This window comes from Prionailurus bengalensis, chromosome E2 (genome assembly GCF_016509475.1).
Source record: "Prionailurus bengalensis isolate Pbe53 chromosome E2, Fcat_Pben_1.1_paternal_pri, whole genome shotgun sequence".
NCBI classification, from domain to species: domain Eukaryota; kingdom Metazoa; phylum Chordata; class Mammalia; order Carnivora; family Felidae; genus Prionailurus; species Prionailurus bengalensis.
Genome location: NC_057352.1, coordinates 46073767 through 46145855, shown reverse-complemented (window position 1 = coordinate 46145855; position 72089 = coordinate 46073767).

Here is a 72089-nt window from a genome sequence, read left to right as displayed (position 1 = left end):
CCAATAGCCATAGCATAAAAGGGTGATATTTTGAAAACATTAAACTATTTAATTTTTTCTTTTAAATGGATTTCCCTCACCATCCATTAAATAAAGGAGTTTCATTGTTTCAAGAGAAGGGTGGAGAGGTAAAAACTCCCCTTCATGGAGCTAAGCCTAGGGCACCTGAATCAATTAGCCATGGAGCAGAGTAAATGTAAGATGTGATAAGGAATAACAGATGAGATACAAGTGTCATGAATTTCCCTTTGGGGTCAAAACCCCAGAGAAAGACTGGGAGTAAGGAGTGATAGAAATATTCACGTAATGTTATTGCCAAGCACTGTTTGGAAATGGTTGAAAGAGTTGCTTAAAAGGATGGACTAGAATGAGGTTTTCAACGTCAGCAACATGACATTTGGTGGCAGATAATCCTTGTTTTGGAGGTTGTCCTATGTATCCTATACGATATCTAATGGCATCGTTGGCCTCTGTCCACTAGATGCCAGCATACAACCCACATGCCCAGGTTGAGGTGAACAAAAATGTCTACAGACATTGCGAAGAACCCCTAGGGAGGGGGAAAAATCATTCTTTGTTGGGACTAGAGAACCATGGGACTATAAGTAGCACCTTAGTTCTCAGAACCTATGCTAGAACACAGGCAATCAAGGAGGACCAGATGCCTCAAAAGGGGTGGATGTGGAATTGGTGGCTGAACTGGTAGACCAGAAGACACCACGCGTGGAGGGACCAGAGGCAATGGCCAGGCCAACACTGAACCCAGAAAGACCAGCTAGATCCAACTGTACCACAGTGGGTACTCGCACTGCATGTGAGGAAACTACCCAGGCCACTGACACCATAGCAAAGACCCAAGGATAGCACACATATCGAGGACCCTCTCTTGTGAGCCACCGTGAAGAAGACATATTCTTCCCCTGTACCCAGAAGCTACTGGAATAAAAGAAGTGTGGTGGGATTAGACAGTTTAAAAGAAAGAGAAACAACCCTCCCTGAAAAGGTGTTTGAATCTTACATTAGCTCAACATTTACCCTAAACAGAATTAATTTAACCTAGAGACTGCTGTCAAGGGTTGTAGCTGCTAAACAGTAAGAGGAGACCAGTTATAATCAGACTTGCCCCAAGTGTCCAGGACCCTCTGCATTCTATGCCAGATTTTCTTCTGCTCCCTAGGTTTCTGCCCCTGACTCTTGTGGGTGACTCTACTCCTGATCTATCACCCTGGAATCTGACTTTTTTTTTTTTTTGTCTCTTCCAACCTTGAACTTCACTATTTGTCAGAATCACGGCTCTTTCTGATGTGGGAAATCCCTAAGACACAACCCATTGGCTGGTGTCCCAGTTAAACTATCCCCTTGGTGGTCAAAGAGGAATTTCAATAGCTGCAGTAGACTGTTCTGGATTCACAGGAGAAAAGCTAACAAGTAAATCATCTAGAACCACACTATCCAATATTAGCCACTAGCCACATATGGCTACTCAAGTTTAAATTAACTAAAATTAGATTAAGTTAGACATTACAGCTCTTCATTCATCATTATACTGAATTGCGTCCCCCCTCCCCCATTCATATGTTGAAGTTCTAACCCCAATGTCTCAGAATGTGACTATATTTGGACATAAGGTCTTTAAAAAGGTAGTGAAGATACAATGAGGTCTTTAGGGTGGGTCTTAATCCAGTCTTACCAATGCCCTTATAAGAAGAGTAAAGGTGGGTACACAGAGGGACACCGGGGATGTGTTCACACAGGGGAAAGCCCATATGAAGACAGACAACAAAAAAAGGCAGCTATGTGCAAGCCAAAAATAGAGGCCTCAGGATGACATCTGAGACTTCTAGCCAACACCTTAATCTCAGACCTCTAGCCTTTAGAACCACGAGAAAATACATTTCTGTTCTATCAGCCACCTAGTCTGTGGATTTTGTTATGGCAGCCTTAGCAAACTAACATAGTCACACTAACCATATCTCAATAACCACATGGAAGGAGCAACACGTTCTACAGGATAGCTATGCTCTAGAGCTAATAACAGCTGAAATAAAGACAAAACACATGTTGCTGTGGCTCACAACTCACTCTCATACATGGTAACACTTGTCCAATTAATGAATCTCTTCTTCTTGCCTATATATTCAACTAGAGCTCAAACATCCATGCAGAAGACTTGAGAATCTGTACCATGTGACAGTTTTCCCTCTGTGTCTAACAAGAACCTTGCACCTCTGCTTGAGAGTCACGGTGGCAATACACACACATACACACACTCTACCTTAATTCTCTAAACTGTGTAAACCAGAAGCTATTGGTGCCTTCCCCTTATCTCCTGAGGCCACCACAGAGGGAACCAGCAAAATGTCCCACATACATTGCCTTCCTGCGCTCTGTAGCCAGGGTGGGTCTGTTTGACTAAGAGCAGAAGAAAGAAATTAATGCTGAGAAATGAATGCCCAGGAATAGCCCTCAAGCAACAAAAGATAGAAGTCATAAATAGCATTCTTGTCTCTCCATAGTCCCCTTCTGAAGGATGTTCTACAATGAATCTGATAGGACCTCCAACAGGAAGAAGCTCCAATTGCTCACGGTACTAACCTACTTGCCCACATTCTTCGTGGGACATATTCCTTCCCCCTACTCTCTTCCAGCACATCTGGGACCATTTCCCACATGAACTACTTGTTTCAAATCCCACATTAACTACTCGCTTCGTATCCTTACCCTGAGATCTGCTTCTGGGGGATCCTCAACTAAAAAAACCATGACAGACAGTAGCCTCTCCCACAACCTTGACACACACAAAGGAGAGGGACTGAATTTTATACACCAATTTTTAATGTTTTTTGACACCCTTAGACCTAATGGCCTGAGAGTGTTTTCTTACCATAAGCACTGTTGAATCTCATAGACACATTAGTGGGTCCTTCTTCTCAAGAGGAAAGAAATCTAGAATTGCTTCTGTGGTATGATCTAGAGGCTTTCCTGACCAGGTGTCCCATGTGGCCCTTTTCAGGATAACCAGAGTAATACAAATAAGGTAATTTCTAGAGGTAAACTGGACACATCAGCATAGATGCCCAGAAGACTGATTATTCTGCATGGCTAATAGAAGAGGCTGCTATGGAACAAACTATCTTTCCGACTGTCTACAACACAAATGTTGAAAGACTTAATGACTGTTTAAAGAACCCTTATTGGGCAGTAAATGCAGAAGAGAGCATGTTCAGTATGGAAATCAAAGTAAGAGGTAACTGCCTGCACTATAGCCCACAGTTCCATTCACCCTTTTGCTGCAGCTCAAATTCCATTACACAAAAATTATTCCATCATTAATCCTTCTATGATACCCTCCCTCCTCCACACACAAAAATTGAGCATCAGTGGACAGTTTACTTACATCACCTAAATACCCAGTGCGTTATACAGAAGGAAGCCAACATTTCCTGTTAAGAGATTTGACTCCTGGAAGCTAAGCAGAGTGGGCAAGTACCCAAAGACATCCAAATTCCATATGGTTTCTGCCTATCCCTGAAAGTTGGCATCAGGTTCCCAATTGTACTCTTCCCAAGAGGCCCACTTCATGTACAATTCAAAGGAACTTAAGCCTCATTCATGCTAATGAGGCCCTTTATTTGTCCAACAAGAGAGAAAGACTTCGAAAGCTTGATATTTCCAGACATTTTTTTTTTTTTTTTTAGAGAGACCAAGCATCAGTAGGGAGCTCAGGGACAAACACCATAGCCACCATTTTTGTCCCATGAGAGATAAAATAGATGGATGAGTTCCAAGGAACAAGATGCAGGGTTTCAAGCTCTATGAAAGACTCAAGTAAGGCCTTGGACTCTCTCCATAGATGTCGCTGTGGCCCTGTCCAGGGCTTAGCGGAGAACTCCATATCTTTGAGAGGAAAGGCAGCCAGAGTAAAAGAGTGAATACTTGAAAATTAATGATGTCAGTCTGTCTTCATATATCAAGCTAATTTGAAAGGGCTTTAATTTTCTTAAAGGATAAAAAAAGGTTTCTTTGCTAGATTAAACTTGCGATTGTCATTCATATATTGTTTATAAGGTAGTCATCTCTTCGCTCCGTATTTTTTGTTTTTGATTTTGTATACTAGTTAGCAGTGAAGACTTGTCTGCGTGTATCAGAAGGAATAAAGAGAGAAACGTCCTTAACTGTCAGTTTTAATAAGAGGAGTCAACATGCCTCTATTCAGGTTAAATATTGTCCTGTCACATTTCAATAGAGTCAACAGATTTTTTAAAAAGAAAAGTCAAAAGCACTGTGTATGCAAAAAACCCTCCCTGTCATAGAATGTCAAAGCCCTTCTTTATCTGGGGGAGGGGCGTGGAGGTAGGACAGAAAAATCTTTTGTAAAATGTGAAAAATTACCACTCATAATTGGCGCTGACATAAAAAAGGTTTTTTCTTGTTAGAAAAACAAAGAAAATCTCTAATTTAATAATCACCTGCAAAGTGTTATTGTGATGGGAACAAAAAACACACAATCAAAGTCATCTTTTTAAAGTAACTATAGCGTTTTAAGCAATCACTGCACTTTATAACAGCTCATACACATAAACCAGTGATGTTCAGAGGGGAAAAAAGCTATTCCAAACTCCTCAAGGAAAGTTTCTGAAATAAGGAGAGACAGGCTACAATAAGAAAATGCAAATGGGGCATTATGTTCAAAATAAAGGCAAACAAGATTTTTTAAAAACCCAAACATATTCCTGGAAGCAGGAGTCATTTAGGCTTAAAGTGCAAGAGAAAAGCCATTCTTTATAGGGGGACTGAAGGGTTAAAGATACATATTTTGGAAAGATGCACTAGACAGAATTGGACATATTCTGAGCAAAGAACCATCTGATCTACAGACTCGCAGAATAAAAACCATTTTTCTGTTTCAAACGCCTGATGCTTTGTTAAATATGTGATCCCTACTTGGAGTTGCAAGATTTCCTGTTTTGTTTTGTTTTTTAATCTGCAGCAACCACTGTAATTTTAGAAATTATTCTAACTCTGAATGAAACTATTTCCATTTAATGGCCATTTCCATCAATTAGATGAGTGTGAAAAATGTGTACAGCTTTCTAGACTAAGTAATAACCTAAATAATCTCAAATTTGATAATATCAAACCAAAAGGGATCAACTCTCTTAAGAATGGCAAGGAAGGCGGACTCAGAATTTCAATATTTACTCATCATTAACACCCAGGCTTGGTTGCTAAGAAAACAATGTTGCAAAGTGCTACCTTCTGAAGGTTTCACCAAGGCCTAATGAGTTCTTAGGAATCATCTGCTTGCCAACAAAGGAAGATCAGAGTTGAAAATAATCTACTTCGAGTTCTTTAAACTAGCAGTGAAATCAACATACGAATCAACAACCACAACAAAATTTGCCTTTCAGTAGGGTGAAAGGTACTGATAAGCCCAGGCCCACCCCAGGGTGTTCCTGTTGTCCTGGTGTCTCATTTACCTGAGCATTTGTCTTGGATTTTTCTCTCATTAATCATGTATCAATCCAGGACAGATCTAGTAGACCTGCACTTTGTAATTCTAGCTTCTGTCATGGTATTGTTTACTTGTGGATGCGATTCATGTGTAGTAACAGAATTCTCACATTAGCACATCGTTAAATCTGAAAGAGGACTACTGTTAACCCATGTCTATCTTAAGACTCAATTCATACTTCTTTTTTAAGGACAGCTTGCAGGGGATTTGTGGATAAAGTAAGCACTTAGGGAAATCTAACTCCTCTGGTTGACAGTGGTAGTGAGAAAGATATTTGTCACCACTGCTCTTGCTGGCTTCTTGTGTGCCATGGCCCATGCATAGAAGATGCACAAGGTTGGAAGAATCATCAGAAGTGGAAAATTATAGCAGTCCTGTCATGGATCATAGAGAATAATCTGTGTACTCTTTCTATTGGGCTCTGTGCCTCCATGTATGGTGAGAACCTATGACTATTTATTTAATATCCAATAATGCTTTATATATTGCAATGAACTCTTCAGCCAGCAATGAGCCCAAAATGACAAAAAGAGATGTTGAAAGGAAATTTCAGTTATGAATTTCTACTCCTTAAAAAAGTTGATGAAAGCTTATAACTAGCACAAAACGTATGTTGACATTGACCATCTACTGTGGAGATATCATAGTGATACCACTGAATACAAAAAAAGCTAAAGATACAATCTGCTAAACAAATATTATGTTCCACTTAAAAAGTTCGTTATTCTGAGAAGATAATACCAAAAGATAATTATTTAATATGTAAAGCTCTAGAAGGTTTGACAGTGTACCATTTTATCAACCATGACTTTTCATTTAGATCAAATGTCATTTTCTCTTAAGTTTATTTACTTTAGGTTTCAATTGAAATAGATGTTAAAATTTATATTTTAGATACTCAAAATTAAATTAATTGAGGCAGAAAGATTTTATGACTCAGCTGATAAAAAATTCATTTTTTAAAGAAATTCTGACCATGACTGTATTTTTCTTTCTGTACTACTCATCACTAATTTTTTTTATCAGTGGGTTTTAGATCTCAACCTTTGAAGAACTACTTTATAAATCAACCTGTTTTACAGTGGTATGAATTTTATAAATAAGTGAGTCCTCTATATTTTGTGTGCATTTTATTAAAAATCAGTTAGAGGGCTTTAATTAAGTGTTCAATAAATGAACACCAAAAGACTACAGCCTGAAGAATTCAGAAAAATCACAATAATTGGGAGCAAAATTTGTATTTAAGAATACATTGAAATGTATCCCCCAAAAAGCAAGAAGGAAATTTAAACATATTAAATTATGAGAGCACATATGATATAAAAGATTTTACTTTGAAATTCTATAAATAGCCTTTAGACTATCTCAAACTGTACAAAGAATATTTGGATGCATCTGTTCTTTAAAAATTATATAAATTCATGTCTTTACTGGATAAAGTGAAATTGAGAAAACTTAGGATTTTTAAGCAATTTGGGGCGCCTGGGTGTCTCAGTCGGTTGAGCATCTGGCTTTGGCTCAGGTCATGATCTCACAGTTTGTGAGTTCAAGCCCCGCATCGGACTCTGTGCTGACCGCTCCAAGCCTGGAGCCGGTTTCAGATTCTGTGTCTCCCTCTCTCTCTGTTCCTCCCCTGCTCGTGTTCTGTCTCTCTCTCTCTCTTTCAAGTAAACATTAAAAAAAATTTTAGGATTTTTAAGCAGCTTAACTTGGCAAAACATTCAAAAGATTTACAAAAAGACAGATGATTACGAGTTTTGTCTTACAAACTTTTCATCACAAGAAGTTTCCCTGAATTAAAGCAGTAAGATAGTACCCATGCAGATATTAGGTCTGAAATATTTACACACTTCATTACGAAGGGGGAGACAAAGAAGAAGAAGGAGGAGGAGGAGGAGGAGGAGGAGGAGGAGAAGGAGGAGGAGGAGGAGACAGAAGGAGAAGAAGAATTGAGATGTAATCCACTTAATAGAATTTTTCCCTGAGCTCATCAGATACTTGAGTATTTATAGAGAGTAATTATTTGCTTAAGAGTATCAGAGTAAATTAAATAGTGTCAATAGTTTCAAACCAAAAATGCAACTTTGAAAGTTGCAGGCAATTTTATGAAAAAATTTAAAAGTAATGATAACAATAAAAAGAGTATATTCTTCAGAATACTAGTGATACTTTATTAGAAACATGACTTCAAGAACTTACAAAAGTAGGGAAAATGTACTAAGAATACTTTGCATACATTGTTTTTAATGTCCACATAATATAAAAAAGTGTTTTATTTTCTTATAATATACACTGATATGTGTTATTTTAATATTTTAAGAGGAACTATATTTTTAAAAATATTTTTTGAATAGAACCATTTATAAGCCCACCAAACAATAAAATATCTTTAAAGTTATTTTTTAAAATATATATACAATTGATCATTTTAGTCATTTTTAAGTGTGTAGCTCAATAACATTAAGCACATTCACATGGTTGTGCCATCACCACTATCCATCTACTTAACATTTTTCTTCTTACAAGAATGAAACTCTGTACCCATTAAACAATAAGTTCTCATTTTCCCCCTGCCTCTGGCCCCTGGCAACCACTACTCTGCTTTTTGTCTCTATGAATGTGACTCGTCATATACCTCACTTAAGTGGAATAATACAGTTACAACAAAACACCTTTTGATCAATCAGCAAGTAAGTATGCCAACTACAGCTCTCTCATTCCCTCTTACAAATTATATATGGTCAACATATGTTTGAGTGACATCATCAAACCGTGACACCTTGCTATTCACCAAGAAGTCAGGTTTCTCCGAAGTGTGAGATCTCCATTACGGATCTGTGAGCGCACAGACACTCCTTGTTGAGCCATGTCATGGTGTGACTTTGTACAATGCCAATATAAGCAAGAAATATGGTTGATTCCCAGCATTCCCTTCCTGCATGGTTAGAGTCAGCAGTGCCCGCGAGTGACATTTTGTGCAAGTTTTGGAAGGCAGAAGGGAAGCAGCAGACTTGTTTTAATGCTCTCAAGACTGGTGCATGTGACTGGGCACCAGGCACAGTGACAGCTCATATGCGTTGTTGGGGCTGGCATAGCCCACTGACATGCTACAGCCCTTGGATCCACAGTTTCTCCAGCTTTGGCTGCTTCAACTTCTCAGTTCTTGGCAAGGTTCCCATGCAGCTCCTTGGGGAAGAGCACCATCTTCTCTTTGCAGTCACTGACAGCACTGAGATTTTAAGTGGTCAAAGATACATGGGGACTCCAGTTGCTGCTACTGGATTCAGTTGTCCTCGTGAATTTCTAGTTCAGCCTCACTCTTAGCCATTTCAAGCTTTTCTTGACCACTGCTGGTCTGACTGACCAATGCCAATTCTAGTTCCAGGGCTGGGCACCAAAGCAACAGCCTGCCTGGATCAATCTACCAGCTCTCACAATGTGTAAGGTTTAAACCTTGTAACAAATCCTTTATTCTAAGCACTCGAGATGGTTCTGTTTCTCTGACTGTACCTTGACACATCATCCCAATTCTTCAAACCCAGGTGGTTCCTGGGCTTGATTTTATAAACCACCTGCCAGATACAAACACTGAATTTCATAGCCACTTTGATGTTTATGAAATTGCTTTCAAATGATATGTAGCAAACTGAAATAAAATGACTGAAGGAATACAGAGAAGAAAAACAAGAAAATGCAGTGCTTTTTTCCTTTGGAAAGAGCAAACTTCACTCCCCTGTGAAAAGTAAAGTCCAAAGGAAAGGGCCACTGACCCCGATGCAGGGATCCCATCATCTCCGCTCCCTATAGGAACCTTTCATCTCACCCCACCTTTGTAACCATTATCAGCCATTCGAATTTGTTTAGGGGTGCATTCTGGCACAATGGGAAGACAGGAGTAAACTTAGTATCTTAAAGAAGAAAGGGATTTGGGACTTCTAAGAGACTGCATGTTCATGTTAACATATGCTTTCTTCATTGTCAGTTGTGCCAGATCCCCGGAGCCTGGAGGATGCAAGCAAGAGTGGGCTGGGGCGGCAGGATGGGTAAGGGCCCGTCACGTTCTGGTCTTTCTCTATGGTATCTGTGAGTCCATTTTGGATAATGGATAAATACGTTTGGCAAATACAAAACAAGAAAACCAAGTTTGTTTGTTTGTTTTCTTCTTTGCGGACATTAAGATAAACACCACCATCCCAATTCTCAGTTGCCCTGAGGTCGTTTAAGAAGATGCCTGGCCTTTTTCCAGCATAATATGAACGCCATTTATAAAAATTAGCAATTAAAAATCTTTCCCCAGAAAATGGATACCATACAAAAGCTATTCAAAGCTTCAAAGCAAGGGTCTGTGAAGACCCCATACACTTGGGCCATTTGAGTTATTTCAATTTACTTCAGGAAAAAAGAAAAAAAATCCCACAAAGCTGACATTATATAGTAAAGTTTCAGGGATACGGGAGCTATTTAATCATTTTGTGTGTCACCCTGGCTTTTCTGCAGTCTCTTTTTCCTGTGGTTTTGTTCTTGGGCTGCTCATTAGCACCTCCCCCAGAGAGTGGGCAGGAGAAGAGAAAAAGAGATAAAACTCAAATCAGACAATTTTATCAGTCAGCCTGTCAACAAGTTGAATATATTGAGAGCCCAGGGGGTGCAGAGGCACTTTTTAGTAGCTCCGATAAAAGGTTTGGTGGGGGAGGAGGTCAAAACTAATGGCAACATTGAGATTTTTTAGATTATCAAGGGATTTTATTGATTTGTGTCCTCCACATCTCCATTAGTGCAGATAATCAAAAGTGGGGCAAAATAATTAAGCAACTACAGAACTTTCTTAAAGAAGACACTTAAAAATCTATCACTTTTATCCCCGTGAGTTTGGGGACCTGTTGGGCAGTTCAAATAGAAAACAAATAAATTAATTCCCTTTGCTTTGTCTAGATTCTTAAAATTGCAACTCTAAGGAAAAATAAAAACCTTCACTGCAGGTTCCCTGGCTCTCCAACAACCTCCCCCTTTCAGTCTGACTCCAGCTAAGAGAGGGGCAGGACCCATGGAGAGGGTACATCTGAGTTGAAGCAAGACGCAAGATCACTACCACCAAAATGAGCCAAAGCCTGACAATGAAGGATGGAGTTAGCCACAGACACAGTAAAATTAACAACGTGTGCTCTGTGTGTTGACATGGATTTCCATCTAACCTTGCTGTCTGTGTAGAGACACAAACCCTCCATCATGTTGGGGGGCACGCAAACAAGAAGTGTGCTACTTCTAAGCCTGCGTTAAAAAGAAACTGTTGGGTCTGCCTACTCGTTCTTAAGGGCATCTTTTTATTAGTTTAAGCCTAGAGTTACGAGGCACAAGAAAAGACTCCCCAGGCTAGAAAAGCGCCAGCTGCAAGGCAGAACTCTTGAAATGACTACTCAAGGGTACCAACGTTCCGTTGGTTCCCGTGCTCTGGAAGACTCACGGGGTTCTAAGACTTCACATGAACCGGTTTGCGCCTATTTGCACTCAGTTACTTATCCTTCTCCCTGCTGCTGTGTTTCCCAGGCGGACATGCTGCAGGGACTCAGTGGATGGGGGGGTACTGGCGAAGGATTCAAAGATGGGGAGACAGGACAATCTGAGGATTTCTCTCCCTCTTCCTCAGGCTGCAGCCCCAGAAGCTTCCTCATCCGTGTGGCTCTGGCTCCCACCAGACAGGACTGCTGGGGTTCTGACTACAAGAATTCCTCAACAGCAACGCCGTTGTCCACCTTCTGTCCTCTGACAGAGGAATGTCAGTGGCTTGCTGCTGTTGTTAATTTGTGACTGGCCTCGCTATACTCACTGTGCTCCAGCCTCTCCAACACCGGTACATCTGACTCTCGGCATTGAATTTGCTCCCCTTTCAACACCAAAGTGGTTTCTGCTTTCCTGCTTGGATCCTGACTCACACACCGTGGCGGTGCATTTAATAGATGATTTTCTCTCTTGACAGGCACCTCAGTAGCGGGAATCTACTCTTTCGTGATTTCGTCTTCTATTGGAACAGGGTTTCTCAACTTCACTACATTTACTCATTGAGTTGGCTGACTCTTTGCTGTAAGGGGCTGTCCTGTGCATTGTAGGTAATTTAGCAGCATCCTTGGCCTCCACCCAGTAGATGCCAGGAGCACCTCTACAATCATAATAAATGAAAACATCCCTAGACACTGCAAAGCGTCCCCTGAGAATACATGCTGTGGGAGATATGGGAGCCACAGCCCCGTGCTTACACTTGTAGTTCCTGCCCTACACCTGGTCAATGAATGGGGCTTAGGAGCACGGAAGGCAGGGGTTCTGATCAGTGGGGTTCTTGGTGAGCTCTTCTAATGATGACCATGGATTCTCAAGAGTTAGAGACAAAGAGGTCTACAGTTATACAGTTATCTTAAGCCATGGGGACTCTGAAGAGTGAAGAACCACTTTTCTTCCTCACTGGGGAAAATGATGGTCTAGGCTGGACTGTGGCTATGATAAGGGCAAAGGATTCTCACTTGCCACTTCTCTTCCACTGGAGCCCCCATGTATGAAAAAATGCAGTGCTGTCCATGCTCCCTAAGGTCTTGCCTGTCTGCTTTCCACTTCACCCTGTTAAGTGCAAACCAACCAAGTGCACTTGGCCCTGGTGCACTTGGGGACAAGCGAGGTTTCCTCCTCCCGGTCCCTTGTCTTTCAGAAAGGGTAGAAAGGTACTATGGCCCCATCCACACAACGGGCCATCCAACTTCCTTGCAGCCTGGAGGTAGCACAGTAATTTAATTAAATGTCAACCCCCTAGGTATTATATTTCAAATGCAAATAACTTGATAATGTAATATTGTGGCTGAGACTTTAAACTCATGGAAATCTAGAAAATCAGGTTATGGTCGCTCCTAGATTTAACATTCCTCTGCACATTCCTTGGACACTGGGCTTGCTTTGTATTGCTAACTACTATCAAATACACACTGAAGTGCCTGAGTATTCGCTGGGCAGGCTGGGAAGTCTGGTCTCTAAAGGTTGAGAGTCTCCCTATTAAAAATGAATATCCCTTAAACTGGACTTCTGATCCTTGAGTGGGAGCTGTTTCCCAGCGCTATGAAAATCAGATGGGAAAGTTCTATTCTAGCCCAGATACACTGCTGACAATTGTTCTGTCTCTGCCTTTGGGCCTTAACTTCCCAAATCATTAAAAAAAAAATTGCCACTCACTTCCTTCAGCAAGATGCTATCCACAATAAAGTGGCAGTCATTTTATTGTGCTTCGAATGCCTTCCAAAAAAGCAAAACATAAATGCAAAATACTTAAAAGGCTACTTTATTTGAGAGATTAAACGACGTGTTTCCGTTGGGTTTCTCTGAGCTGAGATCTAATGAAATGGTACTTAATGAACAAAGAACCACCAAACCCCAGATTCTCAGACCACAGTAAATTATTAAAGAAAGCAACCCCTGCTTTCAATCACGTCCCTCATGGAATACACAGGGGTCAAAAAGCCATATCACCAGGAAGAAAGAGACTTTTCCTGAAAGGACATCCTCAGGTCACCTTGGTTACTCATGTTCATGTTGAGGATTAACATGGCCATAGTAGCAACGTGTGATGAGGTATGTCCTACAGTGATTAGGACAATGAACCTTTTTTTCCCCCATAAATTAAGTGATTAAGGTTATAAACTTAATTTTTTAAGTAAAAAACTTAAGACAGTTTCCATTGTACTTGTTTCTGAAATGCTCTTGTAGGTACGGCATAAAAGGGCAAAAACAGGCCACCTCCTCATCAGTTTATTTAAGAAGTAACCATGTGCAGAAGCACCACCTTTATAAAGTATCCACTTCACGTGTCAAATTAGGATGATACTCTTATCATAGTGACAATTAGGGAAAGAGTGGGACTTGAGTTCTCTGGAGTTTCTGGATCCTGGAAGTCCACGTTGCTCCGGAAGCCCTTCTTCCTCCATGGCCCCAAGTCGGGTCTATAACTTCTTTCACAAATAGAGTCTCCATCGCTCTCTCCTCTCATGTGTATTTATGACATGGGTGGAAGAAGCAGAAGAAACTGTGCAGATGCTCTGAGCGGCATCACTACAAATTCGAAGCAGCTTTATTTGGGCAGCAGGGAGCCTTGTTTCTAACAATTGCCTTGGATGCTCCACGAGCACTGGAAAACCTGGAGTCTTGAGCTTCATGCAGGAGACAAAATGCCGTCATTTCTAGGACTACCACATTTGCTTATCTCTCTATATTTATATCCTGTATTTATTGCATATTTTACTATGCAAAACAACACAAGGCAACCCAAGTGAGAAACTGGGAGGGAAGGGGAATACAGGGAATCATAAGGAGTATAAGCTGGCCCCAGAAACAGATAAATGCAAAATAGCACTGAGTCTTATGTACTTGTTCCCAATGGACCACCAGTTTGGTTCTAAGACTTTGTAGCAACAAAGCCAAAGAGGGAAAACTTAATCATTTATGAAGTCTCCAGTGTCCACAAAATGAAAACAAACCAGGAGAAACCCAGAAACTCTTGGTGCTGAGATTAAGTGGGTCCCCATTTAGCAAGTATGCATCACCACTATTGAGATCATCAGCCCATAACCAACTCAAATTTCCAAAGCATAAACCTGGAATATTTCATTATTCAGATCTCTGAAGAAGGCTACCTCCCTAGAGCCATCAGGCCACTGAAGTTACTGCCACTTTTAAATGTGCAAATGAACACAGATATATATTACTCGCCAACATGTTTTATCCAGTCTATTTTTATCATGTTTAAATGGGGTCATAGGGGAGTTCTGTTTTTAATTTTGTGAGGAACCTCCTTATTGTTTTCCAGAGTGGCTGCACCAGCTTGCATCCTCACCAGCAGGGCAAGAGGCTTCCCCTTTCTCTGCATGCTCACCAACATCTGTTGTTTCCTGAGTTAATTTTAGCCATTCTGACTGGTATGAGGTGGTATCTCATGGTGGCTTTGATTTGCCACATCATCGGAGGATGACGAGTGATGTTGAGTATCTTTCATGTGTCTATTAGCCATCTGGATGTCTTCTTTGGAAAACTGTCGATTCATGTCTTCTGCCCATTTCTTCACTGGATTCTTTGTGTTTTGGGTGTTGGGCTTGATAAGTTCTTTACAGATTTTGGATACTAACCAGCAATTGCACTACTAGGTATTTATCCAAAGGATACAAAAATGCTGATTCAAAGGGACACATGCACCACTATGTTTATAGGAGCACTATCAACAATAGCCCAAGTATAGAAAGAGCCCAAATATCCATTGACTGATGAATGGATAAAGAAGAGATGGTGTATATACACATTGGAGTACTAGTCGATGATCAAAAGGAATGAAATCCTGCCATTTTCAACAACATGGATGGAGGTACAGTGTGTTATGCTAAGCAAAATAAGTCAGTGAAAGAAAAGACAAACATATGATCTCATTCATATGTGGGATTTAAGAAACACAACAGATGAACATAGAGTAAGGAAAGGAAAAATAAGGTAAAAACAGAGGAGAAGGCCACCCATAACAGACACTTAAATAAAGAGAACAAACTGAGCGTTGCTGGAAGGGAGATGGGTGGGAGGAGTGGGCTAAACGGGTGTTGGGCATTAAGGAGGGTACTTGATGGGATGAGCACTGGGTGTTACATATAAGTGATGAATCACTGGGTTCTACTCCTGAAACCAATGCTATACTCTATGTTAACTAACTTGAATTTAAATAAATTAATTAAAAAATAGTACCTTAATGGACTGTCTCTAAAAGGGCAGAGGGCCCCCAAGTTATGTACAAAATGATGTTTGAAGTGAGTATGTAGGTAGACTGGTTATTGTTTCCATAGCCTCCATGAGATTCTCACAAGTGCCTCCCACCGAAACGGTTAAGAACCCTTCTACCACTAACAGCACTTGACAAGTGGATGGGTTCTGGTCTTCTACTAGGCCAAGGAAACATACTTCATATTGAGCCATTTTGATCCCTCAGTGATACACAAAAACTACAAGGACTTCCTGGAGGAGTGGAAGTGAAAGTGGTCAACCCGTTTTGTGACTATTTATCTGAAATGTCAGTTTTATATACATAGCAGCATGTTGTCAAAATTTGGATTGAAGCACACAGAGCAAGTAACCACTGTAGAAGATTGTGGTCACCATTATTGGGGAAGAGTCAGGTTTCTTTCCTTCTACAGAGCCAGGAATCAGCGTTGAGCTGGGCTCAGCACCCACTCTCTCCTTGTCTTGGGGGATACACCTTATCATGAGAATTCATTATTGTAAATGTGACTAAATGCACTCCCATTCAGAAGATGGCAGGCTTATTTTTTTCTAACGACAAAGTTTTAAAGAGGCTTTTTTGGTCATCGCCAATTTTTTTGAGGTACAGAAGTCCATGTCATAAGAAACAAGAGTCCTTTAAAATCTCATCCTCCCGAGATAATCCCAGGCAACAATTCAGTGTTTATTCATACTGAATTGTTTCCATATGTGTGTGTGTGTCATTTTTATTTACTTAATTTTTATATAAATGGGATCATACTCTAAATACTGTACTACAACTTGCTTTTTTCCATGTAATGATTTATCTTGGGTCTCTTTTAGGTCAGGTCTTATAAACAGACATGGTTGCTGCACATGCCTGCAAATGTTGGACATTGTACAGGCAGTCAGTGGATCTACTTCACTCTTGGACCATTTCACAGCAGTCCGCTGCAAAGACAGACAGCCCACTGTTGATGTAATCAAATTCTTACTTTGGAAGACATCTGACTGTCTGAATGTCTGTCTTTGTCATTACAAACTCCAGTAGACAATACTCATACATATACCGTACCGTTGTGAAAGCATTTCTGTTCGTGTCCTAAAGAGATTCATTGGTCAGAGCAGACACACATTTTTTTATGCAACAGCTATTTCCAAATTTACCTAAAAATTAAAAAGCTACACTAATTTATAAGAATTTAAGAGAATGCCCATTTCCCTGTTCTGTAGCCAATAATGGCAATTATCTATACTTTTAGCATATGGAAGTCTAATAGCTAAAAACTTTGATCTGATTTTTATTAGAAAACATAATTATACCTCCCATATATGACAGAAAACAAGAGCCATTATATTCTTAATCAGAATGACTATAAATCCTTACAACCAAATTCTCGTTAATTCAATGGAGTATCACACTCTTACTACACAATGTCATTAGAAAGTAATGCTGAGAAATCATAAGAAGCTTTTAGAGCCACCGCAAACAGTTCCCCTGGCTATGCACAGCCAACTCCAGGGGGCACCATTCATGTATATTACACTGATATGAATGAGGGTGCAGCCTGTACAACCGTACATGGTGACTCTATGACAAGCTGCTTCATTGAGAATCCAGAATGACATCCCTCTTAGATAATAGTTTTAAAGCTTCAAGCTCAAACTCTCTCTTTTCTGTAGTCCCACAGAGCCAACCAGAGTCCCACAGACTCAACAAATCAAGCCATGTTGCCCGCGATGTCAACTCAGCAAAAAGTTGGGCAAATTAATCCTTCTAAGACACTATTCATTAGTATCTAAAAGATCTTTGTCCTATTTGTTCAGCCAAAGGGCATAACATTAAAATGGCATGATCTCTTGTGATGTACAAAACTAGTTATTAATTTGTACTCATTATCTAAAGACGTTTGCCAGTCGCCTTTGGATATGTTTCTGGTGTGCACATATGGTGTTTGACAGAGAAGATCCAGGGAGTTGTCCATGATGACACGTGACACTATTTAATCTGAACAGCTCATCTATAGATGGAGTTTACTCAGGGCTTCAGACTCAATTATTCAGCTGGCAACACTGACAGGCTAGAAATGGGGCTTTCAATTATCTATTTCAATAAACACTCTCTCCTACCTCACCCTGGTATTTCTGAAATGCTGTCATTCAGGCTAGATCCTGTGCATGGTCTAGGCAGGTATAATGGCATGGTGTCTCATATGAGAGTGACTAACCAAAGAAGAAACGTACATTCATTTTTCTTATTTTGCTATATTATACATACGTGGTTGGCATCTATATATTGTGCCCTGTTTTTCGGAGGGCTCAGGGTTCTGCATCAATCCAGATGGCTCTGTTGTTTCATTACCACCTTGATTCACAAAGTAAAATCCCTGTGCCTCAAGATCAGTCCCTATTTCTGACCACTTTTGCATTCTGAGTATTACCATTTCTCTTTGTTCAATTTTCTTCTGTGATTTCTCCTCTGTGACAGAATGTATTTGGTATCAACCAATAAAAGAGTGTCGCAAGAACCGATCTTTCAAGTACTGCCCTAAACAGATTGGATTAAATCCTGCAATTAGCCCACAATTTGCATCTCGCAACAGGAAATTCATTGTTGCAAACCGCAACTTCAGTGGACTCAGTAGAATAAGCTATTGTTGAAGTAATTCCTGTAAAAGGTCATATATTTAAACCCTTCAATTTTTTTTGACAACCTCTCAGAAATGAGTGATACAGTTGCTCCAGTGTCCAAAAAAGCAATAATGTCCATACCACTTTTCTTTATAGGCTGGGTGGAATATTATTACCCCATTCATCACAGACTATTCTGGTTATAAAGTATGTTTCTTGATATTTGAGAGACCTTTTTCTTTCACTGTCTTGAAAAAGCTTGAGGTCTCCTGGGCTGGGTGTCATTCCTAGTGGTGTTCTCAAAATATGTTAACTTCTTCCCCTGAACAATGGTAACATTTAGCCATTTCAACTGAATTCCATCCTCTTAAGAGCAAAGAATGAAGAGGCTAGTGTAAGATTCCCACTTCTTTTCAACTGGAAGTCATTCCCTGGTCCTACTAGAGCAAGAGACGGATTCATGACTCAACCACAGGAGCTCCCTCAGGAGCCAGGGAGTAAGGTATGTATATGTAGAAGAGGCAGAACAGAAAGAGGTGAATCCCCTTGGTGGACTGGACTATGCAAATCCACCCTGACGGCATTAAAATTCAACTTTACGAAATTGTCCGCGAGGACCAAACTAAGTAAACGTACAGCCAGATGCAGCCTGCAGCTGCCATTTTGAAGTACTGGATTAAGCGACTTTTAAAAAAACTTTGCTTTTACATGCAGTCCACAGTTTTCAAAGCACAGCTGAGTTTCTTTTTAGTGCCTAAATTTCTGTCTTCTTGCCAATTCTGAACAATCAACACTAGTTTAACTCATGTTATTGACATCCTTTGATGATGTCTCTGGTGTCCCAACAATTCAGTGTTGGCCGAAGAGTGAGGCTGTCAGAATAGGCTTCTCTTCCTGCTCTTAGGTTACTCGAATCCAAACCAAAAATTCAGTCGGAACGTGTTTACAACCACGTTCCTTCTTTTCATTTAACCTTTTGGCACAGACTTCTCATACTTTCTGAGTGAATGTTGCTTGTGGAAATTGGAAGTCTACCCTTGCCAACCTATTTGATTTCAAATTCCCTGTATTTAGTTTTCCTTAGGCGCAGGCAGGAAAAAGGGAGGGGGGTTGGGAAATGGGGGAGCGGGTGGGGAGAAAGAGACAGGGGGAGCCCAAATCAAGCATGTCATTTGATTATTGCGTCAATCCTGCTGCTGTGGCTCCACAGTCCAATAAACTTTAGTGGCCCGGGATTACTCAGCTGAACACTATGTTACTCTTACCATTATCTAGGGGAGGATTTGTCAGATTCATAAATTGTTCTATCACTGAACAGGGAAAGGCAGGCAGAAGAAAAAAGAAATTTCAGAGTTCCTTTGTCTCTTATTTATGCTTTTTGTTATAAATCTCTTTCTCATATATGGAACAAAAGCAGGCTTGATGGCACTTAGTTTTAAACCATTCTCAGTCATGATACATAAATACAGCACCACTGTAGTCTCTTGACAGAATACTAAATACAGAGTTATCTTTTAGGGCCAATGGATTAGAAAAGCCCCTCCAGAGAGCACGTGGCTTATTTCCAGCCCCCTGAGACTTATGTCCTATGTTGAGTGGGGGTTCACTGATGAGACTATTTCCTGCACTGAGGGTCAATTTTATTAAAATATCAATGTAATGGAGCAGCAGCCGTCTAGATAGTGGCATGAATCCGTTTGGGCTCCTCCAACATCAAAGTTAAATTAACCAAATTATCAAGCACTATGAATCATTCCTTAGGCACGATAACAAATGCCCTGAAAGGATCATTCATGTAAAAACAAAACAGACCAAAATTTCCCATGTATCTAATTAACTGGAGTCTAAATTTATCTACTTTTAAGAGACTGGCTTTTTTTTTTTTAATTGCCAAAATACATACTTTTCAAAATGAGGGCTCTGTTATAGTTTATTAGCTTTCTATGAATTCTGAAATTGAATTTAAATAAATTTTTATTAATCTTTTTTAATAATCACAAAAACAGAAGGACAAATAGAAAACAAATACACATATCTAGGTAGACACTGGTACTTATGCTAGCAGAGTCCCATAGTGGAAGAAGCTATATTCCTGAAGTCCTTGCTTATAGGAGAGTCACCTGCCCAGGACATTTCCATCTGTCTTGAAGAAAAACTAAACCTTACTCTGTCGAATCACTAAGATTTCCAAGGTGTGTTTGTTTCTGCAGCAGAGCCTAGCATACCCTGACTAATATACTAGGTGATCTAATCAGGCCTGTGGATTTAACAACAACAACACAAAAATTTCTATGTTGATTACTCCTAAATATATCTTCCACGTCAACACCCTTAAATAGCCAAAGATACAGATGTATATATATACATATATATGTATATACACACACACATACATATAAATATATCTGTATACACACACACACATTTCTAACTTGGTTTTTCTCCTTACATGGCTACCGGGCATCTTATATTTAACACTGCCAAAGAGAATCCTCTCTCCTCCACCAAACTCAAGTGCACGCACACACACGCATGTGCGCACACACACACACACACACACACACACACCTACCATGGTAGGTCTCTACCAGTTTTCCTAATTAAATAGCATGAACAGCATTTAGTTAATCAAGTTCCAAAACTGGTAGTCATCACTGATTCCTCACAGAAGCACCTGGAATTCAAGCTCCATATCCTGGCAAAGAGTCTATTTTGTAATCGTACACCTGAAGAGGACTTGTCAAATTTTTCCTGAGAGAGATTTATATCCTTTGTTTACAAATACATACAGTAAGAGGAAAAGAAGATGGGCATAATATTCTATTAGCTAGGTTTCAGAAACCACTTGGAACCACTGTTTGAGAATTTTCTTACAAAAAACCAGAATCTAACATTTGAAACTTTGCAGAGGCTTTTTCAATATGGCATGGAAAGAGATGAAGATGTGTGAAATGGGCAAAAGAACAATACCATTTGTAAAGTGGACATAGTGACAACTTGGTAAGTCAAAAATCCAATCTACAGAGGCTATACCAAAACAAAACAGGTCTCCCTGATTTCACTCTCTGATTGCTCCCGTCTACCATGAACTTACATCTCCCTAAAGCTATACTCGGTGCGTGTCATCCCTTCTGAAAAACCTGGAAGAATCCCTCAATACCATGTAAATAAAGTTTACATTTCCCGGTCTGGCATTCAAGACCCTTTCCAGTCTCTTCAGTCCTCATCATTCAACAATTCTTTTTAAATATTTTGGGCTATAATTGCTGTAGTTCCCTACTGACAATGCTTTAAGGATGGGTAATAACAACGTGTGGCTTTAAACCAAGAACAAATATGAGAAAGCAAAGAAGTTCCACAAATAAAAAAAATCTTATCAACCCTTATACTGTACAACAGGAAACATAGAAGCTTCAGTGCAGAGTTGCTGTGAATTCATAGACTTGATTGGCAGCTTTCAAATTTGATCATGCTTAAGAATTTTGCCGAAAATGCTTCTTTTCTACTTACTTCATACAAACATATGCTATTCTCCTCCTTTGTACTGATGCTCTTCTGTTCTCTGTGCCTAGTGTGCTGTTCCCAGCAATGCCACCTGTCCGTCCTTCAAGACCCATTACTTCTGCCTCCAGGCTTGCCCCATATTCAACTTGTAGCTCAGCTTTCCTAAAATGCTAATCTGGTCACATCACTCTGCTGTTTAAAAGCCCTTGGGCCTACAGGGTAAAACGTAAATGTCTTTGCCTGGCATGAGCGACCTCATCTCTCCCAAACTCTCCTTTCCAAACTAATCACTAGCCCAAGTCTCCCAGCCTCCCAAATACACTCATTTTGGCCTTACTGGGCCACTTATGCTTTCCAAAGGTACTATCTATTTTTATCTGTTTATACCTTTTGCCTAAAATATCCTTACCGTTTTGTCTGCCTGGTGAACTCCACTCACTCTTCAAGACTGGTCCTAAGGATAATTTCTGAGCTTTTTCTGCTTATGTGACTCCCTTCCCACCACCCCAGGTAATGCTACCACCACTTCCAACTGGGTCGAGGTCGCTCACCCATCTCCAGAGCCACAGGACTGCAGACACATCTCATCCGTAGTGCTTTCATGTCATTTGTTAATGGCTAATACTACGCAAGTCTTCCCTGGTAAACGGGTGGTCCTCGGAAGGGCAAATCCTTGTCTTTGATTTTTGTAAGTTTTTATAAAACATTTGAAACACTCAAAAACATACAGAGAATAACACAACAAAGGCCAAAAGCGAGAAATAAAAGTACTACAAATACAGCTGAAATGCAGGGGGCAACCCTTCCTGATACTACCCTATGCGTGACTACATAGCAGAGTCCTAGGGAAGAGACGAGAACGGTAAGGCAGGGCACCAATGCCACATACAGTGGAATGCACTACAACATGTAAGGTTTGACTTTCATGCAATGGATACATGCAGGGGCTGAGTTAAAAGCAAGAATGCAAGGTTTGTTCTGGAAGATGACAGAAGCTCCTTCCTTGAAGGGCAGCCTGGCACAGAAATCGACTGAATTGCCAAAAAGAACACCACAACTTCTATCAGACCAATGGGAAGTAACCACTTCGTTGGCTTCCCAAGGTGCATTCACTAACCTCAGGGCAGTATGCAGCCTAGAGCCTGAGAGCCTCATTCATCCATTCAACCATTAACATTCTACAATCTCCTTTAGGGGGTCAGGGGATATATACCTTACCTCTGAGATGGAAGTGGAGAGGACGGAACCAAAAAAAGGAAACCAAGACTGAAAGCTTCCCCTAGGTTTGGTAAATTGCAACTGAAGAGCCCTTTAATAAAGAGAAGTCTGGGTGTATCCTTCAGCACTGTCACAGGAAATAAAAACAGACCCCAAACCAAGCCCAGCAAACAGTAGATACTGACAAGAGCTGTGAGAAGAAGTCTGAAGTGTATGGTCTGCAAAGATACACAGCTTTCCTAACTTTATTAAGAATCAAGAAAGAGAGAGGAAGATCTTATTACTATTATCATGATAATCACATCTGCAGATGACACTGAATTGGGAGGTGTTCCCAACAGCAGTTGAAGACTGGCACACAATACCAAGCTATACGTGCATCTTAGTAATAGATGTCAAAAGTAACACAATGAGGCTCTGGCTGAAAAAATGCAGATGATCTATCTGGGGATGAATAAACTTAAAGACGGAATTTAACTTGAAGGGGATTCCTGGATGGCAGCAATAGAGAAAACAACAAAACCGTGAGCTCATGGTAAAGAGCCATCAGGAGGTTAGGCAAGGACTGCAGTGAAGCAATTCTCTGAGCTAGTAACATTTTCAGCCATGCACAGGGGCATCCCAAACCATGGCTAAGAGTCTGTGTCTGTGTGTCAGCAATGAGACCAGACTTGCAACATTGCAGGCAATTAGGGGTAATGTGATGCCTCAAAGGGAATTTAGAAAAGAAAAGAAAAACAAATCAAAGGGAGTGAAATATGAGGAAAGGCAGAGGCGATAAAATGAACATAATTTGACTAAATAACAACCTAGGGGACTATGATAACCATCAAAAGAGCGTAAAAATTCAAAATGAGGCCTAGAGGTCTACTGGTCTGGCCGTTGTTCTGAAAAATACCTATAGTTGCATCTGTTGGAAAACTCAATAGAAAGTCAGTGTGTTGCATCCGTCTAATTAAAGCATGGGGACTCTGTCGTGGATAATAAACAGATCTGGGTTCCTAGAATCCATGAATACCTCAAAATCATTATTCAAGATGTGTGGACAGAGAACCTCTGGGAGGAACTCAAGAGCTATTGCAGGAAGGTCCTTCAATCCATAGACACAAAGTCACTCAGTCCCGCATTCAACAAATGTGTACTGAACAGGTCCTACATGCCCACACTGCACTTGGCACTGAGAATAGTGTCTTCAATAAATAATGCATAAATACATAATTCTATGTGTTTATTAGATTAGAATTATTAGATTAGAGAGCCATGAATGGAAAAAGCAGGGTACAATGGTAAACTACTGAAGGGTTTTAAGAAATAGGGTCATAATACATTCTGGTTTTTAAAAACACACATATTACCCTCAATCAAGGATACACTGTGTATCAACTTGCAAAATGTCCATCCTTGTATGCACAAAAATTGCAAACCAATGCCTGACTATGCATCTTTATATATAATCGTATAGATACATTGATAGACAGGCACATGTACCTCAATAGGAATTTAGAAAAGAAAAGCAAGTCAAAGGGAGTGAAATATGAGGAAGGGCATAGGTATAGAGCGTGTATATATGTATGGATTTATATATATATACACACATTTAATTATATTAATATATTTCATGATATATTATGAACATATATTTAAGATAAATATTTTTAAATAAAATAATTTTCTCAATATAAATGTCTTTTTTTAATCCCCATCTTCTCATGTTCAAAAATAGGAAGTGAGAGGTCCTCACAGGAAGGTAATGGTTGAGCTATCTTCTGAGATCTCTGGCCTCCTACGGCCACAGCCTCAAGCCCAAATGCAACCATCTGCCCTTGGAAACCTTTTCAGTTCTAGCCTCATCCATATCAGAGATGTCTGTTACTGTCATAGTACAATCTTTACCTCTGACGCTTTATATCAGCTGGACCTGAACAGAGTTCTTTCTAATCTGAGGAAAGAATCTATAGGCTAGTCTTTCAAGAAAAGTTGAACCAAGTCAATAAAGTTCCCTTCTTGGGGTTTTAGAACTGGTTTTGTGACAAACTGGGCTGGCAAAGACGCTGGGAATGGTATAAAAAGTCGAGGTCACTGTGGCCAGCCATGAGCAAAATCTGTAAGCAGAGAAAGAGAGAAAGGAGAACGGAGCCGGGTTCCAGAGAAACAGAGATGAGCAAAGCCATGCAGCCTTCGATACATAGGGGAATAACCCTAATTCCCGAGTTCTCAGTTCGCAATTCCAGGTTTTCTGAGGACTTGTTAAACCTCTTGTGTTTGGATTCCATGTGAGTTTCTGTGGTTTAGAGCAAGATTTTTTTTTTATACTTAAGCTATTTAGAGGAGGTGTCTGTTCCTTATTCAAAACTGCTTCACTTGGACACCTACTTACTATCCTGCTCTTCTGGATGTAACCCAGCTCTATGTGAGGAGACAAAAATGCACTGATTCAATTGGCTCACACAATTGAAAAGGCTCAAGTTTCTTTTAGGCATGGTGAGATCCAGCTACTTTTAAAAACTGACACCCAGTCTCACTCACTGTCTCTTTGTTGTCTCTCTGTCCCTCTTTTCACTCTGTGTTGGTTTTATTTTCAGACATATTCTCTCTTCCTGGTAGCCCCCAAAAGCTCCAAGCTTCATCTTTTTGCAACTGTCAGTCTTAGCAGAAAAACACTTCCAGAGGTGACTCTCACTGGCTGTGGATGAAATGCCAAGTCCTTACTACAGTCCCTGTGGTCAAAGAGGTGAAGCATCCTGACTGGCCAAGCCCAGCGTCACGGTCCACCTTGAGGATGAGGGAAGTATTGGCTCCATGCAAACGATACAGATGGAGTGGGAGGAACTCAAAAAGTGTCTAAAGGAAGACTCAGGCAATGTGAGGATGAGGGGGGATGGGTACAAGGAGGGCAAAAGTAATCAATGTCCATCAGCCACATCTAAGCTCACCTCTCATTACTCCTTGAGATGGACATTCTTTGACCTCCAGGTCAGCCTCCTCACATCCCCATCAACACAAAATCATTCCTATCTTTGCACATTTGTTGGGGCCCCTCTTCTCTGAAAAGCATGTATGTTACTGATCCTTACAAGCGCATTTCCAGGGGCGTCTGGGGGGCTCAGTCGGTTGAGCTTCCCACTTCAGCTCAGGACATGATGTCGTGGTTCATGAGTTCGAGCCCCACATCAGGCTCTGTGCTGACAGCTCACAACCTGGAGCCTGTTTTGAATTCCCGGTCTCTGTCTCTCTCTGCACAACCTCCCCCCACCCCCCCACCGCCGCCCTACTAATGCTATCTCCTCCCTTTCTCTCTCCCTCTCTCTCTAAAAAATAAACATTAAAAACAAATTAAAAGTGCAACTTGAATCTTTCCTCCCCCATGAAATTTTCCCTTATTCCAGCAAACCTTCACTGATTGTTTCCTTCCCTCATTCACCACAGCACATACAGAAGCATAGAACCTCCAATAATACCAAATAACATTTGGAGGTACAGTGGGTCCTCAGTATTTGTGAATTTGCCTACTCACTAATACTCATTTGTTACCCCAAACTCACCACTTGTGAAGAGTACTTGGCACTTTCACAGATGTGCCCAGAGAGGCAAGGATTCTGAGTCACCCTTGTGCCCGTTCCCAGCTGTGGTCAATCGAGGCAATGCGCCGTCTCCTGGTTTCAACACTCACATTGTAAACAACTGTCCTTTTATTCTACAGCTATTTAGTCCCAGTTTCTTTTCTTTTTGCCTTTCTGTGTTTTTTAAATTTTTGTATATTGGTGACAATTGTGGTCTCGATTTCACTGTTTAAAATGGCCCCAAAACAAGAGTGCCAAAGTGCTGGCTGGTGTTCTGGCACAAGAAGGCTGTGATGTACCTTACGGAGAAAACACATGTACTTATCTAGTGTTGACATCTAGGCATGACTCACGGTGCTCTTGGCTGTGAGTTCAAAGTTCATGAATCGGCAATATATATTCAAGTGCCTTTAAACAGAAACACATATAAAACAAGGTTATGTGTGGAGCAGCTGACAAAATGTTGTGACCAGAGGGTTTCAGGAACCAAATCCTGTATTTCCCTAGTAGCAAAGTTCAGTTTTTGTTAATTCAATGTCTACAATGACTTCATAGAACACAACTGCCACAAATAATAAGAATCAACTGTGCGGGTGTGTATGTATAAAGGAGCTCAATGTTATTCTCTTGGACTGCTCCCCAAATGTTTCATGTATTTCGTCTTTTCCAACTACATTGCCAGCTTCTGTAGAACTCATGCCATATGGGCTCTGTACACAGCAAGGCACACAGTAGGAACTTCAAAACTTACTGATTTATGGATATATTGGTCACAGAACCTACATCAATTCAGTTCAACTCATTCAATTGTTCCCATGCAAAAACACTTCTAGAGCATGACCTGCTATCTTTCCCTTCTCTTGGTGTGTCCTAGATCTATTCACATGTGGTGTCCACCCAAAACTATTTTTCACTTTCATGGTAAATGGAGTAAAGGAAGGAAGAAAATTCAGTATGGGAACCAACTTCTTCACCCTTGGTAGAGAGGAGTTGGCACATTTTATGTCCGGCGGTTAGAGAGCATTGCTATGGAAGAGACATCTCTCTTTCTCTCTGGCACATATGAACATCATGGCACATACCTGCATCTCTGGCTCATCGCTGTCCTTGCTGAATCAGGTGCCATACACTCCACTGTGCTAGAATCTTGTTGGTAATGACACAGAGGTAACTGAAAAACGCACAAATTTTTCCTCAATCTGACTTTTGTGTTCTCATAAGAGGCTGCTTTTTTTCTCAGACTTGTTCTTTTGATCAACCTTGGCTTTATGGATCTGCATTGGGAGTAGACTTTTCTACATATGCTCTCTTTCAGTTGAAGGAAAAGGAAAATTTAACATCGGAGGAAAGAAATGGGAGAGGAGAGTAGTAAGTTTCTGTATGTTACATAATATATGGAATTCACTTAAGCAAAGGTTCAGCTGGGGTCCTTTCTGCTTATAGCTCTGAGCTACTGGGCAAATGGGTAGACTTCTCAGTGCCCCAGTTTCCGTTCCAAGAAAGACCCCAGAACTTTAGACTAGATGATGATGATGATGGTATTGATAACTTTTATTGTATTTACACTTTGCAGCACAATTTTATTTAATATTCAGAATAAGTTTACAAAATAGATGCTATTATTCCCATTTCACATGCAAGGAACCTGCATTTCAGAGAGGTGTGGTGTGGCTAGATGATGAACTCTTCCACATGGACACAGCTACTGAGTCATGACTTGAATTCAGGCAATTTAATACAATCACTTTCTATACTTCCTGGTTAATCTCTAAGGTCCCTTTCTTAACCATTTTATGTTCTTTCCCAAGATTTCTCCCTTTTGCTAAACAAGGTCCCGTGTTCAAGACTGTGGTCTGCATAAGTCAGATAGAATGACATACATAAATTTGAATTAAAGAAGTACAGAGGAAGGGAAAGAGGGGTGGGAAAATTCTGGAGCTCAAAACTTTGATGGTCTTAGGAAGTCTATAATCTCCCTCACTAACCTAGTTTTAATTATATGAATAAGTAGATAGGGCCTGGACTATTTTTTCAAGACAGAACATAATACATGAGTAATTCTTCACATTATTTCTTCCTTTTAAAAAATCCTACAAGAACTTCTGGAACTTATTAGTATTAACAAATCAAACAATTAATTTTAAAAAAAAATAATGCAGTGTCCTTATAATAGGATTTGAAGGGATGGTCTGTAAAGGCTGGGGATCCTGCAGATATGTCCTCAGAATTCTCCTGATGGTTCATGGTCAGCCAAGGCCCCTGACTTCAGCCAAAGGCAAAGAGTAGGATCTCCCATGAAGAAAAGCTGGAGTGTGGAGTCTAGCTGCACATCACAGTGATGCACATCAACCCCCACCCATGATGCTGGCAAGAGATTAATGCATATGTGAGAGAAAATTTTTTAAAGAATGAAAGGCCTACTTATAGCAGACAAGCTGCCTTATCAGGACATCATGGCAGAAAATGTCATCAGGGAGGGCTCCCCCTGGCCTACCCCCGCCACCAGGAAGCTGGGTGACAGTGGCCATCTGCAACTGCATCCTGACAACGCGCGCCAAGATGAACTTCTGACCACTGTCCACTGCTTACAGATGCTCACTGGCAACTAAAATTAGATTGGTTTCTATTCCAAGCCCAGGGCTTCTTCATGGCTGACTTTCTTTTCTAAGAGTCTGTGATGGTGGCTTGTTTGATTTAAAGAAAATCAATGAAGAGTTACATGAGAAGGAAGGAAATAGAAGACCAGGTGTTTCCCGGGTTAAGATGAAAGTCCAAATAAAGGGCACCACATACACACACTCTCTCTCTCTCTTTCTCTTTTCCTCAAAGCAAAGAGAATGAGAGCCTTTGAGGTAAAGTGGAAACCATTTTGTTGGAGAGGTAGCATTTTCTTCATCTTTAGAGTATAATCTGATAGGCCTAATCCAGTAAAAATGGTAACTACTTGCAACAAGATAAATGACAAGAGATAGAATAGATGGAAAGACAGGTGATCAGAAAATGCAGCTTTTGGTCCTTGCAGGGACTGAGGTCATTCATGCATATCATGGGCTTGCTTGTACCCTCTTCCCTTTTCCTGGCAATAATAGGGGATGTACAGGATAAGAAAATACACCAACAGATTGATTCCTCTTCTCTTCTTTCCTAGGGTGGGAAACCAGGCTGACCTTGGCCTCTGACCGTGTGAAATCCCTTTCCTGCACAATTAGGTTAGATTAATTGGAAAGGTTTTCACAGACATGATGAGATTTCTCTCCAAGCTTGAGCCCTGAAATCCCAAGCCTTCCTAGAAGCCACCTACGTCCCTGTCCTCCATCAGGAACCAAAGCATTTCCATGACTCTGCTCAAGCCCCTATTGTGTGTGTTATTTATTATCTTAGTGCCTTTTCTTTTCAGGGTATTGGTCCATAATAGTGCCGTCTGTGTTATTTATGACACAAAGAATAACTTAAACCACATTAGGAACCTCCACATTATAGGGACTTTAGAGAGCTACATTTTTCTAGTTATGGTTAAACTACTGCAGTGATAAATCCAATCATAAGAGTGCAAGAGGGAATCCACAGGACAGGTGTTACCCATTAGTCACTGTAAGGAAGTGCAGGAACAAATGCTGGCTCACAAATGCTTCACTATCTCTTCCCAAGAATGGCTGGGAATCCAAAAATGGTGAGAAGCAGGAGGGTTGTGAAAGCCAGTAGTGAGAAGAGATGGGTGAGGCTATGGTGGAAGGGGAAGGAGGGAAAGGGAAAGAGTCAAGTTGGTATGCCACAGTATGGGGACAGAAAAACCAGGTGGGACAGAAGTATGTCTATCTCACCCTCTCATCTCACATGAGTTCTGTGGGTTCCCCCTTGTGTGTATGGATAAGCTTCCATAGTGGATTAGAAATCCACAGTGAAATACCAAGAAAGATGGCATTCTCAGAATGCCAGCTGTGGCAATTTCTACTTTTTCTACAATGTAGTTTCTTTATCCATGAAAATCAGAGAACTCTTTCCCCTTTTTCTCTCCCCAGGAGTACAGTAGCTCAAGAAATATTTATTGAGCGCCTATCAATGCTAGGCATGGTGTCAGACACAGAAATAAAATAGGAATAAGATACTCACGAGGAAGTCATAATTTATTGGTGGAAACAGGCCCAAAAAGAGATTATAATCTAACATGGGGACTTTCATGATGGAAATATGGAAAGGTTATTGTTAATGGAGCTCAGAGTTAGAGGGTCCCTGTAGGACGCATAGGTGTGAAATGATAAAACCTGGACTGGAAGCCTTGCCTCTGGTCTCCAGAGGCTTCAACAGCTTCCACGTGCCCAAAAAACACAGGAGAACTCAATGCCATTCAGAATTTATGACTCATTGGTACAGAAGTCAGACCATTTAAGTAACTTTGGAACACACAGATTCTTCCAATAAAAATGATAAGAAACACCTTAAGAATAAGTTTCAACTGCTTCAAGTATAAACCTCAAGAACATGGTCTCTCAGGGTTGTCAGGAATTCAGAAGACAAGGCCCTCCATTCACAGCGTGACATCCTGCCCCAAATCCTGAAAGATTCTGTTTAACACCTCCAACAACAGGGAAGTCAACCTTCCCAAGGGGCTTATTCCACTTTTGTACAGCCCTCATTATTAGAATGTTCATCAGGTTGACATTTCTAACCATGAGAATTGGAAAACTTCTAGAAACTCATTCATTTATTCAACAAATACTAAATTCCCTCTATTTGCCATGTATTGTGTTATTAAGAATTCAGTATAAATATGATTATATAAGCAACTTGACTACAGAGTTCTCAGAGATCACACCTTGCTAGCCTACCTCCAATCCAGTTGTCTTTGAAGAAGACTAAACCTCTCTTAGAAGATATGCAATCTGTGCTTTGATCATTAGCCATTTTTCACTTCACTAATAATAGTGTGCCCGTATTTTCAGCAACAAGCAAGGTGAACACGTACATTGCCCTTGTGAGGCACACAAGCTAGTTGGTGAGGACAGCCCAACCTCAAATTCAAGTACTTTAAGTGCAACTTTGTTAACTAAGAGCCAGAGAAGAGTAAGTGACATCCTTGTGGTCTGATGCAGGCATATCAAATAGGGCCACAGTGATACACTTGGTATGGCTGCTTCCTTCTCACTGTACCCCTCTAATGGAATCCCTTCACTTCTAAGGAATCCCCCGCTCATCATCTTCCTTGCTCTTCTGCAGCACTGCTTACAATTTGGCATTAGTTACACATATGCCTACTTATGTATCTCCCCCTCTGTACCTTGAGTTCTGTGAGAACAAAGACCATCTCTACTTTGTAATTCCATTGAATTTTCATCCCTTGGTTTCACATGATGTGCTCTGAGGCACTTACTATTAACCCCATTTACAAAAGATGAAAATAGGACTCAGCCACAGATGTGGGTGTTAGAATGGCACTAAGTTAATCCAGGTCTGCCTGATACCCCGCCTCTGCCTTGCTCTCCAGCACTGTGCTGTCTCTGGACACCATTGGTGAATCACCTCTCAACTGCTGCATTTGTTATGATATCAATTAGCTGACTTAACCAAGATACCAAATTAATTGTACCTTAAAAAAGATAGAAGACTATTTCTCTCTCACGTGAATGTCTAGGATAGGTAGAGTGGCTCCACAGTTCTAATGGCATTGAGGCTCCTTCTCTCTTGATGCCTTGCCATCCTTAATACATGGCTTCCATCATGTGAGTCAGAAGAAGGGTGGATCTCACCTCCATCTTCAGGTTCACAGTCAGCCAAAAGGAAAGGGGAAAAAAAAGGAGAGGAAAGGGCACGTACCTTTCCTTTAAGGACATGGCCTGGGAGTGGCCCACATGACTTCTACTCACATCTCATTGATCAGATGTTAGTCACATGGCCATGCGTGGCTGCAAGGGAAGCTGGGAAATGCATACTGGGAAGTCATGTGCCTTGCTGAAAATTCTTGTTATACAGAAAGGGCAAATGGCTATGTCCAAAGACTGGCTTCGGAGTTACAAGCTCCCATCAAAAAAGCAGTACAGGTTACAGCAAGGGAGAAGGGAAAAACAGAAAGAAGCTTAAAAAGAAGAGGCAAAACTACTAACAAGTATAGGTACGCTAAACCTCTTCTCTTCCAAGACTCTCTACCTACATTGGTCTTCTGAAGTCCTCCTTCTGAGGATTTATTTCTGGAATGAAATCCCTGATTCTTAGGAACTATTTGTTTAACTAAAGGATATTACACTTTGCTGTACTTTGGACCAATCTCTAGGCTATGCCCTTTGAGTTTGTGAATCAAGGTAGTACAATGAAAGGAAGCAGAGTCCTATTTCCAGATGCAGAATAATTTTGAGAACTTTGATTATCTAGAGCATAACTGATGTTGTGTTGGTATTACAGAAAGAAAAGAAGTGGAAAGTGAGCTTCCCTCCCCTAAATATCTCTTCCCAAATGTATTAGAAAGGAAATGCCCCTTTATTTTCTCATACATTAATTCTTTAAAAATTAATATTTTTACAAAAATGAACTACAAGTCCTCAAATGCTGTTTTAAAATAATACTTTCTTATTTACGCAAAAAAATTATTTTTTAATTGATTTATCATGTGCTAAGGATCCCAGAGAAGGCTGATATCAAACTTAACAAAATATTTAAAAGTCCAAGGCATTCACTGAATAAATGCAGTTGTAAAAATGGAGAGTAGTTATATCACACTTGAGTGAGGTATATAATTATAAATGAACTCTAATTCCTTTCCATTTCTAGGTTATTATCCACATGAACCCTATTTAAGTAAACTCACAAATGACTTTGCTAATGACTCCTTTGACCACATTTCATTGCTTAAAATGATACAGTGGTGCTGAACATGAGATTTTTTTGGACCCTGGGTAGCTTGGAGGATTGATAAAATATAAAGGACATTCCTTTGGGTGATGCCCAATGAGCCACATTCTCATATAATATCCTCCCTTTGAGTGGGCCTCAAACCTATGGCTTGCTTCTAACTAATATAATATGGCAATGGTGAAGGGATTTTGCAGATATAATTAAAATTTCTCAGCAGTTGACTAAGTTAATCAAAAGGAAGATTATCCTGGGTGGGCCTGACCTAATCAGAGCCATCTTTTAAAATAGTGTCTGGAGGTTAGAGCCATTAGCATAGACGCCCCCCCCCCGCCCCCCGCCCAAACACACACACTGGCTTTGAAGCAGCAAGCTGCCATGGATTCTACAGCTGCAAGAGAATGAATTCTGCAAACAACCTGAGGGACTTTAGAAGCAGATTCATCCCTAGTTGAACCTGCAGATGAGAACACAGCCCAGCCAACACTTTGATCCCCACCTTATGAAACCCTACGCAGGGAACCAAGCTAAGCAAAGCCCAGATTCCTGACCTACAGAAACCATGAGATAATAAACGGAGATTGTTTTAAGCCACTATAGCTGTGATAATTTGTTATGGAACAAAAGGAACCTAATACACAAGTAGTAGGCTCACCATGTGCCAATGCACTGAAGGGGCAGAGAGAGGTGCAGAGCTCTTTGGAAGCAAATCTTTAATCCTTGCTCACCTCCTACTCCCAAAGCTTTTTATCTTTGACATTGCTTGCTGCCATCCTGCCTTCAACCTCAAATCAGGTTTCTGCCTATGATTCAATCTTTGGCTCCCTATGAGAAATCTTTTTAATATAAAAATTAATATATAAATAAATTTGCTCTTGGAGCAATGCAGTATGGAACAGAGCCTGCCAGGCTCTCTACCGTCCATCACAAAGAAAGACCGCAGAGGGGAGGGGGAAGGCAGAGCTTTATCCTCCATGGGGAAGCAGAGAATTCATAGTGATCTTATTGCAGATGTAAAATTAGGTCAGGGGCTCTATAAACTGATTAAAACTAATGCTTCACGCTTCCAAGGAAAACAGCAGATACAAAAGGGAATGATCTCTGGCTCAGGATAAGAAGGAAGGAGAATGCTCTATGTTCATAGGCAATCCAACCATGTAGGATGCTTGGCCAAGATGAATATATAGGACAGGAGCATCCAAATAATAGCTAGGAAAACTTCTAAAAGCAAGCAGTAGTCAACCTACATACACACAAACCTAAAATCAGGATTAAAGTGAGCACACCAGTGGCTTGAATGTCCTGAAGTTCAGGAACTCTACATCACCATGCTTTTCTCCCGAATTAATCCCTATCTGCAGCTCTTAGCCCTCTGGTACCTTGTGTCTTGATACATATTTTATAGGCAGCTGGGTTGGAAATACTCTGTTCTGTGCCCCTCCAGAAGTCACTGTCTTACCCATTTAGGATAATTTCAGCACTTGCTTCAGGAAGCACAAACAACACAGTTCTATCCCCAAACCTCTTCTTGGACCCTCATTTTCTCCAGAGTCTTATACCCCAACTTCCTTAATTTCACTGTCTTTCACTTTCACTTATATTCTTCCTCTTTTTCTCTTCTCAAAATTACAGAAAAGCCATCTTTATTTCCCTTACGGCATAGCCTTTCCCTCCTGCTCCCAAGGAAACCGTTAAAAAGAAAAAAGTCTCATCTACATTCTTTGATTTGTGTTATGGGTTCCCCAAGCAACCTGAGTCACTCCTGAAGGGTTAAAAAGACAGATTCTCTATAGGCAAAGAGTAGTGGCAGTATTTGCAATGCAAACGTGTCTGATTTGAATGGGAAACATTTTACTGAGTTACTAAAATTTCTTCACCTTTTTTTTCCAGTGTGAATATACGGGAAATAACATCTTAGTAAAGAAAATAGCAATTCTGATTCTCAATACTGATACAACTACCACTATAACTACCATGATGAAAATGACCTGATTTACATACTTGATTGACAAAGCATGGAATGAAAAGGTGGGCTGTAGGACTGGGTAAAGCTGAGGGTCACCTGTCCGTGGCTATCAGGCCAAATGCCTCAATCTAGAATTTAAATAAAACACCAAGGAAAGACACCTGAGGCTTAAATCAGTTACATTTTCATTTCAGTCATGACCAGACTCACTCAGTTCATTTTGGTTCAAGGCCAGTTACCAGTCCACTGGTAACTAAGGAAAACACTGCCCAAATTATGTGGTCCCTACAGAGAAGAAAGTAACAGGTCTAGTTTGAGTTCCATGAAAAATAACGGGTTCAGTTTGGGTACAACTAACTCTCTGTGAAAGAAGTTCAATGCCAACTAAACATGTTAGGTTTTCCAGCATGAAGATGAATGTTCAGAATGACTCATCTGTCTCCATACCGTCTCTTAGCCACACCACTCTCTCTGGCCAGGAAGGTCACATAAAATTGGCTGGTGTGCCTGTAACCTATGGATGATTCTTAGAATAAAGCCCTCGGGTTACTCTCAGTTCATTTCAATATGGTTGAGTTTTCGGGAAGCAGAGATGAAAAATAAGAAAGAAGAACAGAGACAAAAGTAAAGCCCCTGACCTATCTAGTCCCTATAGCAGAATTTCTTCACATAGGTGCATTATATGATGTTGAAAAAAGTTCCTTGGATTCCATATCCACTAAGAAAATTCTTTATGGAAAAAACACTCACAGGGATCCTGGGTGGCAGAGCTGGTTAAGCATCCGACTCGTGATTTCACCTAAGGTCATGATTTCACGGTTCATGAAGTTAGATCCCCGCATTGGACTCTGCACTGCCACAGAGCCTGCTTGGTATTCTCTCTCTCCCTCTCCCTCTGCCCCTCCCCTACTTGCACATAATCTCTCTCTCTCAAAATAAACTTTAAAACAAGAAAAAGCATTCACTTTCATTGTCACTTTAGTCCCCTAGAGTGACAGCATGAATAAATTCTAGTTTTAAGAAATTAGCTAAAATAAAACCATTCAGCAGCAACTTCTCCATTAATAAAACCCAAACCTCTCCTCAAAAACCTGTTGGCTCATTGTTCAGTATTTTAAGTATTGAACTTAAAATTTCTTATTTCTTCTGCTCAAATGGCTCTGCTAATACATCAGTTTCACTGCCTATGTATCATCTATCATAAGGCTTTAGAACATACTAGATCTTTTGGGAGCCACCAAACCCTTCTCCATCCAGAAATCAAAGGAAGCATCCTCCTCCTGATGTCTGTACCATATTCCTGCCTTGTCAATATCATTCATGTTTCTTGGAACCAGCACTGGATCTTAACCTAGCAAGTACCAATAAGAATAAAGCAGGAAGCAGAAAAGTGACATGAGTCAAGAAGAACTTGAGTGTGAGGCAGTCTGAAGCTTTGGAAAGATGTGTTTAGTAGGAGAAGAGGGAAAGTGGAGTGAGTTCAGGATGCGTAAAATGATGAACGGAAGCAGAATGGCCAGGCGGGCTGCCCAAAGCATATATTGCTGGTCAGAGAGACGTGGGTTCCCAGGACTTGTCCCTCCTTGCCATGCCCAGGTTAGCTGGCAGCAAAGAAAACTCATGGGAAATGGTCTGATCCAAGAAAGGTTAATTAATTCCAATTAATTCATAATTATCTCAAAGGAGGCACTCGATGTCAAGAATATCAAGCTACTTGTCAAATAATAACAATAATTAATAATAATAATAATAATAATTCGCCAAGAATACATTCATGCACTGCCGAAGGATCCTCTTTTTAAAAACTAAAGTCATTTGGACTTCAAGAAAAGTGATCAAGATAGGTAAAATGAATTGGAAGCAGCATATTCTAGAGTACAGAGTACTAGGCTAAGAATCACACATCATTAATTTATTTGATTTCCCTTTTTTTCAAAGACTAAGAATAGGTACATAAGAAGCATTGTTATTCTGACTTTTCCAAAATGAAAAAGAGACATGATGGATGATGATGTATGTTTGTTTCCTTAGAATATTTTCCAGGGCAATTAAAAAATGTATACTATATATTTCCAAGACCATAACCAGATTCCCCATGGAATTCCCAACATACTTTCTCTTCTTTCTTATTTCTTACTAATTCACTTGAAGATAATGAGTCTGAGTCCCACTTCTGCCACTTATGAGTTACGTGACCTTGGACAAGTGACTTAAACCCTGTGAGCCCTGCATTGCCATATAATCAGCTAATAACCACACCCACATGTACCAGTCAGGGCCCGGCAGGAAGCAGATGGCACAGTCAAAATGACTAATTGAGGAGAGTTTAATAAAGAGACCAATTGTAAAGGTGAGAGAGGGTTTAGGGAAATAAGAGCACATCACCTTAGGACTAGCAACAGCAGGGAGCCATTACTGTTCCTAGATCTGAAGGGGCACAGAGAGAGTAATTCACATAATCTGAGAGTAAGAGCTGTAGGAAGAACATGCCAAAAAGGATCTGGAGTCTTTTTTAAAAGGAATACAACCAACCCTTGGCCATTTAATGTGAAATAAATACCCTCTTGCTCTCCTTCCACTCTCCACCTTCTAGTTACCCAATCTAACGGGAAACCAGAAAGCAAGCGATCCCATTGATACGGTACATGCTCGCTGGCCTCCTGAGGCACAAAGCAGAGTGAGGAAGGGAGAACAGATGTGGAGGCAAATGAAAATACCCAGGAGAACACCTCACAAATGTACCGAGCCCAACCCCTCTGATGGCTCTCCAGCCTGTCGTTCTTCTAATCCAAACTATACCTGAAATCCTATCTTCCATTTCAAGCTTTCAACAGAAAAAGAGAATTATTACATATAACCTTAATCCTTTCTGAGATCCACATTCAAACCAGTCTCTCTACAATTTGCACATAACCTTGTGCTACTCTGTATTACACATTTCTTGTTCGCCTTTATTCATACCTACACTATGTAAGTGTTTTAGAATTAACAAACTTTAGAAATAAAATGAAGATAACATTAGATTAGGGATGCCAGCTATCTTCATTCCATAAATAATTACTGAACTTGGATTTTGTCATCCATGCCAACTCTAAGTGATTGGTTAGGGGCTCCCTGGAGCACTGTGTTGACAGAAATCAAAAGCCAGACCCCAACACAACAGGGAATGTGTCTCTTCCAGCTGATGGAGGGAGGGTGACAGCACATATACCTGAAATTAATTTATCTTGTTAACACAAATACAAGCTGACCAGTTAAATTTCAACTAAAGATAAGCAATGTATCATTTTAGCTACAAATATGTCCCACTGTGTAGTATTCACTGTTTATCTGAAATTCAAATTAAACTGGGAACCCAGCATTTTTATTTGCTAAATTTGGCAATTCTGACCCTGAACCTGGATGAAATTCTTCACTAAACTTGGCATTTGGTAGATGGGGCATCTGAGGCCCATTATTATCACGAAACTTCCCAATGTTACATGGCCAGTTAAAAGAGAATCAGTACTGGAAGCAAAACTTCTACCGTCCCATGCTTTTCCTCACTGTCTTACATCATAAACTTCATGAAGATTTAAACATGTCTGTAAGCCACCTAGCAAACCATCCCAAGCCACCTAAGTCCCTAATGAGCTCTTTTATATTGAATGAAAATATAACCTGGAAAATGTCATAATGACATTTCATGGTAGTGTTGTGTTAGTTTGTAATGTACAGTATATTATACAAATTCATCAAATCCTTATAGAATTAATGGCACCATGCTACCATTCTTATTCAAATTTTAATGGGCGTGAGCATCTGTATTTATACTCAGGAGTTCCAAATCAAGCAGCTATTTGGTTTTCTATAAAGACAGAAAATCAGTGACAATCCAAAAACCTATTACAGCTAAAAAGTGACTTAAAATGTGAAATGAAAATTTTTACCTTTTCAATCACTGAAACTGCTTCTAAAGCTATAATATATTTAAAAGGACAAATATTTTGCTGGAATGTTTCTGATATATAAACAAATCAGTTATCCTTCAAATATGTTCAGGGTTGAAAACATAGAAGAACAACAAGGTTATTGCCTATGACCCCATCTCTCTGAATCACTCCTTCTCGACACATTTATTTGGCCCCAGTAGTCAACAGAATTCTCTCTCTAGTGTATAGGTACAGCTCCAAAGACAAAAGATAACTCAGGTATGTAAATTTTAAAAGTATTACATCATATTGTTCACGAGAATAATGTGCTGAAGGTTTATTTATCATTTATCACTCACTTGTGGTAGGCAGAATAATGGTTCCCAGAATTATGTCCACACCCTAATCCTCAGAAACTGTGAATGTGCTATGTTACCTAGCAAAGGATAACTAAAGCTGTAGAAGGAATTAAGGTGGCTAAACAGATGACCTCATGATATAGAGATTATTCCGGATTATTGGGTGTGGACCCAATGTAATCACAAGGGTCCTTAAAAGTGGAATGGGGAGGCTGAAGAACTAGTGACAGAGAGATATAATGTTAGAAAGACTAGACCAACTGTTTCTGGCTTTGAAGATGGACTAAGAAACGTGGGCAGCATCCAGAAACTGGAAAAGGCAAGAAAATGGATTCTCCCCTAGACTTTCCGGAATAGAATGATTTTAGCCCAGAGAGAGCCATTTTTGACTTCTGACTTCCAGAACTCTTCAGATAATAAATCTGGAGGCACTTGGGTGGCTCAGTTGGTTAAGCCTCCAACTTCAGCTCAGTTCATGATCTCACTGTTTCTGAGTTCAAGTCAGGGTCTATGCTGACAGCTCAGAGCCTGGGGCCTGCTTTAGATTCTGTGTCTCCCTCTCTCTGCCCCTCCCCCATTTGCATTCATATTCATTCTCTCTCTCTCTCTCTCTCTCTCTCTCTCTCTCTCTCCCCCCCTCAAAAATAAATATTTTTAAAAAAATTTTTAAAAGATAATAAATCTGCTTTGCTTTAAGCTGCCGTGTTTGTGGTAATTTGCTACAGCAGCCATAGAAGAGTAATGCAACACTTTTCTAGAATTATCAACAATTATGTATTAATAAACTGGATCAAACCAGTTAGATTATAATGTCACTCTCAATCATAAGAATTATACAAAGTAAGTTGATGACACAATCAAAAGAAACAAGAATACTACACTGCTGTCTGCAACCAATCCAAATGGAAAAGGAGAGGAGAACATATGGTTAAGAAACTCACAGGCTGTTGATTAGCCCAAATTCTATACTGACAAAAACTGGGTAAAAGAACAAAATGGTGCAAAATGGAATGGGGCCTTGCTGAAGAGATTCCTGCTGACTACAGTGGAAATGGAAGCCGTCAGAGATCAGGCTTCATGAGAATTGAGATACAACCAATAACAAGTGAAGAGTCCCCTTCTGATGATGAATCAGAAAGTAGAGATAGGTTCTGGCAAGAGGAAAGACAGTGAACAAAGGAAGAGCCAGCAGTGTCCATGAATAAGTACTGGGAGGATTTGCAAATGCTTCATGTGTTGTGGAGGCATCTGATTAAATCTCTAGTGGCATTTAGCTATACTGATCTTGTACAAAAACTCAACTTCTCAAAGATACATGACTCTGAAAAGGCAAGTCACCTAAATAACAGAGTCTTGATAGCTAGTGGAAACCTCAGTATGTATATACAGCAGATATATCACAGTATAATGGCAGCAACAATGAGAATAATGGAAGCGAATTATTTCCACAGCATAGCCATAAAAAAATGAACAGGGTGGGGATGTAAATCTCCCAGGGAAAGCCAAGAGAATGAGAAAACCTCAAAGATCAGCAAATATCAGTTTTGCTCAATTCAAGAACACTCGGAGCAATAAGTGATGGGTACTGATTTCACAATCAAGTTATTTAAATAATTAACCCACATGTACTAATCAGCCAAGTGAACAGAAATGGCCTGAACCAATTGACAGATATACATATATATATTCTCTCTCTCTCTCTCTCTCTCTCTCTCTCTCTCTCTCTCACACACACACACACACACACACACACACACACACACACGTAGAAACAGTCAGTAGATATTCAGGACCATCAGAAGCAAGAGTTGGATATATCAAAACCATTTTAGAAAAACCAACAAGAAATTAATAAATATTTTCCTGAATAATCAATCTCCAAAACCCTCCAGGGAGGCTGTGTGGCTCAGTCAGTTAAGTGTCCAACTCTTGGTTTCCGCCCAGGTCATGATCTCACAGGTCATGGGATCGAGCCCTGGCTTTGCACTGACAGAGAGGAGCCTGCTTGGGATTCTCTCTCTGCCCCTCCCCTGCTTGTGTGTCCACAGGCACACGTTCTTTCTCTCTCAAGATAAATAAATAAACTAAAAAAAACCGTGCTGCCAACATGAAGAGACCTGGCACTTAGGTGCCATAATTTTCAGGAAAAATGCTTACCAGGAACATAAGCTCATACAGTTACAACTGTAGAAAGTTACACATACAGGGTTACTCTAGATATATCATGCTCATGCCCTCACAATGGAAGGATGTAATGAGCTGCTCCAAAGACCACTGTAGTTACCTTCACAAGAAGAAAATGTGAAACTCAGCTTTTTCACTTTGATTCTTGGCAAATTATTTGCATCCATGTTCCCTCTTTTGTAAAATGGAGATAGTAAGGCAAAAATGTATGTGAAGGTTCTTTGCAAATGAGGCATGATTATAAACACTATTATTATTTTACCACAAGACACAGTTTATGCTATTTTTTAATTTTAAGACTTAAAAGCCATGTAACAAAGATCACTTTGGGCTCCAAGTGGAATAATTCTCTACTATAAATGTAAATCTAATAATTTGTTTGAAAATGACTACAGCAGGAACACTTGCCTTGAGTCATGGTAGCAAGTGAGAAAATGTTGGTCAAATAACATTAGGTATTTCACAATTTGACAAGATGACTAATGCAAGAGAATCCATTAGACACAATTTCATCATGTAAAATATCATTGAAATGACAGTAAAATGATTCAGTATATTACTTGCCTTATAAAAACTGAAGATTAACTTACCCAGCTTAGAAACTTATATGACCCCCCATATACTAGTTTGAAATTTTTTGAAGGAAAGAACCTATCAAATTTGGTATCTGTTCAGAAGGCTGTGCTTTTAGATACTTCAGATGTTATTTAGGACATTTAACAGTATATAACTTATTAACATATTTGATAGTATATAATTATTAGGCCCTATGGCTATCATTTAATGGCATCTTCACTTGAACTGTTTAAAAAAAACCCTACTAATGACAATAATGATCTTTACCACAATGGTATCTCCCACTCCTCTCTAGTGCCCAGCTCTGGTAGATTCTTCAAATTCTTAAAAGTGGAAAGTACAGTTGAAAATGTCATATGCAGTAAAAACCTAGGTAGAACACACCGGAGTGGGTGGGGAGGAATGCATTACAGATCCTAGGAGTCAGTTTATTTCTGAATGGCAACTTCAAGTAAGGAGGACTTTCACAGAGTTAACTGGTGAGATTTCTACACTTGACTCTGACAACTAGGTATAGGCAGGGACACAAGGCGTAAAGAGTGTAATTTGGTGAAAATAAAGAGCCCATCTGGAATATGTCTCCATGTTTATTAGAAGTTCCCTTGCCATCAAAAGAAGACAAGGGTTGCAGGGTCAGAGTTGAAAAGTTCTACTTCTTAAACACCTGCCCACATCATACGACATGGATTAACAGTAGAAATGGTGAGCTGAGTCATCAACAGGCAAAGCAACCTAATGGAAGAAGTTCTACCTTCTAGCACAACTTTCCAGCCAGCTCAGCCTGTAACCCTTGTAGGTTAACAAACATCACTATCACTAACAGCAAACATGTACAGTTATTTAATGAATGTACAATTATTTAATGAATGTTTATGGAGCATCTACTATGTGCCAGGCATTGTTGTAAGTGCTGGAAATACAGCAGGTAACAGAAGAAACTGAAACAAAAGTCAAACCAAAAAAAAAAAAAGCAGAAACAAAAACCTTTCCCTCAGGGAGCTTACCTTCTGGCATAGGTGAGACAGACAATACTGCTTAACATGATAAGGACACTGAGCTATGCCCCACCAAAGAGTGGTTCTTCCATGAGCAGGTAAAAAAGGAAGGAAGAAAAGCAATGTGTGCAAATATATGAGAAAGGACTCCTGATCTCCCCAGTGTCCATGTACAAATAAAAATCACATTAAAAATGCTATTGAGATAGAAGATTTGGTGAGTCATCCATTTCTACAAGTTTCCATGATCCGCCACATGTCCAGAAGTTGACTCACATACTTTGAGGAAAAAATGCACTTCTGGTTTTTTCAGTCCATCCTCTCATCAGGGTCTACTGCCACCCTCACTTGAGGGGGCCTGGCCACCATCAAATGCCACAATGATCTTTATAAGAACACATCTACCTCGGTGCTCTGCAGATGAATGCAAGACAGAGGGAGTTCAAGTCTCCCATGATGGCCACCCTGAGTCCTCCAGTACAAGAGGTCTAGACGTGGAGTTGAGTGTATTTTTCATGAGTTAACATGCGTAATCCTGATCAAGAAGGTGGATTGAAGTAAATTAAATTATTGGTCACAATTTTCACTTCTCTGTTGCAGCAATCTACATCCACACTTTTGCCATGGTCTCGTAGAGGCAGAGTAGATTTTTCCCATCCCACTGATAGTGGGCTAGGCTATATGGTCTGTTTAAGCAATGGGATGCTATCATGTGTAATGCCAGCAAGGGTTTAAAGTGTGCTTCAAAGAACACAGAGAACTTCACAGGTGACTTAAAGAGCTGCAACATGAAGCCACACTCAGAGGGAAAAGCCATGTCATCTGACCCCCACACACATAAAGGACAATAAATGATTCTTTTAAGCCACAGAGTTTTGGGGTGGTTTGTTACACAGCATGTTATAGCAGTAGTTAACTGATACATCAGATGTAGCAAACTTCATCACCGCGTCATAATTTGTGCCCCAAGTGCCCTACTGAAACCAGCTTCATCGGCTTCTGTTCTCATTCTTCTCAGGGCTGAGCAGGGAAGAAACCATCTTACTTGACAAACCCCTTCTCTTTCCCCACCCCCATGCCTTTGCTCATCTGTTACCTTGTACGCAACCTTCCTTTTTACTCTTAGCCAAGAAAAACTCTTTACCACAAATCAGTTCATGCGAACTCCCTTGGGAAACTGATGATCTCATCTACCCCCCTTCCATTTGGTTCAAAGAGGACCAATTTAGTAAACAGTCAAGGCAGATCTTAACATTTAGCCTGCCACAATATGACACCACTCTGCCTTTCCCATCATATTTACTACTATTTCATTTCCTTATCCTGAAGTTTCAGGCAATAAGAATTACATCGTGTTTCCTGTATACTCCCTAAAGAATCACCATTTTCCTGCTGGGAGGGTTCTTCTCCCTACACTGGCAACTCTTTATCTCCTCTGTCTCTTCTACATTACCAAATGCTACCCATCCTTCAAAGTACAGTTCCAACATCACCTCCTCTATGCTCGACTTAATCCCACCATAAACTTCCTCTGGGTTATCCAGCAGTATCACTAGGCTCCCTCTGTTTTAATTACATGAATTTATATTGCTGCATTTCATTCTACATCAGTTTATAAAACGTTGGCTATTCATTCCCAATAAAGGTATGTTTACTTCATTTATAAGTTACATATATGCATATATATAACCTAATGTAGCAATATCATTTACATAAAAGAACTTACACAAAACAGACATGTTTCAGAAACAGGGTTCCTAACATTTTCTTTGTATGCCCTCAGTGGATTGCATTGTGTATCCCTTGATATAGGTAACTGTGCTTTGGAGATGGCCATCTTTGAAGCTAGAATCTATGCATGATCCATATTTCAACTCCTCCACCAACACAGCTGCTGAATCTAACACAGTGCCATATCATCATAAGAGACAATAATTATTTATTGAATGAGAGGACACATCATTCTCTCCTCCTTGCAAGGCAGGACACTGTCACAAAGAAGACAAAGGACTCAGGTGCCTGGCTCAGCCCCCAACTAGCTGTGTGACCTACAGCCATTCGCTTGTTATTTCTGGGCTTTGGTTTTCTCACTGTGAAAAATATAAGCAGATGATAGGGTCTCTAACACTCCTTTAGACTCAAATGCTTAGGATGCTAAGAGACTGGGATGCTAACACCTCAGCGTGATGGGAAGATTACAGAGAACTCAATTTATAAAGTCCTCCAAGGAAAGACAAGGGCAAATATGCAAGCACTTTGAGAATCATGACTAACATAGCCATAGCCTTGCTTCGTCTGCACGGGTCAGGCAGGGCCAGAATTTACCCTGGAAGGTTGCACACGGTGCTGCAGGATCCTCCCCTTCAGGAAGAAACCTGAGGGGCGTTCCCTGACAGCTGGCACCAGGGTCCTTCCCAGCCCAGGTCCCACAGCACAGCTGGTCAGATAAACCAAAAATCCACATGAAGAGGGTGTGGGGCCTATTTAAAGCAATTGTCAGGAGAAACTTTTTCTCATTTACCTTGCTCCAGCCTGTCTGGAGAAACACTGCGCGGGGCTTTAACCTTCCTCTGAGGCCTCATGCATGGGCCACGGCCAAAGGCAGATTTCCGGACCTATCAGACCAATTATTTCACAGGACATAATAAGTCCTTAGTCTGATGTTCCTTTTATTTCCATTACTATCTCATTCGATCAGCTTCTGAGTGTAGTGACAGGACTTGGCTTCCTTCCCTTGAGAGCTCTGCCCACTGTCCAGTCCTTAGAGCCTAAAAGAATTTTTTTTTTTTTTAACTAATGGCTACAATACTTTTTCTTTCTTAGCTTTGGGCCACAACTCCTAGTCCTGACATCCCAGAAAATGGTGACTAATCCCTTTCTCTCATTTATATGGTTACCTTGAAGGTATTTATAGACTGCGGTCAGTTCCTCCATAGAAGCCTTTCTTTCGGGGAGGATATAAATTACTTCTTCAGTCAGACCACTCAAGTTTGCTCTTCCAACATTCTATCATTTTTGTGGCCTTTCTTTGATTTCCTCCACATTTTCTTTCCTTCCTAAAACTGTGGGGATGTGAACCACAGCTGACTTTCCAGATGTGGTTAGAATCTTTTCGGGTGAGCTGGAACAATGCATTTGCCCACCTGGATCCCCTTGTCATACTCCCTGCGTGTGAAAAGAGAATTGGTGTCGCCATGCAAAACCTTACTTAGTTGGTGATTAACTCTTCGTCTTAGGTGTTTTTCAGACACAGCAGCTCTGCAGTTAAGGAGTCTTGCTCTCATTTAGATCATGGCTGTTTGCATCCCCGTGAGTGGGAAACCTTGTATTTATAACAATCGCTTCTCATCCTTCCTGGGCAGCTCCTATTTCTAATTGGTGTAGGTCACCTGGCCTTTTGGTTCTCACCTTTAGGGGTGTATGTGTTTCTAAGTTAAGCAGTCTGGCTAAGGTAAAAAAAAAAAATCTGAGTTGCTAACTATCAGACACTGTTCTTAGAAATTAGAAAGGTCTTGATTTTGGAAGATCTTAAGGCATAATGAAAAAGAGGCCTCATTTTATACCCTGTCACTATCTGTGGTGATCTCAGGGCATTTTTTTTTTTCTAAAATCAGAAGCACTTAGTTTTGGTCTCAGCTTCAGCACCTGGCTATATCATGCTATCCAGGACAAAGGATTCTGAGTCCCCAGACCTACACTGATCAATGTGGTAACTATTAGCCACATGCGGCTATTTAAAGTTAATTACATTAATCAAATATGTTAACTGAAATAAAAGTAACTAAAATCAACTAACATTTAAAACCCAGCTTCCTGAGTTTCACTAACCTCCAAGGGCTCAATCCCCAGTGGCTAATAGCTAGTGGACAACACAAATATGCAACATTTTTTTCATTGAAGAAAGTTCTAGAGGACAGAGCTGCTGTAGACAGTTGGGTCCCAATGCTTCCCTTTCTTTATGTTCTGTTGACCTCACCACCAGGCAGTAATTTTTTCTTTCTCTTGTGCCACATTTTCAGTTCTCCTCAAAGTCTTTCTGTGTCAAGGAAGACAGAGGACAGCTGGTCCCCACCTTCACTCATCCGACTAGCACTCACTGGCCCCTGGATATGGGCAGGCCCTGCACCTGGATTTTGGGATAAACAACGAATGAGGCAAAGTCCCTGTTAGTAAGTGGTTTCTATTCTAGCGGATGATGATACAACATATAAAGCAAACAATATACCCTAAACAAACAAGTATATGTATAATAGTGTGTCACTGGAAAGCTGTAAAGGGAAGAAAGGGGTAGAGCTTGCAGGGAGAGGGCCGTCAGGGAAGGATTCTCTCAGAAGAAGGTATGTGAGCAGAAACTCGAACAAGAGAGGGAGTGAACCGTGTGATGCTTTAGAAGAAGGGTGAGGGCAAAGGCCACAAGGTAGGAAGAAGCTTGGCATGTGTGAAATAGTAAAGCAGGCTAATAAGACTGGAGAGAAGAAATAAAGAGGGAGAGGGCTAGAAGAGGTCAAAACAGATTCCGTGGGGCTTAAATCTTAGGGAGTTTTGGGGACCCTCTACGACAAAGAAAACTGCTTAGGGACCCTCCCAAATTTTGGGAAGGGTCTATGCAAGTGAAGGCCCATGAAACTTAAATTTCACTCACTTGAAACTAAAGCCATTTCTGGTCAAAGAAGACATCAAAGAGACGGGGGTGGGGGGAAGGCAGAGACTAGATCTTGTACGGTCTTAGACACCATGGTAAGGTGGGTAGCCATAGGATGGGGTTTTGAGGAGAGAAGAACTAGGATCTGATTTACACTGTAAATCATTTTTGATTTCTACTTCCTCTGGCTTCCAAGTAGAAATGGACACAGGAAACAGGACAAGGGTAGAAGGAAGGAGATCAATGAAGCAGGAGGCAAGAGTGCACTTACTCCAGGGTCAAGGGTGTGTAAGCTGGAGGTAGTAAGCAGTGGGTGGGAGGGCATTTTGAGGACAGAACCGGCAGAACGGCTGGCGGCTTTGACGTGGAGGGTAAGAGGACCCTGTGTTTGCAGCTGAAGGAACTGAAGGAGTAGTGGGAAGTTACCAGGATGGTTAAGCACCGACTTTGGGAAAGAAAATCAGGAGTTCAATGTGCCCATGTTTAGTTTAAACTGCTTCTTATGCATTTAAGTAGAAATGCTGAACAGCCACTTGATAATACACATCCAGAACTCAGAAGAAAGAAGGGGCTTAATGTATAAATTTGAGTATTACCTGCCCATGGATTGTATTTAAAGTTATGGCAGTGGATGAAAACACCTAGGGAACCAATGTCGATGGAGAAGAGGGTTTAGAGCTAAGTTCTAGGACACTCTAACATTCCATGGTACAACCTTCCTAAAAAATGGAAAAGAAACTAAGCTCTAGCTCTCACTTTGATCCTTTATTCTTCATTCCATGGGCCAAAAACTCTGCAAATCCAGTGATGTAACAAGAAAGAGTGGACACCGTGTCTATGTCACTCACTATAAAACCCCACAGCCTTGCACGGGGCTGGCATAAACTCACCAAATATTTAGTGCAATGTGAGCTTGTCCCTCACGCGATTTCCATGCCGCCCTCATCGTCCAAGCTGGCTTTGCAACAGTCACTCCCATGATCTTCCAGTATTCCTGAGTTGGTGGCCCAGAGGTATTCTAACAAAGACCCACACGCTCCGTTCTTCCTAAGCATAAACATCTGGCTCCCCCCATACCGAATCTTCTATCACTCTGTCCACTGTTGATGCTGATTCTAAGCAATGAAGATGCCGTTCTACACATGCCCTCTGGGAAGCAACAGGCACACACTACTGATTTCCACAGTACTGACTGTACAAGGAACACTTGGGAAACATCACCAAGTCACAGATGGTAACTCAGTTCTACTTTAGCGTATCAGAGCCGGGCCCAGGTGCTTTTCTCAGCAGGAATGGCTTTTAGATTTTGTAGCATTTGGAACTCTAAGCAAGAAGTCTGTGTGAGTGGATACAGCGGCTCCAGGATGTCGTTTTCTTGACTTCCTTGTATTCATTGTTCCTCACCATATTCAACGTCTAAGTAGATCTTGTCGGCCTTGCCTCCAAAATATATCTCATAGCCATTTACTTCTCTCTACCTCCACCTTGGTCTAAGTCCAGAGAGCATCTGAAGTGGAATTGTCTGCTAGCCCTATAAACGCACCCCCTCCAGAGACTTCCCTGCTTGCTCTCGTCCCCCATTTCTGTTCTTTGAGTATAGACACAGCCCGGGGACAAACAAGATTTAAAACACCAGATTTCTAAAAGTTCATTTTAAAGGTACTTCTATGGGAAAGGGCAGTTGAATATATCCTTCTCGAGTTTAGCACGGTCCCTTAAGTTAAGCACCTTCAGCCCTGCTTTGCCTGCAAAGAGTTCTTTAAGGATGCTCGAGTGAATCGCCCGCTTTTCCTTCTTCCTATTAAAAATGGCTCTTGGATGCTTTTATTCTTAGGGATGCTATTCTATTGTAGCACCAATACAGTTACATAAGCGCATCGTTTCATGCTCTATTCACCTTCTGAATCTTTTAACCCGACCTCTCTCAGCTGAGAAAAGAAATACTATGGGTTTAAATCTACCGGCTATCAGCCTCAGTAGGGTAATTCTTACCCTAGGGCCCCAAACCCTCATTTCAGATGGACTAATCCAAACCTCTTTTGGTGGCAGTGCTATTTCCTTCACTACCTGGTTTGGCTGTGTGCTGAGCCCCAGTTATATTTAGGCAGTGGAGGGGAAAAATAGGGATATTAACCTCTAACACTGATGAAAATAATAGCCACAATAAAATCGGGATGAAAAACGCAGGGGTAGTAATTATTCTCCTCTTACCTTACCCCGGAGGAAATAGTTTTCAGATAGAGCCTTAGGAATTTGTAAAAGGTCCCTCTGTTTGGGGTTTTATAAGGCAGGTGGAGGGGCTATCTGGAGGCAGGGGGGAGTCTGCCAGAGCTGCAGACAATGTGGCATTAAGTGATGGGGCCCGCAGTAGAATCCCGCTCCTCTCCCTCAATTCTTCAAACGTTGAAAAATCTGAGGATGCGGCTCTTGGAACCACTTCCCTCCTCTGTTCTATCTGGCAGCAGCCTAGTGTGGAAAATATACTAGGCTATATTTCAAATAACCTAAACCAACTGGCAAAAAGTACTAAATTCTTGCTTTTGTGTCTGGCTCTTAAATTCCTGCAGACCTGACTTAACAGACAAGAGAGGGCCATAAAACTGACCCTGTGAAACAAAAATAGACCTTTCGGGACTTCTCATACACACACAGCAGGGGTGCCAAAATCGCTTTCATTTTTTTCATGTTTCCAATTGTGTTGTGCTTCCTGCACATGCTTGTGTGTTTGAGCAGGCAGGGGGGAGTCGGCATCCTTCTAGGCATGGTGTGTCTATCACTGAAGTACGAGGGACCGTGAGGGTTTCAACTCTTAGGGTCCCATCTTTATGTAAAACAACTCCACCCTGATACAACCTCTCTATCTCCATAATTAATTTCAGGGACCTAAGACAGCACATATTTGGTTCTGTCTGCTCCTCTAAGTGCTGTGGTTTAAAAAGGCTTTATGCTTTGCGGTTTCCTCATTCAGAAATCAAATAATTTAAATCTGAAACACACACACACACACACACATGTGCCTCTTGGCTACCGATGACAGAGAGTAGCAATAATAAAAAATGATAATAGTAGAAATATGCAACCACGCTAATGCCGGGGACCTAGGGATGCAATAGACAGAAATGAAATTAGAGGGGAAATCACGATATTGCTGAAGTGCTGGAGTGCCGCTCTCACACTAAGACCAGGGGGATTGGGATAAGGTAAAGTTAATTGCATTTCCAGATGACAAACCTCTCACCTCTGAACTGAATGGCTCTTTATAAAAGCTATCAGTAATAAACTGTAAATCTCAGCCATGATTGCAAATAAAGGTCATCCCTTTCATGCTGCCACTTTCCTGGGCCTTATTACATTCCCGCCTGCACCGTGCTCACTTCTTTAGGTGCGCCAGCTGTCCATAGAAGCAATCAGCGTGGCTCGCTTGCTTTATTTATTTTTTTTTTAAAGCATGACATTATCGGATTTACATCCTTGCACATTGTGCAACTGAATTGGGCCAATCCCCTTCTCCTGGAAAGGAAGGCAGCATCCGGGGGCAGGATTACTCTTCATCTTTTCCCATGAATGTAAAGGAGGTCCTGCATTGCCAAGATTTGTAAGAAGCAACACATCCCACCGAACCTATCGGTTTTAACTCCTATAGCCCTGCCCCGCTTCGCCTTTCTCTTCGTGCATGGCAAGGATCCTTGGATCACTGGGCCTTCTTTAGAAAGCTGAGTTAAGTTTAATGTAATGCAACTAAGGAAAGATTCATTAACATCTACTCTGCTGATGACATTGTCTCCAAATCCCTTGTTGTCGGCGCATATCTCCAATTCTATCAACAAGAACAACGGCAAATATTTGCTGAGCACTTGCTGTGTGTCGGAGCCACGCATGTAACTTTAAGTCCCCTCATTCTGTCACTTGCTATGGCTCATGCCATTTCATCTCCATTTTGCAGACAAGAAAACTGAGGCTCAAGGAGGTTACTGCCTCAGGTTTCCCACCAGGGCAAGTGACAGAAATGGGATTTTTTTTTCTTTAGCTGAAGGGACCCTAAACCATCCTGGAAAAGACTGAGAAAGATTAAATGATACAAAATGGGCAAGCCAACTGCTGCATGCCCAAGTGACCTCAGGAGCTCTCTCCCAGGAAATAGAGCAGATGCTGAAAGTAACCTCTGCTGGGGAAGAAAAACAGGTGCACCAAACACTCCTACCCGACTCTGTTCTAAGAGATAGTGCAATAACCACCACCCTTACCACTGAAAGGAGTAAAGCATTGCCTTCAACTCAATATCAAACGGTTCCATCTCTGATTCTATACTGACGCCATTTGTCCATTTACCCATTTATTCATTCATTCAACCATCACGTGACAGGCAATATAAGCACTTAGTGAGATTTTAGTTTCTTTGTTAATTTACCTTCCCTGGTCTACAAAAGTTATGTTAAATCAGTGGTGAAAATACTTCTCAAAATAATAAGTACTCTTCAAATGCACATTTAAAGCCTCCATAATCCCCTAAATGGTAGCAGCAATATATATGCTCCTGTTTTAAGCTGGGTTGTAACTGTTTTCAAGAATCAAACAGGGAAAAATCTTAGTACGTGAGAACAATCACTGATGTACCCACTTATTACCTACTCAGAGCTACAATAATCTCCCATGTGTGTACCTTTGCACCATACTAAATGCCAAAAGATTTACAAAGACCCACAACACCTTGTCCTTGACTTCCAAGGGCTTAAGTTTCATCTAACTAATGAAAATCAAATGGTAAAGTGCCAATGCAGGATTTAATCAATGGTTCAAAATAAAACTAAGAAACCACGTCAGTACAAAAAATAATGACCAGCCACTTGTACCTGAGCTCAAGGAAAGTCAAGGTCACTTCATACTGAGAAGTTCATGGGAAGGAGATCCTTTAGCTCTTCAACAGGTAAAGAGCCTTGATTAACGAACAGAGAACATTCTCATATCAATTAAGTTAAACGCAGTGTACATGGTAAGAAAATCTCTGAAGGAGGGATTCTTCTTCTGTGTAATAGTAATCATGTTTTTTAAAGGGAAAATTCACAGGTGAATTATAACAGGAAAATAAGCAAAGCTGCTAGAAAATTCTGTGGAGATAAGCTAGAGCTTAGTGTTTTCTCTGGACACCATGGAACTCATCTTGTCTGGGCCCCAGAGTAGGGGTCTAGCAGGAGTCACCAGAAGACAGCTAACAGAGGAGAATGCAGTAACCTGTGTCTCCCACTGTGTAGAGAGAAATGGGCACATAACTGTGGCATTCCCAAGTCTCCCAACATTTGCAAAAGTTTATCTTGGGAATTATGGGGGTCACTTTTTTTCTTTACTGCCTGAGCTCAAATCCATACATTCAAAGACCATGGGAGTAAAATCAGTGAGTCCCCTAATGCCACTTGGAATGACACACAATTCAATTATAGTGACTGTCCAGAAGCTAATTTTTAAGTTAATGATGTGTATGATTCATGTGGAAAGAAGATAACAATGAAGGAAGAGGAAGTGGAGGAGGAAGAGGAAAAAGGCAGGAGTGTTTCATTTGGGGATGTGATTGAAAAGAAAATCCAAAGAATGAGGTTGACTTTACTGGGTCCTAAAACTACACACTATTCATTCATTCATTTGCTCATTTACTCTGCCATGTCTGCCAAGTGGAAGATGAGAAAACTTAGGTCCTATAAAGATAAATAAGACTCTGGTCTATGAGGATATGAAGCCAAAATACGGAGGGAAATTGTACAGCAACAAAGGTCACCTCTGAGGAGACAACAGTCCCAAGACTTCCTAAAATGTTACTCTCTTCACCCAACCTAGACCTCCAGGTCATGACTGGGGCCAACAAGGCTCATTTCTGTTGAATTCTGATGTGACTCAATTTCCTCTGTTAATTGCTTTCAATTGTGAATAACTTCTTATTTTGAAAAGTGTATATATGTGCAGACTGCCTCTCCTGAAAGTACAACATAACAGCTAAGTGTTATTACTATTCAAAGGCGGCTTTTTTCCATGCCTATTTGCTATTTACAAGGAAGTCCCTGGGTCCACATGAAAGGTAACATCAGTTACTCAGTAACAATAACGAAGACGATGTGTATAAAAGCAACAGCTTTCACCTCTTCCATATTAAAAGCTTTGCCGGTACTTAGAAACAAAACAGAAAGGGATAACTTGCTTGGGAAAATGAGGAGATTAACATCATTTGGGGGCTTTAAAGGAGGCAGAGGTGTTGACCCTTTACAGAAGGTTTGCTGACTTCGTCTATAGATTATAACCAGAGTCATAAAAACTTAGGGCTGGAAGAAACCGTCACTAAGTGGATCACCTATTAAACACATGCAGGAACCTGCCCATGAAGTCAGAAAAGCTCAGCCTGGGGCCTGGGCGGGCCCCCATAGGCCAGTGCAGCGTCCTGGTCACTAAACAAAGACCCCTGTTGGTCAGAAAATGTGCTTCAGGCACTTAGTGTGCGGCTGGCTCAGGGAAAACGCAAGCCCACATGCTACTCCTGTCTCTGGTTTTCAAATCTCTATCTTGACACCTGTGGAAAGGCACAGCCTAAGCCTCTATTTCGTTGGGTAAGTGAAACCAAGGAGTGACACGGTAAGTAGTGACCTAGTAGCATAATGAATTCTAACCCTTTTGGAGTCACACACTCCTTCGGGAATCTGCTAAAAGTTGTGGACTTTGTATCCCAAGAACAAGTGTAAGACATGTAAAATGTTTCAAGCAACATGAAGGGGTTCATTCATTCCCTGGAGCCCACTAATGAGTAGCAATTTAAGGACCCTGATATAGGGTAGGATTAGAGGTAACCATCCAAACCTACTTCCTTTTCTTCTGGTGGCCCATACTCATCTGTTACCATTCTTCTTTAAGAAAGTGAGTATCTCTGAGTGAAGCAGAAGCTTCAGCTGCTCCCTGCATATCTGTGGCTCCTCCACATTTTCCAGCTTTCATGCAGTTAGAGCCAAAAGACTAGGTCTAGGAATTGGTCTTTAAGCAAGAGTGACGTGGACATTTAGAAGCATTAAAAACTGACATGTGACAGTCTGGTTCCCTCCTCAGCAACAAAGGAACCTCTGTGTTTCAGGTTCTAGGTGAACTGCTTCAAGATGATGCACGTGAGAGCCTAGGTCTCTCGCCCCCCCCCCCCCCCCACACCCCCATTCACCACTCAACAAAGTTTAATATGCTAAATATGCCTTGCAAATTAGGAAAAACCTTTGTCATGTTAAGGCCCCTATAAGTTAGGACTTAATCTGTTACCACAGCAGAACATAACATTTCTGAAATACAGAAGGTAAAAATCTTTAGAATACATAAATCTATGGGACTACCTTCTTCCACAACTTTCAATGCTGAGGCAGCATAAAAATGCTACTTGCCAGAGAGAGAGGCACTGAAATGAAGGTGGTGATGAGTAGCCCAGCTCCTTCCATCTGTCTGAGATACTTCTGCAGCTGCCAGGAGAGCTGGCTGTTGAAGGCTCACAGCTGCATCTCTGGCCGAACAGGAATTCTCCAAACCCAGCTCAAGGCTATGACTTCAAATGGGGGTACAAAACCCCAACCCCCTTTCTGTGACTTGAGACAACTCAGATCCTATGGCCCTCCCATGGAATCAACATCATGATTCCATTCCTTCCTTTACCCAACCCTGCTTCCTTCCCAAGACCCTTACCAGGGTTGCTCTCCAATGTACTTCCCCCAAATCTCTAGAACACAAATTCCCCTCTTAGATTAGGATAACTCAACCTAAGACTGCCACTTAGGAAAGGAAAGAAATGGGGGCTGAGGGTAACAGGAGACATTCTTTGTTGTTTTATTAACCTGAAGGAAACCCAGTGGGAAAGAAGTTTGTGGCCTACAACATCAAGGACAGTTTCGTGTTTTATTTTAGAAGACTGCTGAATTATTCATTTAGAACCACAAACTTTCTGTCAATTGTTAATCAAGTGTAAACCAGTTCAAAGTATTTATTGCAAATAATAATAAGAGCTAACACTAACCATTTGCCAGTCCTAGTTTAAGGACTTTACATGTATTAATTCATTTAATCTTTGCAACAATCCAAAAAAGTCAATACTATTATTATCCCATTTTTCAGACAAGGAAAGTTAGTAACGTTAGATGATCTTCTCAAGGTCGTGTAGCTAGTAAGAAGTAAGACTATAAATAGGCAGTCCTAGGTACTCTGTTCCACTCTGTCCTGGACCTCACCTCTTCAGCTGGAAGCCTCCCCAACAGGTCAGTGCTGTTCCTCAGAAGAGTAACTTGACAAAGTTGGGCTATGTTTAGGAGGCAAAGAAAGTGGGCAGGTAGACAATGGAAGAAAGAGTGTTTTCTAGGTAGGAAGGATAGCATGAGCAAAGCCTCACTAGAAACACGGTGAGGGGAGCAAGGCATAGGAAGAAGATAGTTGGCTGTCCAGGGTGCTGGCAGGTAGAGGAGATGAGACAGGCAAGGATCTGGGCTCTGGAATCATAGACAGCTATGCAACCTGACCAAACTATTTACCTTCTCTGATCTCAAATTCCCTTATCTGTACAAGGGAAACAACATCTCTATCAAGAAGATTACAATGAGAAAATGCACGTCAATAAGTATTTAACCCAGTGTCTGTCCCCCAGAAAGCAGTAACAATACATATAATCATGAGTCTTTCCCTTAACCGTGACCAAAGTAGAAAAACAAATGAAGACAGATTCTTACTTCCAGAATTGTCTTTAAATTTGCTTTTAACAGAATACTACATGTAATACAAGGACTTCTGATGAGAAATAAGCACTTCCTTGCTTCACCCTCTTTCCAGTCCTGATTCCTGCTCCCCAGAGGAATCTCCCACTTTGACCTCTTTTAATTGTTTCCTCTCCTGTCTGCCTCCATGTTTCCAACTAGTCTGCTTTTCTTTATGTTTCTTGATTTTGTTTGGTTTTGTTTTTCCTCTCTATTATCTATTGGCTTCACACTATGGAAAATAATGATTCAGATCTCTTCCAACCCTAGGGATGTGCATGTGTGCATACACCTACACCATTCTTTTGATATGTAACAATCTTTTGTTAATGAAATACTTGTGGTCTAAATTGTGACTGTTATTATATTATTATAATATATATAACATATATATTATGATTATATTATTACCACAGAAACATTATTCACACATAAGCTTTATGGTTTATTGTACTTACTGTTCTTTTCTGGCACAACTTTTTTGTTTTTCCTGGGAGTTAATGATGTTCTTGGGTTTGAGTTTTTTGTTTTGTTTTATTTTGCTTTTTTGGTCTGCTTCGTTATCTACATACATATCATTAATTTATCCCCAAACCGTTGCCACACTTATTTCTTATGAACGTGTTTAAACACACCAGATTACCTACCCTAACCACTTTTTTTCCCTCACAGACACCCTAGGACCCTATTTCTTATTACTCCAAACTAGACCAGGTTTCTATTTTAAGTCTTCTGCCCAGCAGTCTCCTAAAAAGCCTCTTCCTCATCATCCTGAGAATTCCATTTGCCTCCTTGTAGTTTTTGTGAAATCATTTATTTTTTGGATCTGTATGCTTAGTTTTTTCATCTCTATCAGTAGAGTACACACTTTGATAACTTTCTGAGAAAAGGGACAGGGGAAATAAATTGTACCATCACACTGAAGCGACAATTTGGTTCTTAAGTTCTGCATTGGAAATAATTTTTGCTCAACATGTATTGTTTTCTAGTTTCCAGAACTTCTACTAAGAAAGCTGATGCTGTGGGGACTACTTTCCTCTCTGAAGTTTTTAACCCTTATATTATATTTCTGCCATATTCACTTGTTACCTGTGTATTTGAGGGCAATTTCTCATCTTGAACTATTTTTTAAAAATACCGTCCTACTCTTATTTCCTAGATGTGGCATCTCCCCTAGCCCGAGTATCTTAATTTCATTTTTATATTTTTCACTCATTTCTATACTGTTTCTATCTCTTCTGAGTTCCTTTTTCTTGTTCCTGTCATGAAGATAAAGTGTTCCTTAAATGTCTGGGGGAACACTGTCTGTTAATTCATATTTTCAAATTAGACACTTTTTAAAAAGCTGTTGGAAGTTCCATGTGGAGTTGATGTCCTCTGTATTCAGGAGGGGAACTGGTTGTTTCCTTGAAATCCCAGCTGACACTATCTGTAGATCTTTCCTCTTAGAATGGTCAACTCCTCACAAAGGAGTCCTACAGTCTCAAGCCTGGAGATAATGAGCCTGGTCAACAATGTTTGCCAACCAAGTGGCAGACAGAAGCAAGGGTGTGTCACAATTCAGTACACAGACTGCAGTTAATCTCCATGTGCATGGAATAGTATCCCTCACTTGCCTATGACTTATTCCCCAAGTCAGAGCCTACTCCACCATTCCAGAACTCCAAGCTTCTGATAAAGTTGGGCAGAGGGGTCTTCTCTTGAAGGACAGAGTGACTGAATCTAGAAGATCACTTATCTTTTATGCAAACTCCAACCAGTTCTATTCCCAGCCCTACCCATTCCCACACCTGCAGAGACAGCCTGTGCCTCCAAGAGCAGAACTTTTCATGTTCTAGCACCTTAAAGTGGCTCAATTCTTGACTTTGCCTTTTGCAGGCATGTGGTTCTACCTCTCTGTTATCCACTAAATCAGTTATCATCAGTCCAGTTATTTTTCAGCCTCCAAAATGTTGTTGACATTTCTCATCCGCCATCACTCCCTCTCCTATGTTTGTTGTCCTTATGATTTTATGTTTTATACCTAAACTGTCATTTTAGTAAGGCTGAGAGCACAGAGATAAACCTATGTGTGCAAGCTGCCATGTTTCTGAGTTATGTCTCCTTAGGAGATGCCTTCTGGTGAACCACTTCCATTCTATCATTGGAGTATTTGCTCTCTGAAATGCTAAGGAATGATCACGACTGATTTATCCAATGTAATATCAGAGGAGAAAGCAACCAAACGGTGTAAACCCTTCAATAAAGTACAGAACACGCTATGATTAAAATGCACTCAGGAATCTGTATGGTGGGTGCAAGCAGCCTCGTGTGTCTCATTGTGAATGGCTGGAAAATTGATGCCTACAGTCTAAGCACTGATCAGCTACTCAGGATGTTCCAAGGAGTGGCATGTTCTGTGTCTCCTGGTTGCATCCTCTCTAACATCTTCATGCAAGCATTACCAGTTTGGGAGAGACCTGGGTTCATTAAGTATTCAAGCAGCATTTGTTTAGTCCTGGGAATAAAAGGGAGTAAGTTTCATGTAGCTTCATCTTAATGAAAGTTTATTATGTTGTAAATCTGATGTAATTTCAGGGGCTTGCCGCCTTGCATGATGGATGCATTATCTGGCCTAGGAATCACAAGAAGTGACTTCATAATGTACTCACCACAAATCCCAACATTGGACAGACCTACTCTATAAATCTTCCACCTAAATACTCTGTTTTCTTAAAGTGTGTGCTTGCATGTGTATGTACACACGTACACGTGCTGTGTATATTTTTGTATCAGGCAGAGGCCTGGCAGGGAGCCATTTGCACACACTCAAATAGGGATACTGACAAGAGTTTAACAAAAGGACTGTTTGTAGAGGCGTGAGTGGGGTTTGGGGAAACCCAGGAGGGATAATGAAGCAGCACCCTGAGGCTAGCAACAGCAGAGGAGCCATTACCCGCCTAGGCCGGAAGGTGCCAAGGAGAGCAGGGTTGCCAGAACCTGGCAAGAGGGGTGGTTGTACAAAAGGGCTGCAGACAGGAGTTATGGACTTCATTAGAGAAATGCAACCAATTCTGAGACAAGAAGAGAGAGATCCAGAGGAATAAATACTATGACCTCACTTTCCTACTACCTCCCATTCTTCTACTGAGCCCCCCTTTGGACAAACCAAAGTAGAAGCTGCAGGACAAAGGAAGGATATGTTAAATCTATAAAGGTCACCATCCTGGGCACATGGACTGTAAAATACCCAGCCCAGGGGTACAATAGAGATTTTGTATCCTTGGGCTTCTCTGAGGAAATAGGAATGATGGAGTCAGGATTAGAAGTAGGTGAACACCATGTCATAAAGTGACTTTACAACAGGCTTCTGTTGTTGTAATGTTTTACACCATTATTTTTTAAATGTTTATTTATTTTTGAGAGAGAGAGTGCATACAAGCAGGGGAGGGGCAGAGAGAGGGGAAGACAGAGGATCTAAAGCAGGTTCTGCTCTGACAGTAGAAAGCCCGATGCACAGCTCAAACTCACAAACCACCAGATCATGACCTGACCCAAAGTCAAATGCTTTATCGACTGAGCCACCCTGGCATCCCTACACCATTATTTTTTGTTTGTTATATGTTTGCTTAGCCCATTAGGCTCTAAGTTCCAAGAGATAAGGAGCCATGTTTTTTTTTGTATCCCAGTCCAATGCTTAGCACACAGAGACCTAGTAAGGCTTGAATTGAATTTAGAGAAATCACACCAGCAATGAAAGACTTCAGCTTCCCCATCCACAAAATAGGAATGCAGGAAATGGGGCCAAGATACTAGGCTACATGACATAATTGACTCCAAAGGCTGTAATCTGTATGCTCAAAATACTCTGATGTCTGGAATTAAAAGAGCTAGAAGGCATTTCAAATATTATTGTTACCTTTACTGCTACTCTTGTAGAAATGTCCAAACAGGATCATATGTTCAGGGCACTTCTGGATCATACATAGCGGAGTAGCTGATGCCTTCCACAATAAATGCATTCCAGGCAGCAACTACATAGTCAAAACGTAATCAGTCAACAGAATATGCTTCCTAGGCCTCAAAAATTTCTCTCTCTTTCTTTTTCTCTTTCTCCCTTTCTAAAATGGACACTCAAGCCCTAGGCAACATAACCAAGGAGGTTTTATTATAAAATACATTTCAAAATAATGGTTGCAAGTCTTGGAAGCAGAGAAGAAGATGAAAAAGAAGTAAACAAGGCCCTTTTCTTCTACTAAATGATAAATTAAAAGCAGCACTTTGCTGTTCTGCCTCATTTATTATTACATTGCACTCTCGCTGCTAGAGTTAAGGTTGTGTCAGCGTTTCCATTATAAACCCCTATTTTCAAGGGTTTATAATTCAGCCATAAAAATTTGCTCCAGGCTTAAACTTGCCATGCAAAAGGTCTCATTGTAGGACCAAACTTAGGGACAAATTCAAAGGAGAGAGAAATGAGTTGGCTGGTCTGAGGTTAAAAACAGGAACAAAACATTGTCCTAATTGTTGGCCCTTCTCTCAGACTCTGAATGCATCCTGAATCATAGGGAAACCTGAAACACCAAATGGAGATGAGAAAGGGAGTATAATTTTTCATTTCTTTAGGAAAAAAGTCATTATAGGCACAACATAGCACTAGATACAGATACATACTTAAAGTCAACCTACAGCATCAACTCCCCCGTTCACAATTTACACATTGCTACTAATTTACAAAACCGACCACGTATCCAGGTGTCCAATCCGTGGTTAGTTTTTATTTTACAACAGCTCCTACAAAACATGAAAGATGGACATGTGGGACTCCCCAAAGAAAGCACAGCATTTCTAACCATGGACACGATTTTCTTCCCTTTCCTCTCTCTTTCTGCTTCAAAGGGTACAATCTGCAAAGTAACTATCTTCGTGTTCGTGTCCCAACTCCAGAGAAGTTCTAGATGCCTCCTAAGCCATCGTTCTGCCTCTGTGTACATTTGAGTCCCAAATCTAAGCTCAATGGCTTTCCTCTGGTGGTTGGTGTCAATCTTCATTATAAATTTATTTTTCCTGGCAGGTTAAACTGTATCCAAAATGCCATGAGACAGACACCAGCTTGCCTTGGGGACTGTGGAGTTTAGTATGCCAATAATCCTAAGCAAAATTATAAAACTCACTTCAAAACCAGAAAAAAAAAACAATTTTTTGTGTTGGCATTGTCCACAAATCAGGACTAGAGAGGACAGGTATTCTTTACAGGTCTGGATGGCTTTCAGGTCACACATTTCAACCCTTGTAGAGTTGAGCCTCCACCACAACATTTGGGCAGAGAGAGCTTTGTGGGTTTAACTCCTGGATTTGAAGTCAACTGTATTGATCCACGGTTCTCAAACTTCAGTGTGCATCAGAATTCCCCCCCACAGAGTTTCCGACTCAGTAGGTACATGGGCCAAGAATTTGCAATGCTAACAAGTTCCCAGGTGATACTGGTGCTGATGGTCTAGGGACAATACTTGCAAATCACTGGTGTATATCCTTCACATACGTATTAATAAAACTAAAGGGATGTTAGAGTATTCTAAATGGTATATTCCAAAGTATTGTCTTCTCAGGGCTTCAGAGTGTCTTAAGATGAAATCATTTGAGCTCACAGAACCCTTGGAATAGTATAATGATCCATAGTTTACAGATGCAAGAATTAAGGGCGGGAGCTTTGTCTCATACCAGGAGATAAATCAACAGCGGAGCCAGATGAAGAATCACAACTCCAGACCCCTAATTCCACAGTCCAGGTGTGTTGTGACCTATGCTGGCCAATTGGCCATTCTTCATAATATTAAGTAACAGCATGTGCAAGTCCCATAGGATTTTAAATAGAATCATGATGGATTCAATATGCAGCATGAAAACTGGCCATTTTTATAGCCACACATTATCAAGATCTACTTTATGCCTTCACCCACTTTTATTTCAGGAATTGTAAAGGATACCTTAAGAAATGCAGCATGAATATGAGGAAATGGGTTCTCCTGTCAAGGGCCGTGACCATGTGAGTCCACCATTGCCATCGCAAGAAAGCATACCAAGAAAAGTTCTCTCCAAAGAGCTAGGCAGCAATAAGCATCATCTGATCTCACTTCAGCAACCAAGAATGGAGCTGGCAATACTAAATCACAGAAATAATGTGAGGAGAGAAAGAAAAAGACAACTGTGGACAAAACAAGAAGGGAAAGTTTTATTAATTCTAAATACGCTTTCCCCATTGGGTTTACACTAGCATTTGTCCTAATAGGTTCCAGATGTTCAGCCGTCCTGTAAGTAGCTACCTAGGATAAAACAGTAGCTTTCCTCCTTTAAGAAGGTGAAACCGTGGACCCCGGGGCTGATTTACAGGTTAGTTAAATCAGAGCCACAGCATGAACCAACAGCAGTCGGCAAGCAGTGGGTGAAGGTGAAAATGGTTGTCAGAAAGGGCTGGCATCTCAAGGGTTAACACCAACCTTTTCTTTGAATGCAGCCTTCTGTAGTAGCTAATGAAGGTAATGAAATATGACATGTAGTTTGGCCCTTGACCATGGAGTGCACCCCCCGCCCCTCTGTGCTGCGAACAAAGCCAAAACAGATGTAGCGACTTCTGTATGGTTTGGGGTTGACGTTTGTTACACAGAGCAGGTCACCATGTACATTCCCAGAACGTTCGCTTCTGACACACGCGGCATTATCTGAGAAAGATGCTGCCTTTGTTTGTGAGGTGCAGAGAGAAGGGAGGGACAGAGAGAGCAGACAGGGCGACTTGAGCCTCTAAGAAAATCAAGCCAAATTCCCCTCCCGTTCTTTGCTCTGGTTCTCAGCCATCATGCGTCTGCCTATTGCCTCCTCCTGACCCTTTGGAAAATGGAAAAACAAAAAAGCATTCTGTCCTTTAGGGGGGAATAAAGAGGCAGCTTTGCTTCAGCAAAAGAGCTTTCTTTCAACAAGGCTGGATTTTGTAGAAAAATCTCCCTGTCCATTTACTGCTGACCAATCTTTGAAGACTCAGAGAAGCAATGATATTGGGTATGTTGGACCCAAGGATGGTTTGGATTCTTCTTTCTAAAAGCCCCCGATGTTGGTCAGAATCAGTAACGAAAGGCAAATAACATCAATATTTTCGGTCTTCTGACTAATGTCCGTATCTACGCATGGTATCTCCATGCAAGTGGACAGGTTTCAAATAAATAGACATTTCTTACAATGAAAAGTGTTTGGCTATGCTGGCAATATTCACTCCAGCCACACCCTATCTAGCACCTTCACTCTTGAGGGCCGCTGGACTATCAGACTGTGTGATTTCTGACTCCCCCCAACCCCCGCCTCCCGTCAGGGGTCTCAAGTGGTTTTCTTTCAAGAAAATTTCATCAAGTGTTGGCCTAATATAGTGTCTATTCTTTCTGAAGCATCACACCTAACCAGCAAAGTTAGGTTAAAAAAGAAGAGGAAGAGCAGGCAGAGAGGGAGGAGGAAGGGTTTTGACAATTGATAGCCTGTTTCAAATGTTATTTATCATTCTCAGCAGAAACACTGACATGTGCCTTTTGAAAGGGGACACTGTACCTTTAACCTTGAATCTGAACGCATTCTTAATTTGGGATGCAAGCTGAGGTTCAAAAACGAATAGCCTTTGGGTGGTGGTTGGGGGGAGGGGTGTGGCTGGATTTATTTATGAGATGTGTGGAAAATTTTGACATCACATGCTAGAGCCATTACTCACATATTACATGACATAAGATTGGCCCATTTAATGCAGCAACATCACATAAAAATTTGATTTTGTCCTCTGCCAGTAGGCTGGTCCTCTGCGGCTCACCCTCCTCCAGCCCCCACCCGTAAAATGTAATCTTTTTAGGTTAAAGGTCACAGGGAAATGATTTGGGTAGGCTATGGCTTTCCTCAGACCCTGGAAAACTGGGTTTGGACCGAGCTCCCTCATTAACAACAAGCTGTAAGAGGGTGAGAATCTAGGGCTTGTTGGGAAGGGGCGTCTCCAGTAATTGTGGGCCCCAGCCTGCCCCAAACCCCTGTGAGCCCCTCACCACCACAGCTGCTTCCCAATGGGTGAGAAACTGGTAGGGACTCAGAGTTGCTTATCAATTTTAGGAAAAAATCCACTTGTAAGATATATAAGCCCTCCCTTTTGTCTAAATATGCAAAGACATCTGAGGTCTAATAAGAATCAGACCTGGAGAGTAAAAGACACCCAATACCTTTAGGTTGTATAGGCCTTTATTGAAAGCACTGTTGCTCCCACAATTGCATTTTATGCCCATGAGACAATCCTGAGAGGTGCAGGCCCCCACCCTTTTGCAAATGGGAATGGAGGCTGTGAAAGAGTGGCCTGAGGTCAGACACATCCAAGTGGCCAATACATAACCTGAACCTAAGCCTTCTGACTCAAAGGCCTCTTCTCTATCCTCTTTAGCTAAGTATTCTATACCTTTTTGGCATCTGGCAGGAGTCTGTGAAGACCAAGGACTATATTGGGTGTTTTTATCTCTCTTAAACAGAGTTTACATATTGCACAAAAATTTCTATCATACAGACCGCATCCAAGCCTGTGTCTTTTGTGTTGGGATAATGTCATGGTGTATGAAGGCTCTGAGTTCAGCTCCTCAGCAAACGAATAGAGGCTGCATTCATCCCCTTCGCTGCAAAAATTCTAGTACCTCAAACTCATGCTAAAATGAACACACCCAGGATTGTGTGGCTATGTGTTTAATGGCAAAAAAAAGAATAAGTCCAGGTTATGACCAATGCTTGGAATAGGTACTGGCTTCAGTGAACATGTACCCTGAGAAGAAACCTCTGGGTGTCATGAACTGCTGGCCAAGGGCCAGTGGGAGTGTAGACAAGTTGCAGGCTCTGACTACGGTGAGGAGTGTTAGGGGGAAGGGCACACACTCCGAGCATCTGGCTTTGATACATGTGCTGGGAAAACTACCCAGAGTCCAGAGCCTATCACCATGACTTTGCTTTGTCTGGAAATCTCATTGCTTGAGTAAAGCCGATTCAATCTCTTCATCTAGAAGACCCACCTCCTAAGGTAGCCAACAAGCTGCTTAACAACTTCTATTTTTACGTTCAAGGCTAAGATCTGAGACACAATCTCAAGCAAGTCACAAATAAGAGCCAGGCTTCATTGGTTTTGGATGAACATGGAAACGCACAGTTGGTTGGCAAGAGGTGAAAAGAACAGAGAATCATTCTATGTGGCTAAAATCTTAACTGAATATACCCAAAGGAAATGAAAGCACTAACTTGAAAAGATATCTGCACTCCCAGGTTCACAAAATTATTTATGATAGCCAAGACATGGAAACAACCCAAGTGTCCATTGATGAATGGATTAAAAAATTTGGAACACACACACATACTCCATGGAATATTATTCAGCCATAAAAAGGTGAAGAAATCCTAACATTTGCAGTAACACGAGCCAAACTTGAGGGCATTATACTAAGTGAAGTCAGAGAAAGACAAATACTGTGTGATCTTACTTATATGTGGAATCAAAAGAAAACGAGAACTCATAGAAAAAAGAGATCAGATTTGTGTTTACCAGAAGTGAGAGTAGGGGAAGGGGGAATTGGAGAAAAGTGGTCCGAAAGTACAAATGTGCAATTATAAGATAAGTAAGAACCAGGGATGTAATGGACAACATGACGACTATGGCTAACGCTGCTCTATGATACACAGGAAAGTTGTTAGCAGAGTAGATCCAGAATTCTCATCCCAAGGAAAAAGGAACTATTTTTTTGCTTGCTTTTTTAAATTTTATCTACATGAGATGACGGCTGTTAATGACAGTAATCCTTTCACAATATATTCAAGTCAAGTCATTGTGCTGTACACCTTCAACGTATATGGTGATGTGTATCAATTCAATCAACTAGAAAAAACATTTTTAATCTATCTTTAAAAAAGGAAATACACCCCAATTTAACATTTGTTTAAAAAAACCTACAAAAATAAAACCCCAGTCATGCCTACCAAGAGAGACACAAGGTGTGAGGTGTCCTGTAAGGTCTTAAAGAGCAGACATACCTGCAACTTACGCTGAGCTTTTGGAACAACCCATTCCCTACTTTAATAGTGACATGAATCCCTTAACTAACCCAGAACAGTAACAGGGACTTGTATTCGTGGACAAAAAATGTTCAAAAGGGTGAGTTATGAGATTTTTCAGAGTTATGGCTGAAATGCAGTCCTGCCAGGAGAAAGGGGGATGCATTAGACGGTCTCTCGTGCTTCCCATCAGGCTTTGCCAAATGCTGCTGATACAGGTTGGACCCTGGAAAACTGTCTGTATTTTAATGCTTTTGATCTACAAAATCAGCTAATTCATAGGGTTCAACCTAATACATTTCTGAGTTTGGTAAATAGACCAGTTTAACATTCAACACTTAAATGAATCACAGCAAAGAGAGAACAAAACAGCTTGGAGCATTATTTCCAGTGGAAAGACTTATATAATGCTGTGAGCATATTATATAACAGATATCTCATTTTCTTTTGCTTCTAAAATGCAGAGCATAGTGACATTTTTTCTTTATTACCCATGCTCAGAAAAAAAGAAGATTAACAAATATATTACAAAATGCTACCAAAACCATTAAACCTTTTGCACAGCTATGGTCAATTTAGGCATGAAGATGAAGCTTGAAAGATAAGCAGAGAGACTTAGGAACCCCAAGTCAACACAACTCTAGATGCCCCCAGCCCCCGACAATATAAAAAAGTAATGTTGCTGGTAGCAAAGAAATTAACCAATTTCCTCATATTCTCACTGTTCCTTCTTACAGCCCATCATCCAAGAAAAACAGGCCCAGCAGTGGAAAATTACAGTTTTCCAATAAGAGGGACCAACCACAGCTGTGTAGTTTTCATTTCAGAATGAGCACACATGTCACCGGAAAAGAGAACTGCCAGCAGGATCTAGAAGTCACCCAATGCCACTGAAAAGAAGTAAGGACCTGACAAAGCTATAAGTTCCTGAGGGTCTCAGAAGGCTGTAGCCACCTCTACATAGTCTAGTAATTGGTGTGCATGGCAGGGCATCAGCAGGCCAAGGTCATCCAGAGGTCATGGCCCTCCGCTGATGGGTTCCATAATGGTCCAGATAATGCATACTTGGGAGAGAAAGTGGGGACAACTATATAAAGAAATGGCGAAGAGGACCAAAAACTGGCTCACAGCTGGTTCATGAAATCCTATGGGTGAAATCATTTTAACCCCTGCCTGACTGGGGTTATAATATATCCTTGATCCATGTGATACAGTATTCCCAGATTGAAGAAATGTTAACATAGAAAAAAAAAAACTAACTAAAGACTGTCCATGCAGGCTGGTTGTAGCAGCCAATGGAGAGAGAGAAATAGTGCATAAATTTTAAAGAACCAGGTTACACATCTGACATGGCTTCATGACCTACTCCTATTAGGCACAATGTTCACTGCACAATGTTTCTGGAACTCTGGAAAGTGACAAAAGGCTAGGGACCTAGGGGTGCACCTGGGACTCCTGGTTGAAAGTTTAGGGTTGTCAAAAACCAGAAAGTCAATTTCTCAGAGCTTAAGGTCCAGGGAGGCCAGTGGCAAATAAAAATCAGAGATGGCTGAAATGTTCAAGTTTGATTCACTGTGTGACAATGAAACACAGAAGTCAACCAGCACAGTGGTGTGGACTGGAATAGAATGAGACATGCGTTGATATGGTAGAGAAAGAGCTCTACAAGTGCCAGACTATTCCTGGCTCTTCATTACTCTCAGTTTCTTTATCTGAAAATCACGATCATAGGAATTGCTGCAGGGATAAAATGCACTAATATATAGGCAAAGCATGCTGACAACGTAAAAACTTTCAATACCTGTGAGGTATTAGTATCATTGCTATCACTGTTATAATGTACATCCAAGACTGAGTTCTTTTGTTTGTTGTTTGACTGTTTATTTAGGTAGTACTTTGGAAAGCAGGACCTCAGGTGGCATCAGAATTCCTCTCAGGGAGTAAAGAGTATTTTTGAGAAAAATATCCCTGTTAAGTTGACTGCAGGGCAGGTTGCAGGGAGTCATGTGAGCCCCTTAGGGCATGTGTCAAAAAGAAACTAAGAAGGTAGCATTCAAGAAATGCATTCAAGACAGACAGGAATTTGCAGGAGGGGGACAAGTGAGGAAGGAAGGGCAGGAGTATAGGGAGTCTTGGAAATAGATAGGAAATGGGAACTGAGTTGAAAAAGAGCCAAGCGGTGCGGTGATGTGTAAATGCTCTTATCCTAGCAAAACACCCGTAGTCTTCTATATACCACACACACACACACACACACACACACACACACACACACACACCTCTCTTATGTGAGTGGTTTGTCTGAAAGAAATTAAGGAAGATGGCCAAGGTCCTCGGCCATATCATACATCCCAGACAATAGAGGGGCATCAGGACAATTTCCAAGACTAACTGGTTCAGCAGAAGCAGGAACTTGTGGGCCAAAAGTAACCACAAGGATGCTTAACCCCTTTGAAAATCTCAGAAGCACTGTAAAGGGCACTATATTTGCATGGAACACATCTGGAAGGGGTAGTAGTTTAGCCATCTTATCTAGAAATTTTAGGACGCAAAACCCTGCCCAATGTCTAAGTTAAAATGGTCTGCTAATATTAAGTCATTGGAAACATACTCCCAGAACATAGCAAAGCCTCCCTGTTGCCCATGTCCCCTAAGGGAAGCCTCTCCAAACACCAAGAGTCTTCAGAGCTTCCACTGAGTCTGACGTGTCTACTGCAACTCTGTGGTGGAGAGTAAAAGCAAGCCCATGTCTACATCGCTGGTGAATGCTGTGCTATTCCAGAGGCACAAACCAGGGCAGGTAGAGATACTCCTTTTTTCTTTGAGGAAACTTGGATCTGCACCCTTGAGAAACATAACCTCCTTCCTGACCCCCAGTCTCCTGACCCAAAAATGGCAAGGACAAATAGGCACTTCCAAGGGTTGACATAATGATTCAATGAGAAATATCAATAAATATGTTTTTGAAAATGGTAGGATACAGGGTGCCTGGGTGGCTCAGTCGGTTAAGTGTCTGACTTCAGCTCAGGTCATGATCTTGCGGTTCACAAGTTTGAGCTCTGCATCGGGTTCTGTGCTGACAGCTCAGAGCCTGGAGATGCTTCCGATTCTGTGTCTCCCTCTCTTTCTGTCCCTCCCCTGCTTGTGCTCTCTCTCTCACACACAAAAATAAACAAACATTAAAAAAAAATTTTTTAAGAAAATGGTAAGATACTATTTAAGTGTACATGATGTATGTCCTATTTAAAAGCCCACAGCTGAATTCCAAACAACATTTAGGTATGCCTGTAAAGCATCGAGTTGGACACTGAAAGTGAAATGGGTTTCTTCAACCTTCCCTTTAGGGCAGGTTCTCATGCACAAAAGTGGACCAAAAAGGAGAGGTGCTCAATTTGCCTAGAAGTTGGTACAGGCTCCCTATGCACCTGTTGCTTCTTTGGATCCCCTTGAGATAGCTAAGTCTCCACACAGAGCTTCCCAGGGGAAGAAAATAGCCTCTCCCTTCCTCTCAGGAGGAAGAAGAATACAGGAAAGTGATTTGATTTGACTATAGTTCTGCTTTGAAAACTCCCCAGCAGGTTAGGAAAAGCAAAGGATAAACCCCAAAACCAATCTTCTATCTTCCAGTTTTGAAACAGTTTCTAGTTAAGGGGTGAAGGCTGTGAGAGGGGAAGAGAATTTTATTCTCCTTATTAAAAGAACCAAAACACCCAATATTGATTTTTGCCCTTCATTACCAAACATGCACAATAATACTAACAGCAACAACTTAATGCAGAAATCATCAGGAGGAGGATTATTACAGCCTCATAAGTCACAGGAACGTATTTATTAGGGGCTGAGATCACGGCGCAAGTGTGATCGAGGTTTGCCCATAAATTACCGTTGTAATTTACAGTCTGCCTTTTTTCTTCTTCTTTCTCTTGGCCCCCGTCCTGAAGCCCATCCACAAATCCTACTCATGCCAGTTAGAATCAGAATAATGAAAAGTCAGGATCCCGCAGGACCACAGACCCTGGTGGTTTTGCAGCTGGCTTCACAGGGCACATGACCACAACCGTGTCAGCATCCCGGCTGCCTGCCTCCAGCTGCCCCTGGGAACCTGATTGGGAATCAGGCAGCATCTTCAAGGCTGAGAACCGTAGTACATCTACAGCCCAAGGAGAAAAAGCACCCGTCCTCCCCCGGGAGAGCAGGCCACCGGGAGGGGACACTTTGCTTCCTGAAGATGATTTCTGACACACTGACTCTATAAAAGGCCCATCAGCTAGTGCGTCTCATTCTTCGGCCACTTGCCAGGCCTGGCGGTTATAAGCCCAGGGCTTCTCCCTTCACAGTGCAATAACTACAATATCCAATAATGAACAAAGCCAACATCAGTGACACTGCCTGGAAATGAATGTTACCACTTAGATTCTAATAAAAGAGAAGTTGGAACAAGCTGTACCAGGTGCCTTTTATTTGTACTTCTATTCAATTATATAACACACGTTTTTAACGAAGTTGTTAAAAAGGGATTTGTTTATTTTCAGTGCGCTGCATCTTTTATCCTAACCGGTAAAATGAAATCTTAGGCACTTGCTCAGGCGCCTACCTCTGGTGACTTAACAGTGCGCATCAGTTCAATATAACTCCACAAATATTTATTAAGCCTCCAGCATAAGAAATGACCAATACATATTTTCTGAATAAAGAAACAAGCCAACATAATCCTCCTTGGCTGGAAGGCAGCCAAGGCAATATATCTTGCCCCCCAACAGATAATGGTCCCCCAAAAGAGCTGATGTTCAAACTCTACTATTCACGGGGAAAAATGACTCCTACAAGTAAGTACATCAAGTAGGTGGACCATAAGGCAGTAGAAAGAGGACTAAGACCAGAAACCAGGGCACATGGATCTAAGTTTTGACAATGTGGCTATTGCACTAATTTGGGGCACGTCACTTTATTTCCCCGTGTTTCCATTTCCACAGCTGTAAAATGGGTGGAAAGGTCCAGATGGTCTTGTTGCTCTGAACTGTGGTCTGAATTACTGTTAACAATTCTAGAAGTTGTCCCACTGAGATGATGAGACATACGTGGGTGTGTAGCTATCGGTTGCTATTTCTAGTTACCAGAATCCAGATGTAAATCCCATTATTATGCATGGTGTCTGTGGCTGTCACAGTCCTCAAAGACTACTAGTGTGTATTAATGTGCTATGAGACTTGAGTGCATCCATTTTACTTCTCTCTGCCTCAGTTTTCTTGCCTGAGCTTTCTGGCATTCTAGCTTTCTCTAACAGCTTAGTCATAAGGACAGGGAAAACGTTCATTAAAATCTATACATCCCTAACTATCCTCATCATTTGAGAAACTTACCTAACAACCTGCCCCTTTCAGAAGTCATCCTTGATTATAAATTTTAAGGACAGCACATTAGTCCTGTTAAGAGGAACAAATGACTCAGTTACCAAGGTGATGTGCTGGAGTCCTCAAAGCCCAGGATTGTGGAAACTATGCCCTAACAATGTGTTTGATGCAAAATAAATGGCATAATTTCATTAAATTGATTCTGTATAAAATCCAACTCCCAGGATGAAGTACCAAAGTGTTAGAGG